Below are 65,504 nucleotides of genomic sequence, written 5' to 3' on the forward strand. Positions count from 1 at the left end.
TGGGGAAAAACCAGGTTTTACCTAGGCATAGACTTGGCACCGATTCAAGTCCGTCAAGCTGCCTATTGTGACGTCATCACATGTAATCAAATGTCATGTATTCAGCTGAGAGAAAAAAAACAATAACACACACAGAGTGAAGTTTTTATTCTTTATTAACAATAACAACAAACAACAATCAATTACATTACATTTTGATAGAAACATTGACAAGTTTGTCCATGACCCGTAGGTAATTTATGATAAGTGTCTTTAAACCATTGAGCTACATAATGATCTCTTTGTAAAGCTGTGCTATAAATAAAGGGGAATAACCATTCGTCTGCTTTCTTTCTCAACTTGTGTCTTTGATGTAAATAATACACACAATATTGTCCACACACATCTGTCTTCCAATCTTGATATCGATACGGATTATAAATCCATTGGTGAGCATGACGCTGGATAAAGTCTTGAATTTCTTTCTGTAAGTGAGGAAATCCATAAGAGTCAAAACATTCCACCACTGGACTGCTCACATACAGACACACCCAGTGTTCTCCAGGTTATCTTGAGGATCCGTATTCACCACGATGGCTTTTTCTCCAGGTCTTAATTGATCCGGTAATATATCTACAGGGTACACTCCACCAAAAGAACTCTTTAATTCTCTGGATAAGACTTCTCTCAACTGCCCCGTATCCATTAGTAATCAATACTCACTTCTCTCTGTTTGTTAATTTCTAATAGGTTATCGAATTCTGCATACACAACACAATTTAAGGTGTTCGCCGTGTTGTTCGTAAATTGGACTTCCGGTTTCTATGATGTGGAATTTGTCCGATTGCGCTTCTTGATCTTTAGTGAAATCCCAGCCCCACAGAGTGTATCTGTTTTTTTATACTCTTCTAGGGTGATGTCCGGAGCCCAATCTTCTCCTAATTTTCCCAAGGCTTGATACAGACTGAGATAAGATCTCAGATATAAATCTTCATTGAAATTGGGCTCAAAACAACGAGTACTCATGGTCTCTCCGTTGATACTGACATCTAATTTCTTAATTCCCACGTTTTGAAAATGAAAGGGATTTTTAGTTTTATCTCCATTAAAAGCCGCATTCTCCACAAAGCCTAAAATGAGACGTTTAGGCATCTGGCCTTGAAACAGATGATCCGTAATCTTAGATTGAGTTCCTGTCAGTATGGTAAAGGTTTTCACTTCGACTCTTCTCAATGGATATTTAGCTCTATGAGTGTTCAAACTTTGATTAATGCCATTCATCATGACTGCCGTTGGTTATTACTTTTCTCACCCACAAGACCATACTCATTATTTTCACTTTTCCCGTACTTCCTGCTTTGATCATCATATAGAACTGAGGTTTAGCTCGATTAAATCTCAAACGGACGTCTACTCCATTCGGTAGAAATCGGTCTTGTTGAAATAAATCCAGATGTAAATGATCAAACAAGGTTATTTTCTTACCATCATTTATGGCCTGGTGACGTTTTCTAAATCCTTCGTTTTTAGAATTGGCCGGTAACTCTGGGACAATAGGTTCGTCAATGACCACAGTATCACCACTTACACCCTTAGTTACATCAAATGTCTCATTTTGAGCCACTCCAAGGTCTGCTACCCCCACTTCGTCCATGTGTCCTGCTGTATCTTTTTCCCACAGACTACAAGCTCTCATCTGTGTCATTAAAGTTCTGGGTTTGTAAGAAAGTAATTTCTCCAGATAAGCTTTGTAAGGATAAGTATCGGTTCCAGGAGTCACTATTTTTCCATTGACACTGAGATCGGTTTCCGTAAACAAGGAATGTAAGATATAATTCACCGGGGCGCAAGTATTCCCAGCCCCAATCAGATCAGTACCATCGTCTTTGGTAAATTTACACACCATTTGAACATAAGTTTGAGATAAATCCAGATATTGATCTCCTTGTCCTTTAATTTCAAATTCAATGGGAGCCGTATCCGAATCTAAAGTACTAGAAATGGGGCAATATTCTTCCCATTTGGAGTCTTCTAAAGCAATATTAGTCGGGGGGACTTGGAACAATTGTAAATTGTTCATCCCACACGCACAGGAATCTGTTTGCAACATGATGTCTGTCTACTAGGATTGATTTTTCACAAATGAAGGTCAGTATCACTCGACTCCTCTATTTATAGTCTCTCAGTCAAAGATATCTAAAGGACGTGTTTTCTTAGTCTGAATTCCTCCTTGTTTTTTTTTTTCTTAGGACCTCCTCGGGCTAACACAGGTGTCTTTTTTCTTCTTTTCTTAGTACCTCCTAGATTCATTCTTTGTTTCACCATTCCCGAAGTATTTTTCAAGACTTGTACTCCCTGAGTTTTGACAGCGTCTTTTAAAGATCTCTTATTTTCTAACACATCTAACTCCGTTCTAGCAGCAGCGGTCAAAGCATGTTTAGCTCCCGTTTTCAGTAAATCTGTAAAAAATCCTCTGCCTCTCTGTCGTCTTTTTCTTCTTGTTATTTTAATCACCATTCCCGATCCCCTCTGTTTTTTTATTCTCTTTCTTCTTCTTTTCTTAGTACCTCCTAGATTCATTCTTTGTTTCACCATTCCCGAAGTATTTTTCAGGACTTGTACTCCGTGAGTTTTGACAGCGTCTTTTTTCTAACACGTATAACCCCGTTCTAGCAGCAGCGGTCTAGGCGTGTTTAGCCCCCGATTTCAGTAAATCCGTAAAAAATCCTTCCCCTCTTTGATAGTTTTGGGGTGGATATAAGCTGGGGGTGGTTGCTGTTGGCCTCCTCCATATAATCCTCCTATTAAGGGAGCTGCTACTTTAAACAAGGATCCTAAAATACCGTGTCCTTTTTGACGTAATAAACCTCTATGATAGACAAACTGTCCGTGCCCTCTTTGTCTCAATAACCCGGGATGATACTGCATGTTTCATGACTCGTGTCAGACTGATCTAAATGCACTCAAGTGACTCCTTTTTATACCCCTGTCTTAGGGTGAATACAATACAGACAGCATACCAGACAAACCATCACTCCCAATAGGATGTAACAAACAAGAGGCCCAGGGGCCATATCGCTCACCTGAGCACTATGGCTAGGAAAAAGCAGAAATCACTTCAATCTTGAAAGGTTGAAAAGTTTAAATATAAAAGTGGTTGGGGGGGGGGGGGAGTTAGGAATTGAACAAATTTGAATCTACATTATCTGAGGATGCTTCCATTTAAATATGACCAATCATGGCTTTGCTGTTCTTGAGTAGAAAATTTTTAAAGATTTAACCTATGTATTCCTATGTAAAACTTTGATCACCCATTGTGGCCCCACCCGACCCACAGGGGTCATGTTTGAACAAACTTGAATGTACACTATCTAAGAATGCTTCCATATAAATATGACCAATCATGGCTTTGCTATTCTTAACAAATAGTTTTTTTTAAAGATTTTTACTATGTGTTCCAATGTAAAACTTTGATGGCCCATTGTGGCCCCACCCGACCCCCGGGGGTCATGATTCGAACACATTTGTATGTACACTATCTGAGGATGCTACCATATAAATATGACCAATCATGGCTTTGCTATTCTTAACAAACCGGTTTTTTTTTTTTTTTTTTTTTTTAGAATTTTTACTATGTGTTCCTATGTAAAACTTTGATCGCCCATTGTGGCCCCACCCGACCCCCGGGGGTCATGATTTGAACAAATTTGAATGTACACTATCTGAGGATGCTACCATATAAATATGAGCAATCATGGCTTTGCTGTTCTTGAGAAGAAGATTTTTAAAGATTTTTCCTATATATTCCTATGCAAAACTTTGATCGCCCATTGTGGCCCCACCCGACCCCCGGGGGTCATGATTTGAACAAATTTGAATGTACACTACCTGAGGATGCTTCCATGTAAATATGACCAATTATGGCTTTGCTGTTCTTGAGAAGAAGATTTTTAAAGATTTTTCCTATATATTCCTATGTAAAACTTTGATCGCCCATTGTGGCCCCACCCTACCACCGGGGGTCATGATTTGAACAAACTTGAATCTACACTACCTGAGGATGCTTCCAAGTAAATATGACCAATCATGGCTTTGCTGTTCTTGAGAAGAAGATTTTTGAAGATTTTTCCTATATATTCCTATGTAAAACTTTGATCGCCCATTGTGGCCCCACCCTACCCCCGGGGGTCATGATTTGAACAAACTTGAATCTACACTACCTGAGGATGCTTCCACATAAGTTTCATGTTTTCAAGCACAGTGGTTCTTGAGAAGAAGATTTTTTAATGATGCCATTAATTTATCACGAATTCTTAATTATCTCCCCTTGGAAGAGGGCGTGGCCCTTCATTTGAACAAACTTGAATCCCCTTTACCCAAGGATACTTTGTGGCAAGTTTGGTTGAAATTGGCCCAGTGGTTCTTGAGAAGAAGTCGAAAATGTGAAAAGTTTACAGACGGACAGACAGACGGACTACAGACAAAATGTGATCAGAAAAGCTCACTTGAGCCTTCGGCTCAGGTGAGCTAAAAAGCTGTACACTCATCTCAGTACACTTTTCTGAAATGAAGTTTCACGACCGATTTTCCACTTAAAAAAGGCATCGGAGTCCCTAAAGGAGTCATGATATGAATCTCAATGCTATCGAAATGTTTTTTACTCAGTTTCAAATATTCCGCTCTAACGGGTTCCCATTTAGCTTGTTTTTTATCTTCCAGATTGAGTGTACAAGGAACCACTCTTAATAATTTCAAGGCATTGGATCCTACCGTCTGGGGTTCAATCAAGTCACAATACACGTACATGGATTTCAGATTTTCATATAAATCTACGGTATTGTTGCCCACGTAACTAACGTTGATCCATTTGGTCATGTTTTCTGTATCGTTCTGAAGAATCACCTTGTTACTTTCTATTCCTAGCTTATAAGCTAAGGCTGTGGGGAAACGAATGCAAAAGGGATATTTTCTAAGTTCTTTCCCGATAAACTGATACATCACTTTATCATGTTTGTCATGATATATTCATTTCATGTCCCATTTAAAAACATTAGGTTCTTGGACTCTTGGAGCATAAAACTGAGGGAGCAGGATGTCAAAATAAGCTTCCTCTACTGTGATGTTTTTCAATGAAATGGGATACATCATTTCTGTTAAAGCCACTTCCCATTGACCATCTGTTAAATCTACTGTTTGTGGCAATAAGGTTTTAAATTGAGCAGTCGTATTACTCGGAAAAGATTGCATGGACCCATCACTGGGTAAAGTCATGTAAAAACCACTGCTCTCGGCCATGTTCAGTGAGATACTGAGACAAAACAACTTATGACCCTTATTCTTATAACACTTTTTGTTGTTGTTTTTTTTTTTTTTTTTAATTTATTGAGTCTATTTTTTTTTCTTACACTTTTTCTTCTTCTTCTCCTTCTTTTTCTGATCTATAATCAATCACTCTGTTCAAAACACCAGGTTCTTCCTTTTCCATATTGTCTTTGATCTGGGAAAAGGGGATGCGACAATACACGTACTGTCTACCATCGTAATAATCTGGAAATGTCAGTTCTTTTTTCTCCATCTTGAAAAAATGTCTCACACACTCTTCTATGTCGGAGTACCAGAGGCTTTCGTTCAGAACCAGGGTCATCGGTGTCGGACGGTTCATATGATGAGTACAGCTGACCCATTTATATTGCTCGTAATGCTGGTTGAATTACACCCTCACTCTAGTTCCTTTAGGATGCGGGATTTTGACTCTTTTTTCCAGCCACACGTTTTCCAGGGAATGTCCTGGATGATTTTCAAAGAAATCCATGATCGCTCCTACTATAGTTTTCATCCCCCTCCTTGCATGTAAATAAACTGAGTGACGGGGCTCTCGCAATACCAACGATACTGCATCTTTAAAACACGTCTGACTTGGACACTGAACTTTTTCAGAATGATTTTTTTTTGTCATACCTCTTTATATAACCTTTTTATCAAATCTATTTTTAGCATCTCAGGAAAAACCAACAACATTTTTGATTTTATGATTTATTTCCTTCATATCTACATAATGGACAAAGTCTGTAGCAAGTCTTGACGAAGTTCTCGACACATTCCACACAGCAAGGATACTGTCGGCATTGTTGGCACTTCCATCTCCCCTCTGTATTTTCCTCCCAGCAGGTCAGGCATTTCTTTAAGGCTCTCTTCCTGGTCACTTTGACCCATAGGGGCACCATATTCTCTGCCAGGTACTTCCATGTAAAATATTTTACGCACCAGCTACATCCACAGGTCTCCATGGAAAGGGGATCATCCATAAACCAGTGAGGAAAAGGCATTTCACAATGCTCGCAAATTTGATAAGTTCTGTGATGCCATTCGGGATAGTCATACACCGTAAATGTACACTCATGGATCATCTCCCTATCAAAGTAATGACAATGATACTTTTCTACGTTAATCAAATACAACATTCTCCACACAAAAAACATGATGAAATGTGGTGAAATTTTTTAAAAAAGCTCAGCTTTAAATACCTTTGGATCTGACTATTTATAGTCGCTTTGGAAAAACCTGCACGCGCTCAGCACCTTCTTACCTGCACGCTCTCAGCACGCACCCCACCTGGGGAAAAACCAGGTTTTACCTAGGCATAGACTTGGCACCGATTCAAGTCCGTCAAGCTGCCTATTGTGACGTCATCACGTATTCAGCTGAGAAAATAAGACCTTTTTTTATTGTTCAAATCGACACAAGGGACAATTTCTGTAAGAAAGCCGTATAATGAACTTGTAACACTTTTCACAGCAGGGATATTTCATACACTGTTGACATTTCCATTTTCCTTGGGTGTTTTCCTCCCAGCAGGAGGGGCATCTCTCGATCTTGGTATTTCTTCTCATGCGCTTAGCCCAAAGTGGCATCATAAAATCAACCCCATATTTCCACAGGTAATATTTCAGGCACCAATCGCAGCGACAATACCACAAACTAGGGGAATCGTCTACTTCCCAGTGAGGTATACGTTCTCCACATTCATTACATCCCCAATACCAACCAATAAGGTCATCGTCACTGACATACTCAGGTAATCTACTGATCTCTCTCAACTGCCTATAGCAATGAGGACAGGCACTATTTTCTTGGTGAAGAAAATACGACATTCTCCATACAGAAGGCATGACTGAAAAAAATGAGCACAGTGAACTCAAGGATTTATATACCTTGGGATATCTATTTTTAGTCCATGCGGAAAAACCAACAACACCAGAATTTATTTTTCTTAGGTTTAATTCACAACAATAATAACATTAAAGTAACAAACATGGAATACTTTGGCATAGTTCTTTTTGAATAGGAAAAGTTCTCCTCATGTACAATTATTCTGCACAGTCCATGATGTCGTATCCTTCTTTGAGCACTTTGTTTACATAATCTTTGATACAATCTCGGACTTCTTCCATCCATTTCCCTTGAATCCAGGTCCTTGCTGGTCCCTCTGTTTTGTGAGCCAAAACGTATTTTACTTTCCATTTGAATTCCTGATACTGGGATTGCCATGGCCCTAATAATACTATTATAAGTTGTCCACATTCATGGTCCGGTAATTTGATTCTCTTATACAGGTACACATCATTGACTCCTGTTTCTCCCGGATTCTTATCCATGAAATCTTGGATACTCTTTGTTTTTCATCCATTCTCCTTTTTTAGTGGAACCTGTATGCTCTTGCATTTTCCAACGATACTCTGAGCTTAAAAATTCCATGTTGCTCTGTCCTCAGTCAGATCAGAAATGAAAAAAAAAATCTTGGTTGTTTCCCCATTTTATATACTCTGTTGTGTATCTATTTTTTAGACATTAACCCTGTGCATTCGTGGTCTTCTTAGGGGAAGGTGTATGATGCATCATCGTAGGACTAGGCATGATATAACCCACTGAAGAACTGACACATACCATCCAATATTCTCGATTACGATCGTGTAAAGCTAACATGACCACACTGGTGACGATGAGAGATACACAGATAAATAATTGTGCGAAATAAACGATTTCTTCTCGAGGAACATTCTCTCCACAAAATTTCCAATGAGGAGTTATTTGATGAGATCCGTTTGGGGAATCCATAAATCGAAACTAGGGGGATATCCTTTCCACCGAACTTTGACTTCTTGAATGATTTTTTCCCTACGCGTCGCTTTTTACACCCAAAGATTTCCTCCACTTCGTACACGTAGTCTTTTTTAATGATCTTTTGTAATTCTTTCTCGTAAAAAGTCCCTTCTAATTCCTCTCCGCTATAATCTTGCACTCTATACACGTAAGGATACCTTCCAGGAACTCTTTTAGAAATGGTAAAGAGTTCTGTGGTCCAGTTAGGTAAATATCCTTTTTCAAATGTGCGTTTGGCTTTACTGATGCGTACCTGATCTCCTTCTTTAAACTGAGGTTTAGGAAACTGTTTTCGATTTGATTTCCCATATAAAGTTTTCCAGACTTTTAACACATTAGAAGCATTCACTTGAGCTGGTGCTCTTTTGATACTCCGATGATAGGTATGATTGTAAGCATACTCTAAATGCCGTCTGGTTTTATGACGAGTAAAATAACGCCACATGCGTGCTTTGAGTGTACGCCGAAATCGTTCCACGATACTGGCTTTAGTGTCCGTATTACGAGTGGTAAAAAAATGAATGGATTTAAAAGCTTGTAAGAATTCTCGATTGGTAAATTCTTTTCCTTGATCCGATTGAATGCGGACGGGACGTCGACTGTCTTGTTGAAAAATCTCTTGTAATCCTCGAATCATTTCTTTTCCTGTTTTCTGTTTTAAAGGCACTACCCAGGCATATTTAGATCAGACGTCAATGGCACATAATAAAAACGTATATCCATCATTATGTTTCTTTAAACTGGAGACATCTGCTAAATCTAATTGCCATTGTTCATCTATACCTGTCACTCTAGTCTGTTGTCTCCGGAATTTTCTTTGAATGGGTTTATGTAAGGTATAAGTATCTTGCTCTTTTAACCATTCTCGAATCTTTTTCAGGGAAATTCCTAAAGGTTTGACCTGACGATACAAAGCTTGTATTCCTCCGTACCCTCTTTTAGGATCATAATAAATCTCTTTTAAAATGTCTTCCACTTGTTTCTTCTTCATATTTTAGGCAATGAAAGCCAATTTTCGTTGATTTGTTCTAATCTCTTTTAAGGTAAATTTTGACTGAATTTATATTTTTTGATGGCCTTCGCTATATTTAACAGAGGTCTAGGAGTGGATTTTCTAATTCCTCTATCTCCTACAGGTCTACTAATAGGGGTCAAAAAGAAGAAGCATCTTTAAATCCACTATCGCCTTCGTCCTCACTATCACTTAAGATACTTTTAGGAGTTCTGATTTTTCCAGGTCTCTGCATGGCTTTTATAAGGTTTCCATTGCTCACGTATTCCAGAGGAGTACGCGTCTCTTTTAAAGCTTGAGCAAATTCATCTAATCCTTTAGGAAGGGGATGGTTTTTACGAGAGCGAGATCTCATACTATCAGCCATTAAATCCACAATGTTAGAATCGGGAACTTTTTGACCTCGATAACTAATTTCACCTTCTTTATTCCAACTCAACACTTTGGTTTTCTTTAAATGATTTAATAATAATCCAGCTTTTCTTTTCATGTTTTTATTCACTGTTTCAAGGATTTCATCTTCAATCTCAGCTGGGGCTGCTGGTGATGCTGCTGCTGCTGGGACTGGAGCTGCTCCTGCTGCTGCCGGAATTTTCGGTTTAGAAATAGGTTCCTGACTAGCTTGTTGTAAATAATTTCTATATCGATGAAGTTCCTGGGCATATAAAGCGATTTTTTCTTCTGGGGTTAAATCTTCACGTTTTGTAATCTCGTCCAATTCCTGACCTAAACTGATGGTTGATTGAAATTCCGGAGGTTTGGGTAATTTTGCCTTGAGATCATTCAACAGGACCTCGGGAACTAACACCATTTTACGACTCATTTTCCTAGGAGGGAAGAAGCTGCTCCAAAAAAGTAAAGGAGCGGCTGCTGCTAAAAGATGGAAGAAGCCTCCTTTTTGCTGGACTCGCAAAGCTCGTCGTCTCTGGACAGATTTAGGTTTGACCAGTCTCCTGAAGATGTGTTTCTTAGGAGCTAGTTTTCGTTTATAAGCCGAACTGAGAGGTAACACTCCTTTTAATAGGTTGTACACGATCTCGCAGATTTTGAGAATACAATCTCCAGAACAATGTTTTAAAATACCCGTCTTTAATGGAGAGGAATAGTGAGGGTCAGATAACACTCTTAAAAGAGGCCAATGAGGTTTTAATCGTGTAGAACAGCAAGTCCTTCTTTTCTTCTTCTTCTTCATAGCCATCATGGTGTTAAAATGAGGACATGTCCCAGGTTTCTCCCCCTTTTATACTGTCAAGGAGGAGCATACATGTCGTGTTTGTCCTTCTCGTGTTTGTCTCTATTTTTCTGGGTGACGTAGATTTTTGAACAATATCGGCATTTATATCTCATTCCTTTAGGAAGTTGAGGTGTAGAAGCGGTCAGAGGTTGAAAGCGTGCTATTTTAGGAGTGTGAATGGGAACTTTAATTCTAGGAGAGGGAATTCCCACATTGACTCGAGGAAACACTTCTAAATCGGTAGCTCTTTGACTGCCTATGGGCCCCATAGGACGATCCATTCTCATTTCAGCTTGTTTCTTTAATAACTCCCCAATAGTTTTTTGTCTTTGTTCCTTATAATACTGATTGATTTCGTTTTTCAGACTTTCAGGTATAGCTTTTCGTTGAGCTGGAGTTTTTAGAGTAGTTTTTTTTCTTTCTACCACCAGGGGCTTTTCTTTTAGCAGCAGCAGGTTTTCTCTTTTGAGGTTTTCTCTTAGGAGGTTTTCTCTTCTTTCTGCTCTTTTGAGCTGCTCCTCCTACTCGGACCATCCAATCTGGAAACACTCTTTGTTTCTTATTATCGACTCGCACTACCACGCTTTTCAAACGACGAACACGTCGTTTTTTAGGGCTATTCCAATTGAATAAATGGCGAATGATCACTCCTCCTAGAAATCCGGCTTTTCCGCGTTTTAAAATGGCATTTTTCCTGTCTTGATCACTCGCCGACTTATCGGCTACGATGCTTAAATCTTGACGATGATTATTAATAAACTTTTGAGTCTGTTTATTGATAGGTAAGACCCCACGTATCAAATTTCGAGCTCCCATAGCAAACCAATTCAATAAGGCTTTACGCCCTAATTCGATTAAATGGGCTCGCTTGGCAGGATCTCGTTCCCGCTGTTAACGTCGTAACGTTTTCACTAATTTACTCTTGGCTGAGAGAGGTCGACCCATGACGACTGTATAATGATAAATGACAAGTGTAATGCTGGTACATTTTTATTTATACTCTTGTGGCATGTGTACAGTTAATAATTCAAACAATCGACTTTTCAATCTGTATTTGTGTGGGGTCTGTGGACTCAGGTCAACCAGGAGATACCCGTGAGGAACACTGATGGTTTCTTGATAGGCCGACATCAAATGTGGTAAGGCTAACTGTCGACTCAAGACACTGATTTGAGATTTGTCTCTGGGATTTTTAAACAACACTAAATAATGAGCATTAAAACTAATGGTGCGATGCTGTGGTGCCCGATCAAATAAGTTCTGAGTGATGTAAATCACACTGGTATTCCGATGAAATATATGGAGATAACGAACAGTATTCAAGCTCAAAGTCCATTAAACAATACAAAATAGGAGCAGAGCAAACATGGACCTCTAAACATCAGAGGTGGGATCAGGTGCCATGGAGGAGTGAGCATCCCCTGCCGACCGGTCACACCCGCCGTGTGCTCCTTGTCATGATCGGGAAATAACGGAAAAATCCGTTGATGATGCGCTTTACGGGTAAACCAATCCACGATCGATTGGATGGCTTTTCCTCCCATCATGTCGTCAAAAATGAGTAAGTGAGGAATACTTAAATTGGCTACTAATTTCTCATCGTCTTCTGGAATATTTCGAATGAAGGAGACCTGATCTGTGAAAGAAGTGTAAGCAGGTTGCCATTCTCGATAACACCAGACAATTTTTTTGTGGAATGGGGGTAATCCAATGTAAATTTTTCACTAATTTCTCGACAAATTCCGTTTTCCCCGATTTAGAAGGTCCTGCTACCACCATGGTAAATTCGTGTTTCAATTGAAAAGACGGGAGTGTCTCGTCAGGTTGCATGATGATAAATGAAGAGAAAAATATGGATTCAATCCTTTTTATTCATAGTCAACACAGAAATATACGTTGGGTTCTCTTCACATTGGCTCGACAGATGGGGCAATACCGGAAGGTGGGAGCACATAATGCACAACAACATACGTGTCCATAAGGGAGTAAAGCAATTTGTAATTCTTCTTCTAAACAAATGTGACATTTTCCTGTTGCCTGAATCTCTGTAGAGGTTTGGTCTATTAGAGGTTTAATTTGAGGTGAAAGTTTGTATCCCAGCTGATCTAAAGAGATAATGAATACATTCATCACCCACTCACGTCCTTTAATAGTATTGATGTAAGGACAGTTAGGGTTCCAATAAGCATGTTCTACATAAGGATCGTCCTCGGGATCCCAGTTGGTGAAATGCAAACCACAATGAAAACAGATGGTCTTATCACTCACTCCCCTGTAATAAAATCCGGCTTTGGCTAGGTTGGGTAATAATCCTTTTAAAGACTCGGGCCATCCATCTTCAAAGGTAGCTTCTCTCTTTAAGAGCAGAGCATAGTTATGGTAAACAGGAGGCCCGTCCTTATGAACACCATCCATGACTGAAGTGTTAAAATATTCCCCCCCTTTTATAACCCTTCATTTTTGGGGGTTTTCCCAATAAAATAACAACACATTTGAAATACAGTATGTTTTTAATAATCATAAGGTAAAGTGTTATAATCTTCGATCAATTGTCTCTTATCATAGACAATTCTGTATTGTTTTTCTAAAGGTACTGTCTTGACTTCATGTTGACGGGTCCTCTGTATTTTGTAGGGATACGAGACTTGGATTTCGTCAATTTCTTTCTTGAGCATTTTTTCTAATGTCTCTGGTGACACGATATTGGAAGCCCGATAATTAAGAGTCAATCCTTTGACTTTAAACACGGTATTTCCCTTGGCTGTGAGGTAGCATAATTTTTGGGGCCTCCTGACATGAATTTGATAATGTGGTCTCCGTCTAATTCGTCGGTCCATTCTCCTAAACTGTTGCCAAGGGTAGGATTAAATTGTCCCTCCTTATGTTGGTATATGATACTGTCCGTATCGAAATAAAGGACCTGATCTCCTAAAGGTTGTCAAGTCTCGTAAAGGTGTAATCGGGCATGAGCGGTAGTGAAACAGGCCAGTACCACGTTTCCGAAGGGACACTCTTCTACAAATTCCTGTTTCTCTTGATAATTCGCCACCATCATGTCCGATTCTGGCTGCTCTTTATTTTCTAAGAGTTCTATCCCTTTGATGTCAATGGTCGAATCTTGTAAGAGTTGTTGTAATTCCTCTTCTTCGGTTAAGTATTGAGTTTTAGGTAATAACAGGCGTTGAGCGAATTTTCCCCACAAGCAATTTAAAAAGAGTTTGGCTATCGTTCTTAGCACCGGATTTTTTTCTATACTTAACAGGTCCATCCTGATACCTTCTCTTTCTAAAACTTTACGAATTTAATTTATTTTCTGTTCCTCCGTCTGACAATCAGGTGGGAATCCAGAAGCTTCCTGTTTGATCTTTAAGAAGGTATCGGATGTAAGGTCTGAATAATCTTTACTGCTTTCTGGAAAATGCCAAACTTCGTAAATCCGCTCTAAGTTATATCCCATGTCCAGGGCTTTATGTATTTCTGTAGTCACCCAGGTGCCCGTAATACTGCGTTCCTGGTCTGTCTGTTGACATCGATGTTTAGAGGTAGAGTCCTGTCGTTCCGCACAGGTTCGACATAAGGGAAATAATAACTTGCCTCCCGTGCAGTAAGGTAAAACGGGGTGATAGAGACCTTGGGGTGGTAAGACCCGACAGTGAATGAGACCGAAATAAGTTCTCACGTCCTGGAAGTCGTCTGTTATGATCTGAGGATGGCCTAGGGGAAAAGGTCTGTGTTTTAGTACGTAAGGGTATAAGGAACAGACGTCCACATATCTCATGTCCCCCTCCTCACAATATAATTTAGTCGCATTAGTCCGGCCTCCGTACAGGGCGTCTCGGGGGTTCAAAGGATCTGGAATGTCCAGGTCTCGTACATAATTCTGTAGAGTTACCTCTCTTTGCACTTTTTGATCGAATTCGTGCTCCCAGATGCTACGGAGGGAGTACCCCATTTCCTCTAAAACAGAACTCCTTCTTAAAGTTTCCTCGTGTAATTGTTCATAGGTAAATTTGGTCCGGTGAGGATGACTTTCGGTCTGTAAATTAGGATAGCAAGTGGGGCATCCGTGCCAATAGCATCCGTAAAATTCGTACACGGTGTTAGTGGCTTCTTGGTATCCGTCGACGGTATAACTTCCAATCTTGACTTCTCCCCTCGTTTCTTGCATGCCGTATGTTGTGTCCGCTCTGCTGACTCATCCAGCTTAACCACCGGCAGGCTTTGGCGGAATATCGACGCGCAGGCTGATACCCCAGGTTGGGAATGATGGCAATGGTCTCTTTGGGCATGAATCCTCGACGGTACGCTAAATTGGCGGCACTGGCAAAAGTGATGGATTCCTGGAAGGGGTCTACATGGACCAAGCTCTTGAGGGTGGCTCTAAACTGAGCACAACATCCTTGTAAAATATCGACGTCCGAGACACAATAGTCTAAAAATTCCTTCTGGAAATCAAACACTTTTCCGGCTTGTTGTTCGTACCATTGGTAAAAAGCCTGTCGTCCACTTATAGACATGTCGTCCGAATTGTAGTAAGCTGCCGGTGGATAAGGCCCCACGTAATTCTAGTTGTGTTCCGTATTAAAAAAGTGTGGAAAATATCCTTTCTTCAGTTCGGTGAATCCGAAAGCAGAGGGCATCTTGGACAGGGCAAAAGGTAAAAAATTATATAAGAGTCGATGAATTTCAGTCCACAGATTTGCATAGATAAGATTTTACTGCCGTTCATGATGACGGTAGATTTCAGGCAGGCGGAATGAACCAGGTAATTTAAAATGAACTGTCCGTCGTATCCTCTGAAATTGTGGGCGATGATGATGGCCTCGTCGTGTAATAAAGCGGAATTCTTATTTCCTGTAGTGGGTTGTAATAACCAGTCCATGATCTGCTTTATGGTCTCTGGCCCGCGAAACACGTGTTGACGGGGTCCCATGTGTCGACAGTGAGGACAGGGATCTTCTATGGGTAAGTGACCGCAATGTTGACATACGCGGTGTGCCACACACAGGTTAGGGACGTGGATGCCGGTTTCCTGCGTACATTCGAAATCGAAATAGATGTAGAACTGTAAGGTCTCTTTGCCTTTCTTTTTCTCAGGCTTGAGTTGAACGTAGCACTGATGATCCGTGTCTACGGTTTTCTTACAGATCTTACATTGTTTCTGTCTATTTTATGCCCTGCAATGAATATGGCCGAGGCATATATTTGTCATGTCCGACTTCAATTAAACTTCATATGGTGATACCGGACATACTGATGTAAGCTTTTCAACTGCATCAACCTTTTTGACGTTAACCTTTCCTTTGACCTTGACCTCACTTGTCTTAAATTAGTGTCTAGATCAGTTTTGAATAAACTATTCAAGATATACTTATCAAACTTCATATGCTGATACATACTGCCGAGAGCTATCAATTGCATCAGATTTTTTTACCTTGACTTTTCCTTTGACCTCACTTTTTTAAATTAGTGTTTATCTACGTTTTACATAAACCATTTATGATATTTTTTTATCAAACTTCATATGCAAATAGTAAATACATATTGATGTAAGCTTTTCAACTGTAACAACATTTTGACCTCAACCTTTCCTTTGCCCTCTCTTTTCTTGAATAAGTGTTAAGCTCAGTTTTAAATAAATCATTCAAGATATTTTTATCGATATGTATTAGTGACAGCTATTCAACTGCATCAAAAACTTTTCACCTTCCTGTGACCTTGACATCCCTTCTCTTTAATTTGTATTTTGCTTAGTTTTAAAGAAACAATCTAAGATATTTTTATGTAAGCATGCACTTATACTTAATTTTGTGAGAATTTATCATCTATATCCATTTTTTTTTAGATTTTAGTTTCAATTTTAAAGAAACTGTTCAAGATATTCTCATCAAACTTCATACACTCATACGAATTTTCATGTTGCATTAGTAATATACATTCGGTGGGGCATTCATGTCCTACGGACATATTTGTAGTTTTCAAATCATGACCTCCGAGGATAAGGTCAGGCCACAATAAGGGATCAAAGTTTTATATAGGAATAAAAAGGAAAAAAAATCTTCAAAATACTTCTTTTTAAGAACAACAAAAGCCTGATTAATATGGAAACATTCCCAAGAAGTGTAGATTCAAGTTTGTACAAATCATGACCCCATGGGTTAGGGAGGGGCCATTTTTTCCTGCCCCTGTTTGCCATCCACATGGAAATGCAAATTTTAAAACCACGTTACACATCCACAGGACAAAACCAATCATCTTCCAAATGCTCATGATTAAAGGCTAATGCATAAAATATAAGGGTAGTTCTGGGAATCAGGGTGTTTAAACATGTTAAGTATTTTTTTTTTAATTTGACCGCCATTTGACCCCCAGGGTGAAAATAAAAATTTCGAAACCTTACTGCACCTCTACAGGACCTCACCAACCATCTCCTAAAAGATGATTAGGCTACTGTGTAAAATGTAAGAGGATTTCTGGGAACCAAGGGCCTTTTGCATAAAAACGTCATTTTTCGACCCCCGTTTGACCCCAAGGGTGAAAATGAGAATTCCGAAATCTTACTGCACATCTACATGACACCACCAACCATCTCCTAAAAGATGATTAGGTTACTGTGTAAAATGTAAGAGGAGTTCTGGGAACCAGGGGCTTTTTGCATTAAAAAAGATGTCATTTTTTGACCCCCATTTGACCCCTAGGGTGAAAATGAAAATTCCGAAACCTTGCTGCACATCTACATGACACAAGCAGCCATCTCCCAAAAGATGATTAGGTTACTGTGTAAAATGTAAAAGGAGTTCAGGGAACCAGGGGATTTTTGCATACAAAACGTCATTTTTCGACCCCCATTTGACCCTCAGAGAGAAAATGAAAATTTCGAAACCTTATTGCTCATCTACAGGACACCACTAACCATCTCCCAAAAGATGATTAGGCTACTGTGTAAAATGTAAGAGGAGTTTAGGAAACCAGGGGCTTTTTGCATAAAAAACGTCATTTTTCGACCCCCCATTTGACCCCTAGGGTGAAAATGAAAATTCCGAAACCCTACTGCACATCTACATGACACCACCAACCATCTCCCAAAAGATGATTAGGCTACTGTGTAAAATGTAAGAGGAGTTTGAGAAAGAAGAGTGTGACAGACGGACGGACGGACAGACATGAGTAACAACAATATACCCGATTTTTTCTTTAGAAAGTGCTGGTATAATGAAAAAGCTTGAGAACATTTCGAATGGAGAAATATATGTCTTCCTTGAGAACACTTCAGCAGGAGTTACTAATTAAGAAGCTATGGAAAGAATTCATGAAAAAATTACAGGTAAACAAAATTTAATGTCATTTGATTACAGGTAAACAAAATTTTATTTAATGTCATTTGATTACAGGTAAACAAAATTTAATGTCATTTGATTACTTAAATTGATTCTGTATGACGGCAGAGAGAAATTGCTTAAACTGATAGAATTTTGACTCCTGATATACATATTGCGGAATCATTTAGACAGTTATTTGATCCTTCAATTACATTTGATTTTATTGACTACATAATACTACCCGTGTCACACTTAGTTAAACCTGATTTCACCAACTTAGAGAGCCAGACAAAAAAACACGTAAAGGAGCTGGAAGGGAATTTCTTTTAAGACCATGTAACTACTTTCAGTTGATGGTCGTCAACGTCTGTGGTGATTTTGATACCAACTACAACAAATGCCATCTATATGTTAAAGTTATTGGAGGCAACTTCTCTCGACAGGAACTTGAAAACATATTAAGAAGGGATGGTGTGACAAACAAATCACCATTTGAATTGAAAATGTGCCTTATATACAATCGTCTTAGTCCTGATGAGGCAAAGTACATTGCCACTAAGTACAATGAAGGTAGAAAAATAGGAAGTGATTTTGATTTGGTCAACAGGGCGACCTTTTTGGGATATGTTTTGTTTGATTGTATGTTGTTTTACGTCCCATTCCAGAATTTTTCATCCATATACATGTAGAGACATTACCAGGGCTTCAAATTTTGTCCATTGCTCGGCACTCAGGGCCATTGAGCAGTGAGGAATCTTTATCGTGCCAACGCCTGCCGTGACACGGGGCCTCGGTTTTTAAGGTCTCATCCGAAAGACCCGCAACTTTCACTTCATAGTGCCGAACTCATGGCGAAGGAACAGTTGCTACCCATTTTTAGCTCACCTGAGCTGAAAGCTCAAGTGAGCTTTTCTGATCACCCGTTGTCCGTCCGTCTGTCCGTCCGTCTGTAAACTTTTCACATTTTCAACTTCTTCTCAAGAACCACTGGGCCAATTTTAACCAAACTTTGTACAAAGTATCATTGGGTAAAGGGGAGTGTAAATTGTTAAAATAAAGGGCCAAGTCCCCTTACAAGGGGAGATAATCAAGGAAAGACAAAAATAGGGTGGGGTCATTAAAAAATCTTCTTCTCAAGAACCACTGGGCCAGAAAAGCTGAAACTTATGGGGAAGCATCCTGGGATAGTGTAGATTCTAAATTGTTAAAATCATGACCCCCGGGGGTAGGGCGGGGCCACAATAGGGAATCCAAGTTTTACATTGAAATACATAAGAAAAAATCTTTAAAAATCTTCTTCTCAAGAACCACAGGGCCAGAAAAGCTGAAACTTATATGGAAGCATCCTGGGGTAGTGTAGATTATAAATTGTTCAAATCATGAGCCCCGGGGGTAGGGCGGGGCCACAATAGGGAATCCAAGTTTTACATTGAAATGCATAAGAAAAATCTTTATAAATCTTCTTCTCAAGAACCACTGGGACAGAATAACTGAAACTTATATGAAAGCATCCTGAGGTAGTGAAGAATCGAAATTGTTCAAATCATGACCCCTGGGGGTAGGGCGGGGCCACAATAAGGAATTCAAGTTTTACATTGAAATACATAAGAAAAATCTTAAAAAATCTTCTTCTCAAGAACCACTGGGACAGAAAAGCTGAAACTTATATTGAAGCATCCTTGGGTAGTGTAGAATCAAAATTGTTCAAATCATGACCCCCAGGGGTAGGGTGGGGCCACAATAGGGAATCCAAATTTTACATTGAAATATATGGGAAAAATCTTTAAAAATCTTCTTCTCAAGAACCACTGGGCCAGAATAACTGAAACTTATATGAAAGCATCCTAAGGTAGTGAAGAATCTAAATTGTTCAAATCATGACCCCTGGGGGTAGGGCGGGGCCACAATAGGGAATCCAAGTTTTACATTGAAATATATAGGAAAAATCTTTAAAAATCTTCTTCTCAAGAACCACTGGGTCAGAGAAGCTGAAACTTATATTGAAGCATCCTGGGGTAGTGTAGAATCTAAATTGTTCAAATCATGACCCCCGGGGGTAGGGCGGGGCCACAATAGGGAATCCAAGTTTTACATTGAAATATATAAGAAAAATCTTAAAAAATCTTCTTCTCAAGAACCACTGGGCCAGAAAAGCTGAAACGTATATGGAAGCATCCTGGGGTAGTGTAGATTATAAATTGTTCAAATCTTGACCCCCGGGGGTAAGGCAGGACACAATATGGAATCCAAGTTTTACATTGAAATATATAAGAAAAATCTTTTAAAATCTTTTTTTCAAGAACCACTGGACCAATAAAGCTGAGACATATTTGGAAGCATCCTGAGGTAGTGTAGATTCTAAATTGTTCAAATTTTGACCCCCGGGGGTAGGGCAGGGCCACAATAGGTATATTAAAAGGGGGGAAATCTGGTAAAGAACAGCATGGCCAAAGTTACTCAGGTGAGCGATGTGGCCCATGGGCCTCTTGTTTATCGACTTAGGTCAGTCGCGGCCGAGATTCGAACTCACGACCTCGCGATCTAAAGTCTGAAGTTAAATGTATACAAGAAATTTCAGTGTGTATTTTTATGCCCCTGGATCGAAAGATCCCGAGGGTATATTGTTTTTGTCCTGCCTGTCTGTCTGTTGTCAACTTTTAACCTTGCTTATAACTTTTGATTGGTTGGAGCTATGACTTTCATATTTCAAATGTGTATTCTTTGTGACAAGACCTTTCTTTGGGTGCCATCATGTTTAACCTTTTTACCTTGACCTTGGAGTTTGACCCACTTTTGCAAAATTTTATGAGACTTTTACCTTGGCCGTAACTTCTGAACAGTTGGTGCTTGGGGTTTCAAACTTCACATGTGTATTCCTTGTGACAAGACCTTCCTCTGGATATCAACGTCTTTGACCCTTTGACCTTGACCTAAGAGTTTGACCTACTTTTGAAAAAACTTTAACCTTGGCCAAAACTTTTGAACAGTTAGAGCTAGGGCTTTCATACTTCACATCTGTAATCTTTGTGACAAGTCCTTCTTTTGGATACCAACAACTTTGATCTTTTGACCTTGACCTAGGAGTTTGACCTACTTTTGAAAAACTTTAGTCTTGGCAATAACCTTTTGAATGATTGGTGATAGGGCTTTCATTCTTCACATATGTAGTCCTTGTGATAAGTCCTTCCTTTGGATACCAACCACTTTGACCTTGACCTAAGAGTTTGACCTACTTTTGATAAACTTTAACCTTGGCCATAACTTTTGAATGATTTGTGCTAGGGCTTTCATACTTCACATATGTAATCCTTGTGAATAGACCTTCCTTAGAATACCAACAGCTTTGACCTTGACATTTAACTTACTTTTAAAAAACTTTAACCTTCGCCATAGCTTTTGAACAGTTGCATCTAGGGCTTTCAAATTTCACAAGTATATTCCTCGAGATAAGACCTTTCTTTGGGGTACCAACATTTTTTATCTTTGAGAAACTCTAACCTTCGCCATAAGCTGCCATCCGGGGGCATCAGTGTTTACAAACACATCTTGTTTTTTTTTTTAATTAATCATTTACAGAGGAAAATTCTAAACAACAGATTTGGATTTGAAATGAGGTTGGCACAACTTCCAAGTGACGTTTGGAATATATTTCTTAAATGTGTTGAAAATTTGAAAACTTCAGAAGTATAATGGTGGAGAAATCAATTATGAGGAGTTAACTGTACTTTGCAAAAGGTCATAAGTATATGAGTATATATATGTGTGTCAAAAATATATGAATTTTGAAAGGAATTTGAATGATTATTTTTAAATGTAATATCTTTTAATCACTACTGTTTGACCTGCAATAAAGATAGTTCTCTCAACACAGAACCTGTCAAGTCATCTGATGTGTAAGAGGAGCTCTGTATTATGATTTATTTTATTTATATAAAAACCTTTGAGGGTGGTAATAAGGTTAGGTAATAAGATTAGATTGATTGTATGTTGTTTAACGTTCCATTCGAGAATTTTTCACTCCTAAAGAGACGTCACCATATACCGGTAAAGGGATTTAAATTTTGACCTTAACACAGCACTCAGGGCCATTGAGCAGTGAGGGATCTTTATCGTGCCAACGCCTGCCGTGACACGGGGCCTCGGTTTTTAAGGTCTCATCTAAAAGACCCACAACTTTCACTTCAAAGTGCCGAGCGCATGGCAAAGGAACAGTTGCTAACCATTTTTTTATCGACTTAGGTCAGTCGCGGCCGGGGTTCGAACTCACGTCCTCTCAATCACGAAGGGACAGCTCTACCGACTGAGCTACCGTGAACGGTAACAAGGTTTTTAGTTCATATGTTTTCTTGTAGGGCAGTCTTAAATCCCTCTGCAGTTTTTGCATGCACAACTGTATCTGGTAGGTGGTTCCAGTTTATGCACGTGTCGATAAAAAATGAGTGTTGTTATTGCGGCGTTCTGGTATATCGAGACCTTTTCCGTTTTTACACGTGTGTTTGTGAACTATACCTGTTGCATGGTGGTCCTTGAAATGTCTCTTTAATTTGGCGTTTAGGTTTGGCACTTGTTATGAATGAATGAGAAGGTAGTGACGGCACCAACCCCTCAACCCCTAAATGAGGATAAGTCTTCTTTCCTCCAGGGTCTCAATATCAAGGTTCTTTCTCACAGATGTTATTGCTCCCGGATTTCTGCTCTTGTAGTCGTTTTAAATTAATTTTATGGCTCTGTTTTGTAGTTTTTCAAATTTGTCAATATCCCCTTTGGGGTTTGGATTCCGGATAGTAGCTCCTTATTCCATGATGGATCTAACAAGGGATATTTATGCGGTTTTTCTGATTGTTCTGGGACATTTCGAAGATTCCGTCTAAAGAAGGCTATTAAAGGTTGTTTTTGTTTTCTTACTGGTGTTATTTATGTGTGGACTTCATTTGAGATCATTGGAAATTTCAAGTCCAAGGCACGGGTTGTTGGAGGATGTGGTTGTTGATTTGTTATAGTTTTGTTATTTTCTGATTTATTGACATAATGTAGCACATTCCTTCTCTTGATGAATTGTATGGAGGTAACGAACAGTATTCAAGCTCAAAGTCCGTTAAACAGTACAAATGTTGAAGCAAAGCAAACACGGACCTCTAAAACATCAGAGGTATGATCAGGTGCAATGGAGGAATGAGCATCCACTGCTGACCGGTTACACCCGCCATGTGCTCCTTGTCATAATCGGGTAATAACGGAAAAATTCGGCGACAATTCAGTGTGTTAATAATAGCCTAACAATTAGTATGAACAAGAAGTCTGTGAGCCAGTGCTCACTAAAAAATACCCCTGTTCTGATGTGAGTACGCAAGTTCAGTAATGGACAGACACAGTGATAATCAGGAAATTGACATCGGGTTTGTACAAAAATGAATCCCAACATATAGCATGCCTAAACAAAGAGTGTGTTAAAATTTCAAGCATCTGCGATGAGTAGTTGCTGAGAAAACTGCCACCCAAATTTGTTACGGACAGACAGACACACAAGGGTAATACAGTATAAAAACGTCAGTCAACATTTGACTTCATGATAAATTGTATTGTCCATATAACTTTAAACGAGACTGCTGATATTCTCGTGTCATGAACTTGTTTGTTAATAACTTACCTCGTTTTAAAAATTGTTCATAAGTTGAGCATGCTCTTGCGTATCGAATCAACTGAAAGATATAAACCCCATATGCAGGTGATGAAGATATATTGATGTATAAGTAGATTGAAAAGTTAAAGTCATCACATTTATCATAAAGCTTGGTTGTTAGATTACCATTAACGTCTTTTTCTAGTAAAATATTCTAATATGAAACAGATGTGTCAGACTCAGTGGTATCTTTTATTTCAAGCTCACTGGTAAATATCGTATCGACTTAAGAATGGAAATAACCATTGTTAATTGACAGTACGTCGTCGATATATCTGAATGTCGAGTTGAAGGCCACAGCAAGTGTTTTTTTCTTTTCACGTACAAGATTTTGAACAAAATATTAACGGTAAAGTACACTTTAAACGTGTTCATATAATAGTTCATCAGAGTATACTTAAATACAAACTTCAAACATCTGAATTATCCCGCCCCATCGTCTATATAAACGAATATTTTATGTAAGCCCTCGCTTGGACGCATCTTTCATGATGAAAAATAACTTGATCTACACTTTAGTAGTGTACGCGATCCTTGCACATTGGATAAGGTTTGAACTTTCTGTCACGATAAGAGACCAGGCAAAATTCATCACAGAGTTGGCCATTATCGTATGCATTCATTCATGTCCAGAAAAACAGAAGGAATGAAGCTGGTAAGGTCAACATTTGTCGATTATTAGATTAACCAATGCATACTAAGTCTCTCTACCTTTAGAATTTTTATAAATCTACGCATATTCATACATGTAGCTTGCAGACTTTTGATTTATTCATAGTTGAAAAGAAAATATCAAAGTGCAGGACAGATGTTGAATATTCTTTTGCTTTAATGCAAAGATGTTAGCTAATTTATGACACGTTTATTTTTATTTATTTATTTTTTTTTTTTTGTAAAAGATTTCTTAAAGCTGAACAGTACTCGTAAAAGGCATTGTCCGCAATATTTCTGGTTCATCAACGCTATTCCAACAACCCTTATATAAGCTCTAAACAGTCAAGTATTTCGCTGTAGAAGTCTTACGAGTGTAGACGTACATCTTACATTGCAATGTTACTCGGTCGCGATGAAATTTACGCATTTTTCCGAGCCAGCAGAAAATTAACATCAAATATACAAGTCAATACATTATTAACAAACAGAAAATGCACGAAATAAATATTACACCTCAGCCACGAGTTTCAAGTGTGCAATCGGGTGTAACGAAATGGAAGGGTTTATACAGTGCTGCTATCCCACAAGTTGACATGGGATGGGTTTGGATAGGATTCAGGATTGAGGATTCACGATAGAAACATATAGTAGTTAATCCAATCCTATCCTATCCTATCCTGTATCCTACAGCCAATCAGATTCGAGTAAAGGTTGATTCATATTTCAGAATTAATTACAAAAACGGAATATGTTTTAAAACGTTTACAAAAGAAATATTTATAAATAAACATATTTTGTTTATTTTAACACAAATTAATAATTAACTTCGAGTGACATTGCGTACGAGTTAACCGCGAACGATCACCGGAAGAATCTTCGCATGTAAACAACGAAGAGTTCGGACATCAAGAGATCTTATTTTCTTCAGCATGTTTGGATGATTAAGCCAATTCCTAGTTGTTTTAAAGTTCAATAACATGTAACTGTGTTATATGTGCTCTGTTTGTCTGGATAATTCTACACAAACTGCCAACGGCGGACTTGAACAGATCGATATCGCAGTTGTTTGGAGCAAGAACATGTAAGTATACTACACACTGTACATGTGTGCATTTTAATACATTTTCCCGTTTGAACAATGTTATAATGACTTGAGCTATTAAAATTTTATTCTATTATAATATAGACAAAAATCGGGTGTGGAAAAAAAAGGTAGTGTAGGAAGGGGAGGGGGTTAAAAATTTACAAATACTCTGTCATGATTCAATGTGTTCTAAACAATAAGATTTGTTATGCCTTTTTCAGTTTGTTTTTACTATATTATTTCCCTACTGTGGTTTAAAAAAATGTTGTTTTTTTTTATTTGAGTGCAATTATAATAAAATAAAGACAGAATCATTTCTTATGCTACTGTTTAAATTGTATTATAAGCCAACTCAGCACTTACATGTACAGCTGTACATTGTATGTATGACCTATTCTGGGTTATGAATTATAAATTAATCATTCATCATTCTTCATTGCAGAGAATGATACATGGTTTTGCCTGCCCTCATCAAAATATTTTGTGAGGAAAAAGGATTTTACATTTAAAAAGTAGGTATAATTATTAACATGTGCTTATGCATGGGTATCAGTATAATACATACATATTATCTGAGTTGAGATGAAGTTTTTGTAGATTCTCTCAATAAGTGATCTTTCTTCTTTTTTTAAAAAAAAAAGAGTAAAACTGAAAACAATGTGTTATTGTTCTGGTCATCATGTCATCATCAAGTTATATGTATTTTCATATTTTTTTTCTTAATATTCAAATTTTACGCAAAGAAGAAAACAAACAAAAAACATAAATAGATTAATACAAGCAGAAAAATTCAAAATAGAAAACAAACAAACAAACAAATATATTCACACTAGTTAACAAGTTGACGAGATGAAATGAATTACAATTTACAAGTCAATTATGGTTGTTTAATTAAGATATGACTATGAAGTTGCAGTTTAAGATTTGAGTTTGCTTGATTTCTTTAAATGCATTACTCTGGGATAGAAAAAAGGTAAAATTCAGCCAGTCGTACATGAAATGAGAAAGATAATCACAATAAAATACAGTTTTAATGTATAATGTATATGACAAAATTGCACAATCTACATGCATATATTGTTATAATCATGATAATAATTGTTTTTTTAAGGACTATCCTGCATATTTGCTGCTGTACATATTGCACTTCATCTCATCTGCTGCTGGAATAAATATGAAAGATGTTCAAACCACTGTACAAGAGCCCCCTAGAGTCTGAAATCATGATGTTTTTCATTAAGGAGATCGGTGTGTGAAGTACTTGTTTTCTGTGCATTGTTGACAATTTTGAAACTGGTCAGTTACTTATGACTAGCTCTTTGACACAAACTTTGACATTTGAAATTCAATTTGAGCAACGGACAAGCAGTCGAAATCATATGCACGTAAAACATCATACAATTGGAAAAAGATATTGATAAACTTAAATTTAAACAGATTTCATATACATATATCTGTGAGCTTGGCTTAAATTGAAATACATGTATACTTCTGATGAATTTGTCTCATAATGGAACATTCAATTGTTATACATTGTAGATAAAAAAATAAAATTGTAGATTGTAGATAAGATTTATTTGGCCCAGAATATATATATTTAACACTGAAGAGGCCATTACCCTGAATAAATTTTGTCAACTTGGTCAAGCATTTTTGTTCCTCATTTAGACCATGAATAACATTCAAGATCAAATGTCAAGGTCAAAAACAAAATTTACTTAAATATGGCTTATAAATACTGAAACTACTGTGAATTCATATACATGTTTTATAAGAAAAAATTCAAAGGAATATGTGTGTGTTCATGTACAATAATTATTGCTCTCAATCAATCTGACTATGAAGATTTATGAAAATGTTTTCTGTGAAACATTAATTAAATTCTCACTCATAAAAATATGGTTATTGAAATACATTGTATGACACTGAACTGACCATAAACTAAAAACAAAGTGAAGTGAAATAAGAAAATTTAACATTTTGAATATCTTGATTTTTATTTAGCAAACATGATAAAGTTTTTGCATGTTTGTAAAATATCCAAATTCAGACAATGAGGAACTGAACATCTCAAACAAGAATACATGTAAATAATTTTTTTTTACATGTTTAATAAATAAAAGTCAAGATATTCTAAATATCTGTTCTCGGTTTATGGTCTTGTCATACGTATCTTCTTTCTGGATTTACACGGGTATGAATAAAATCTAAGTTAGGTATATACACATGTATTATTTTTCATCGTGCTCAGTTTACATTTTAGGGAAAAATAGAGTTTTGCATAAATTTTACATGAAACATATAACTGTTAAAACATCCAACATATCCTCCTTTCTTATTATTCAGTATGTGTAGAGAAATTGTATTTTCAACGGGTACGGTTATTATACAGTGTAGTACCTTCCCCGCATGAAGGTATAGACATTAATAGTCTGATTCTCATTATGAAAGAGCTTAAATTTTGTTCGTTTAGTCTACTTATTAATAATCATAACATTAGAAAAGTATCTGAAGTCTTAGTTGTTGTCCCCCCCCCCTTTTCCCATGATTTCCCCTCTCTAACTTTAACCCCATTTATTTATCAAAGTGTATAAATTCGAAAAGAAATCGCAAATACCGTGACGTCTCTCGATCATCGTTAGTATGTGAAATTAAATCAAAATAAAGTCGGATTATAATTTTTTTTCTATAATTATTTTGAAAGCTTACTTTCTTGACACGTTCACTAGATCAGTACTTGCTTATGTTTCATTACAGTCCCTTTGTTTACATTTTAACTGGGTACTCGAAAATTAATTCGTGCGGGGTGTCGGGAATTAATGGATGTCGATCTCGATTATTTTTTATCATTAAAACATATTAAATAAAATCCATAATTATAACTTATTTTTATATGATGGTCATTTTATTATTTTTTTTTTCGTTTTGTCAAATTAACTCCTAAATATTAAAAAAACTGAAAGTAGCAGGATAGGATAGGATAGGATTAGACTGAAATCACAGGATAGGATTGTGGATGCAGGATTCACGATAGGATAGGAAAGGATTGTCAACTTATAGGATAGCAGCACTGTATACCTGTATGACGGTTTCTATTTAAGAGTAGTGTTCAGCGTTAATAATCAAAATCGTTCACCAATTGGTGTTTAGGTTTTTAGGTTTTGTAACTTTTTTTCTTTTAAAAGCACTAGTCATATATTTGTATCCATAACAGGCCTGTTGGTAGAAATTTCAGAAATTTTCAGTTTTGGGTTGACACTATGATGGAACAATTCCTTATAGAGCATAAAAAGAGTTATCACAAGTTAATATTTACATGATTTAGGGGACACAAACATAAAATAGCTATGTATAATTCAAAAGAAGAAATTACAAGTAATTTGGTGTATATAGAATAGATAAAAAGAATAAATTCATTTCCAAATTTTACTTTATGTTGATGCCACTGAATTGAACTTTTCTTGTTTCTTAGCAAAGAACTCATTTCATGACTCAGTCATGTTGATTTACGCTGGACTTAACTTTTCTTAATTCTTCACGTAAAAATAAATTTGCTCAAGTCAGATAAGCTTTTTAGGAAAGCTATGCTTGTAACACTACACGTAGTTAGATAATTCATACCAAGAGTAGTCTTTAATTGTTCTAATAATTGTTGGTTATAGTTATACAAAGACAACAATTTTTTTAACAATGCATTTTGGCATCATCCGATTATTTGCTTTATTATTTGCTTCGCGATGCAAGTAAGTTTGACGTAGTTCACGTTTACGTTAAATCCATCTGTTTACATGTATTTCGCTACTCTTTACAAGCATCCTTTTATACAAACTATATATTTTCAGCCTTTCTTGTATTATATTACTTTTTTAACCTTCTATATTAATTTTACATATTGAAGTTAACAAGATCATGCACATGTGCTACCTCATCCGGTGTCATGGAATTGGAGAGGTGAGAGGTAAGACGCATAATTTTTATGTATTCCAGAGCTCTCACACCAGTTTTTGGGACTGGGGCCGGGGCCGGGAAATTTGGGAAAATTAGCGACCTTTTGAGGAAATTTGGGAAAATCATAACTAGACAATATCCATTTAATTCATTATATATTGAGTTTCTGGCGGTTGTTATCAACTAAATGTCTGTTTTGCAATATAGAAATGTGAATAACAAGTTTAGGAACTACATATTTTACTACATGTTCTTTAATATTTGGGGAATTGACCAACTGGGAAAATTAAAACATTAAATTGGGAAAAAAGGTATATTTTTGGATTTGGAATGGGGCCTTTAAACGGCCCCAATTATAGAGAATCGAGAGCCCTGTTAATTCTGCCTGTATATCGCAGATAGTATATTCAAACAATATGCAGTGGATCGCAGTTGCTGATTTAGAAGGGACAGACCCCCTTTTGTGTCTAAAATATACATAAGATTTAATAAGTCATCTTTTTCCGGGTGTCATTGGGCCCCGACCCCGACCTCCAACTGGTTTCCCCCCTTTTTTTCAAGAGTCCTGGATCCGCCACTGCATTGGTTTATTATGTTCACGGTAAAGAACTGAAACATCCCCCCCCCCCAAAAAAAAATTGAATTGTTTACATGATAAATAATATCAATATATAATTGTCGGTGAAATATATTGAGATAACAAACAATATTCAAACTCGAAAGCCCATTACACAATACAAATTATGGAGCAGAGCAAACACGGACCTCTAAAACATCAGATGTGGGATCAGGTGCTATGGAGGAGTGAGCATATAGTATATATATCATATGGTATAGAATAAACTGTGTAATAAGTTTTAAATAAAAATATTCAAAAGGTCAATAGAAATAAAGATCCCAAATATAGTTTTGACACAAACGAGTTTCCACAGAAAAATGGTTTTAACGCACTCCAGTTTAATGTTTAAAGAGGCTGGGGGGGGGGGGGGGGTTGTGGCTATTTTTAGACTATATTGATCTCCTTTAGAAGAAGAGCTCCATATGAAGATATAGAAAATGATCAAATTTTAAAACAAAAATTTTTGAAATTTTTCTTTGCCAAATGATAGTTGACAGCTTAAGATATCATATCTAAAAAATTAAGTTAAATCTGGTGGTTAATTTGATGACCCCCCAGCCTCCTTAAAGATCATGACAGTGTTCCGTACTTTTAAGAGGTAACAACAGATATTCCTTATATTCAAATTACATACATTTCATTCAAAAATAGTATAAATATACCAATAAAATTTGACGTTTGTTAGAATAATCTAACTGTGTCTCGGGACAAACCCTTATAACAGTAAGAATACGTCCCATATACTTGCAATGTAGCCAATCGGAACGGATCCACTACGAAATGATTTTGAAGTACATTTTATATGTTGCACTGAAAATGACTACCAAGTTAATCATAACAACCCTTTTTAAGATTGTATATGCCTTTTAACCGAAAAAATAATCCATATATAGACGAAACTTCATCTCATTTTCTCAACGGTTTTTTTCTCGCTACAAATTTACACGCCATGTTGACATACATCTTCGCTAGCCAAGGGTTTCTGATACGCTACTCTCCTCATAAACCCTTGGCATACGGTGCTGACAAAAGACGGGATTGTTTTCGTCACGTGATCACGAATCTTACAAGGTTCGCACAGATTGCGTCATAGACAGAAATAAAAAGCGTATTTAAAAACATAATGTTTTTAAAGAATAATTAACAAGAAGGTATTGAGTTACGTTAATTTGTTATTTAAACATGTTAAAATGCAAATCTACATCTTCAGTATAGATTCTTAATCACATATTTTGCACGTAGCTAATTGGATGACACCATATAGGTATTCATAGAATGGCATGTTATCTAACGGATCGTTGTTTACTTGCGTTTTTCATTCCCGATATTAAAGAGTCAAGATATATCCCGAACGCAAATATCGTCATTTACAAAAAACAATTTCTGACTCCAATCACAACTTGAGAAAAAAATCCCAACTTTTTTAACACCGTATGCCAAGGGCTTATGAGGAGAGTAGCGTATCAGAAACCCTTGGCTAGCGAAGATGGTTGACATAGTAACTGGCTGGATTGATCATAGTAAATTCGCTGAGCCCGTGTTTACTTTGCTACATTGCCAATACACGGAACGAATTCTATCGTTAAACTGGGTACGTAGGACAATATTATTTTAACGATAGAACGTTATATCTAGGATGACGTTAAAGGCCATCATTGGTGTCAGGAGGGTGTATTCAGGTTTACTGACAGTGTGTGGCAACATAAGTTAAAAAATGAAGAAACCTGGCATGAGTCTCCTTGTGTGAGTCACACAAAGTTAATCAATTTTAAAAGTTACTCCGGATTTACAAATAAAAAAAATAACTCTTGAAATTATAAGACAGATAACTAATTGATTAAGATAGATAACTCTTACTCTGAAATAAATACTTGTATAAATAAAATAAATCAGGAATTTCATGTATTTCCTAAACGGTTCAGTAAATACATGTATTTACTGGCTGCTTTAGCTAATGCATGCAATTACTGAATCGTCAAGGAAATTTATGTATGTTCATAAACATTACGTCTGGCACATCTTTTTCAATCTTCGTCAATCCCTAAGAAATAAAGTTTAGAAAATGTATTGAAAATAAAATTTATGAAACAGACTTTCACCGTCAAGAAAAATAGACGCATTTTGAAATCTGAATATAGATATTTAATAACAATAAACAACAAAAACCTTTTCTGGAGGGCTGCCATGAAAATTTAGCATCCTTCCATCATGACCGTAAGGCATCCTTTCGACCAACTGAAAATTATCATTATCTGACCTAGTGTTTGCAGATTTGGAGTACAGATTATATTGAAGTGATCTTTTTCTCCTTTTATCAGCGGGCAAGGGGCCCTTCTCCACAAATGACTTTGGATGACACACGCCTTCCTTCTTCTTATGTGTTGATCCTATAGAAAAAGAAAATAGGTAATTTTACATTAACATGCAAAATAAATTTAACTACCCCCCCCCCCCCAAAAAAAAAATTAATTCCGTTTCAATTCTTCACCGTGTCGCTTGCGTGGCGCAGTGGTAGAGCGTTTTCTCTAGAGTCGCAGAGTAATGAATCAATCCTTACGCCGCGAGTTCGAATCCCACTGTCGGACGTGGAGACCGGTCCTTTGGATGAGACCGCATAAACCGAGGCCCCTTGTTGCAGTGGATGCTGACACGAAAAAAGATCTCTCAGTGCTAAATGGCCCAGAGTGCCGAATATAGGTCAAAATTTCAGCTCTCCACCGGCAAGTAGGGGCGTCTCCATATGAGTGAAAAATCCTCGATCGAGACGTTAAACAACAAACAACTCTTCACTGTAAATATATTCGTTCATTTCTATTACCCCTCTTACATGAAGTGTAAAATAAATATTAGGAGATATTGATTATAGCTTAACATGCAAAAAAAATTTACAATTGTTTTCTTAAATTAAAAAAAAAAAATATTTATTAAAAGCATGTATTGTGCTTAAGTCAAAATGATATAATGGCTGTATTTCATGAACCTACTTTATTCTAATTGTTATAATTTATTTTCTGTATTACCTTTCTTAGACGATGTTTCGTTTCTCCTTTTCTTTGCACGGTAGCTAAGTCTGTAGAGCGCTCGCTTCGTGATCGTAAGGTCGCGAGTTCAAAACTCGACTGACCCAAGTCGATAAAAAAATAGGTAGCAACTGTTCCTTCGCCCTAGGCTCGGCACTTTGAAGTGAAAGTTGCGGGTCCTTCGGACGAGGCCCCGTGTTACGGCAGGCGTTGGCACGATAAAGATCCCTCACTGCTCAATGGCCCTGAGTGCCGAGTAAAGGTCAAAATTTGAAGCCCTTCACCGGTACATGGTGACGTCTCTATATGAGTGAAAAATTCTCGAATGGGACGTAAAACAACAATCAATCCTTTTCTTTGCGGGAGCATCATAACCCCCCTCCCCCCCTTGACAAAATAATTAAAAGTATGCAAGTTAGAACTTTAAAGAAAGTAGTATATTTTATAATTAGAAATATAAAATGATTACATTTTCACTAAATTTAAGCAACATATAAAAGAATACTTTTTTATACTAATTTTTTACTATTTATATTGAACTAATTTACAAAACCGTGTGTCGAAAGATTCAATTCTATTTATGTTTTCCTTAGCATTCTTGTCGTAATAAAATTATACTAACATACCTGATATGATATCCCAGTCTGATAACTGGAAGACGGGTCCATGTTTCAAACAATGGTGTCTTATACTGATAAGAAGCAGGCTTGTCCAGGTGGTAGATTAACTTCACAAGATAAAAAATCTGACTTGACCGCTGACCTCCGCATAATCTCTAGATGTCCCTAAAACTGCGTGATCTTCGTTCCTGCCATTCTCTTAAAATGATCCTTGGCATGTTTCCATGCCCCCTCGATTCTGTTGGTATGGACATCGACTTCTTCCATTGTCCTTGTATTGAATTACGTTTTTTCTTGAAAGCATACTTGTGTATCTCTGTAAAATGCTCTTAGCCTCTATCGTTGAGAGAACAGTATGCTGATCCGCCCTCGCTGTAGATGGTGCTTCCAGCTTCTACGAGCTTCTCATTTATTGGAACAAGCGTCTCTTCAGTCCTGTCTCCAGTTGGATATATTATGAGTGTGCTGGTCTCCCTATCCACCATTCCAAATATCCACATCTGAAAAAAAATCAATTTGTAAAAAATATTAATTCCTGTATTTTCTCGACAGGTAAATACTACATGTGAATGTAAATCTCTACTTTAACGTTAGGTAGTGTTATTTATTTTCTTTAACTGTAAATATTTAATATAAATTTCTCTCACTGTATATGTAAATATTTATAAATGTACATACATGTAGTGTGTTCCTAATCTAAATTTTTCTATTTTTGATTCCCAATTGCTTAATTGTTTGTAAGTAGTTTATCAAATGTTTGTATATTGATTTTTTTAAAAAAGTTTACTTTTCTTGTATCTTGCCTTTAATCCCCGATTTGGATCTCCTCTGTGATGTTTCACACGTCTACCAAACAAAGACTCATCAATTTCGATAATAGTAGTTCCTGTAAGCTTTCTGCTTTTGGTGGTTACTTCAAAGTACTCCTTGAAGAGAACTCTAATGAATGACCCCATTTCACCGCTGTTGACTTGTATGCCACCCATGCAAATCTGGCGCATTGACTAGGGGAGGAACCATCCATGTACGTCTTTTTAAAAAGGATAATATCCTGTAGTTTCCTGAGATTGCTTTTCTCGAAAAATGAGTTTGCTCTGAAGGCCCTGGTGTGTAGTCTATTTTCTAGACATCTAAAGACAGCACCACCCACGTTCCTTGACGGCGATTTCAGTTCCGTATTCCCCTAACATTTCTGGATGTTGCATGGAATGGTGGTGGGCAGGAGACCATGCATCCTGAACCATTCGTAAATTTTGAAGTCTCGAAGCATCATCAAGGAGAAGAAATTCAAAGGGTTGTTGAAATCCCGCAGTGTCATTTCCATCAGATTTTCAGTTTATCCCTCTCTTAAAATTTTCTTAAATCTCGAAATGTCTTTTCTTGAATCAGCCATCGTTCGGAATGTTGAAAGACCAGTAATTTTGCTTTAAATACTACTTACCTGTCACGTAATTTTAGTGAGTGAAAATTACTTAAAATTTATCAATAATCAAGAAAACTTATCAATAAAAAATGCCCCCAGGACGACTTTGTATGAGCGGATCTAAGAGTTTTAACAATAAATTGCACATAGAAATTAAATCTCGCATAAAACAACCAAAGAAAACAGTCGTCCGCGTGGCGCAGTGGTTAGAGCGTCTGCTCTAGAGTCGCGGCGTAAGGAGTTGATTCTTACGTCGCGGGTTCGAATCCCACTGTGAGACGTGGAGACCGGTCCTTCGGATGAGACCGTATAAACCGAGGTCCTGTGTCGCAGTAGTTGCTAGCACGAAAAAGATCCCTCACTGCTCCATGGCCGTAAGTGCCGAGTACAGGACAAAATTTGCAGCTCTCCACCGGCAAGTGGTGGCGACTCCATATGAGTGAAAAATTCTCGAGAGGGACGTTAAACAACTTACAAACAAACCAAAGAAAACAAGAATAGCAGTGCATTTCATTTAATTTTTTTCATGTTTGGCAACATACATATGTAATGTCTAGGCCTTCCATCCAGAAACTCATACTGCCTCATCGCATCATTCCAAGGATACATTTTGTATCTTCTACCTCCTTCAAAAAGCCTGAAAATTTAAATCTCATTTTACTTAATTTTATAACGTTATCCTTCATTTAAATTATTTTTTTTTCCCTTACAAAAGTATTGAATTACTAACTCTGTTTATGCATGAGGTATGGCATAAATAACCCTAACAAGGCTAAAAAGTGGTTACGAGCAGCATTGTCCCGGGCTAAATGCATAATATTTACCCACTGTAGATAAATTGCAGGATCTAGTCCGTTCACATAAACGAATGTTGATATCATTATTCATTGGAAGTGTTTTAAATTTGGAGTCCAGAAAGGACTTCTAATCATTAATGGACGTAACTTATTTGCACCAATGACATCTTGAATTATCGACCACTGACTATAAATTTCTTAATTTCTTGTCATTTTTCCAAGTAGCGTTAGTTAATATAGACTGGTAGAAATGTGTCTTTTATTCCTGCATACAAATCTACGGAATAAAGTTGTAGTCACAAAACTCCACTGCTTTATTCCGTAAAACTTTTCAGAAAGGATAATACATATATGTATACATGTACGGAATGAAAAAATGATTTTAGAAAAGTCCACTGCTTATTCAATGAAATATTTAACAAAGGAATATATACATGTATGTATACACATATGAAATAAAGTTGATTTCACTTACAATAATTCTTTTACAAGGGATAATGTACGTATTTATATACAATTATACGGAATAAAGTTGCATTCAGAATACTTCATTGCTTTATTTTGAAAAGTTTTGAAATAAAGTTTTGATATTTGTATATCATGAAACGGTTATTTGTATATGTATGAATAAAATTAAATATCAGCTCTTCTTCCCTATATTGTACTACATGTATATTCATAAATCTTGCGTCGCTATTTACTCCTGTCATTTGCTTCGCCTTTTTTAAAAAGGTGCCATTTTCAACATTTTTGCTATTTTATTCGACCCCCCCAACCCCGAAAAAAAATACCAAGCTCCTTTTTTTGTATGTTTCTTCCTCAAAGAAACCCTTTTCCCGGGCGAAATCTATATATTCCTGTTATTTACTTCGCGAAGCAAATAAATTCCAGGGTTTTTAGTTCATTTAAAAGACTGGTGTCGCTTTTACTCCTGTTATTTTCTTCGCTTTCTTTAAATACGTGCCATTTTAATCATTTGTGCTATTTTATCTTGAATTCTAGATCCCCAAAAATTTCCAAGCCCCGTTTTTTGTTTCAATCCCAAAGAAACCCCTTTCCTGGGAAAATCTACCCCTTGAATTGCTATTTAGTATAACCTGACTGTCTGGGTATATATATATATAGAGAGAGAGAGAGAGGTTGACAAATCCCATTGCCCGACGCCCGGGGCAAGAGAATTTTAGGGGTGGGCAAGTGAAATGTTATCAACCACTTTCCCGTGGGCAAGTGACTTAAAATTAAAATTCGCATGTAAGTCAAATAAATAAATTCGCATATGAGTCAAATAAATAACTGTGAATAAAGCTAGGCACAGGGGCTTGCATGATCTACTAGGTATTTATCTTCCTATTTTTGAAATATATATGGGTACAGCCGTAATTGTTTCCCATAGGCGGCAATGTTAACGTTTCTCACAAAGCAATTCCCTGATTTTCGTTCAGCAGTGAGTGACCCCTCAAATCAAAGCACATCAAGTTGTCTTTCCTTGGTTAAAATCTCGAGGTGGCATGTCAGATTCGTTTTCCGGCAAAATGCGCTAACCTCTGAAAATGAAAGTGAAAGTAGGGGAATTCAAGACTTCTCATTGGTGTTATAATACATAAAATAAGTCTGCTGATCTTCTTGATAAATTACATCTGCCAAGCTTTTTTGCAAGGGAACATACTCCTTATCAACAAGTATGAGGCTCAGTTTAATACATTATCACAGTTTTTTTAATTCAGGTCTGCAAATTAAGGAACTTTGAACTTGTAATTTTTCCTGCACTACTTTCCTCCCCTATCGATTCTAAAAATAATTAAAGGTACAGTGTATGTACCCATATAAATATATATACAGTGTTAGTTTATGGTCAAGATGGTGGGGCAAGCAAAAATTCAGGCAAGGCTAGTGAATTTTGATCATGCACTTGCCCTTGGACAGGTGCCTATAAATTTATTTGTCAGCTCCTGAGTCTGTTAATATATATATATAGATAGATAGATAATCCTGTTATTTGCTTTGCATCTGTATAAATATAGTATAGTTAACCCCCCTCCTGGTTCCTACGACCATGGGTTACCCTGCGGCCGCTGAGGAGGAATCAGAAATGGCGGACTCTTAACAGGTACATGTACACTTATTAGCATTTGTTGCTTGGCTGTTAACCAATTTGATTGTATTGTATTTTTGGTCTATTTTTTTTCTTCGAAGTTTTCTGTAGGCCTATATGCAGATACTACTGGCGACTGCTCAACTAAAACACATAAGAATTAAATTCATTGTAAAAAGTTAATAAGCTCATAGGTCCTTTTTGCTAATTTTTGTCTGAAATTCTCATCTCTTTACCAATATTTATTTTTATTTGTTCCATATTAACTTAATATTTTATAGATTTTTTCTTAAAGTAGCTCTGTCACCAAGACGCATGAATGTAATGTATTGCAGTGAAAAGGGTTGATCAGATGATATTGATAGCCATGAGGATATGCCTGCTATGATAATTTTTCTTCCACCATTTTAGTGAAAAATAACAACGTAATTTTATCGAAATCTTTGACGAGAAAATACGGCTAATGAATGAAATTGTTCGTATATCCAAATTTGTTTTGTTTGTTTTTGTTTGTTTGTTTTGTTGTTGTTGTTTTTTTTTCTTTTGTTTTTTTTTTTTTCGGTTTATTTTTTGTTTATTTTATAATTAGGCAAATGATCCTTTTTCCTTTGTGTAGGATATCCTTAAAACATTCCATATCATTTTGACCGGCAGTACAGATATTTAGATTTAGATTTTTGTTAAGGAATTTGCACCTCTCTCTCTGATGATGACATAGTAAACACATGCACAAAATACATACTGTTGTTATATATTTTGCTGATTTTTTTTCCTTTAAATTAATGCTATTCATGCTTCAGATAATGCTATTTTGGGGACTATGAAATTTTTTTTAAAAATCAATGATTTGAATTGAAAATCTAATTAAAATTGTAAGAGAAACTCTGCAGAGTGTCAAACTAATTTTTACTTCTTACTGAGTTGTCGTTTATTGGCACTTACATGGCACTTACATGTAGTCTCTAGTTTGGTCCTTCACAGTTTATTTCTTTTCTCTCTTCTTCCACGGTAGAGTTCAATCCTGCGCTGCGATTTTAAACTTTACTTGCGTAATAAACTACATGACAATATAGTTTTTGTTATTTATTATGTAAATAACACAGAGCAAGTTATGAACACGTCACTAATCGCAATGCACTTGTCGGTATGACGTCATTGTGGTAAAACTGACGCATTTTATGTGCTGTGAGAGGCAGTTCAAGTAGTTGTTTTAACAGTGAGAAATGCATTTTATTATTTTATTCAACAGAATATTATCTACAATTAGATAGGCTACTAATACCGATGTTTAACCTTCGTTTAGTGCCATTATTCAATTATTTTCGACAGAATGTATTTAGTGAAATATGAAGATAACGAACAGTATTCAATCTCGAGAGTACAATGAAACGATACAAATTTGGAGCAGAGCAAACACGGACCTGAAAATTTGGTAGTGGGATCAGGTGCCTTTGAGGATGAGCATCCCCTGCTGGGAAAAAAAATGGAAAAGTCTGTAGACAGTTCAGTGTTTAAAAGATAGCCTTAAAATTAGTATGTAAAACATCAGTCAGCATTAGACTCATTGATAGGTTGTATGTGCTGATAAGGTCATTGTATCGACTTGGGAAATGATGACTTGATGTCCTTGTTTTATTAACTTGTTTGTCGATAGCTTGCCTCGTTTGAATTAATTTTACCGTGTTTTTGTGTACGTGTTTAACATCGAAGTGCCTAATTGGATTTTTTGCAGGGGTATACACTTTATAAATCTTGATTTTTTAATAATACACTAAGGAAATATTTCTTAACCTGAAAAGTGCTACTGCTTTCCGAAAATCGAGAGCATAGTTAAATAGATGCATAAAATACTTAGTGAAGGTCACATATTTCAACATTAGCCCCATTTACCTAGGCTTGAAATTTATACTAAAGGGGTATTGTTTAATCTTTTATAATATTTATAATAATATATAATAATTATAAGTGATGTATCATCAGTAAATTCTGGTACCGTTCACGGTAGCTCAGTCGGTAGAGCGCTCGCTCCGTGATCGGGAGGTCGTGAGTTCGAATCTCGGCCGCGACTAACATAAGTCGATAAAAAATGGGTAGCAACTGTTCCTTCGCCATGCGCTCGGCACTTTGAAGTGAAAGTTGCGGGTCCTTCGGATGAGACCTTAAAAACCGAGGCCCCATGTCACGACAGGCGTTGACACGATAAAGATCCCTCACTGCTCAATGGCCTTAAGTGCCGAGTACAGGTCAAAATTTGAAGCCCTTCACCGGTATATGGTGACGTCTCTCTATGAGTGAAAAATTCTCGAATGGGACGTAAAACAACATACAATCAATCAATCAGTAAATTCTGGTATCAGGTGTAGTACATGAACACTAACTTAGTTTTGCTTTGAATATCTTTTTTTCACTCTGGTATATGCTGTCTAAATGGAAAAATGTTTATAAATGAGGTTGTTTAATTAAAAATAATTGAATAATTGCATCTTTAGGTCACGAGTTTACTCAGGTGACCTATTGCTATCTGTTTTTGTCCGTCGGCGTGCGTCGTGCGTTATCATTTAAACATCGTCAGCTTCTTGTCTGAAACCACTGATCCCATTTCAACCAATTTTGGCATATAACATCTATGGGTGAAGGGGAGCAAAAATTGTGAAATTCATAGCCCCTGCACCCTGGGGTGGGATTAATAAATAAATGCAATGTTTGAAAATCTTTACTCCTAAACACATGATTGTTATAAGAATTGAGCCCTCTACCAAAATTGTAAAATTCATGGCCCCAGGATCAGGGGTTCTGGTGCTGGTGTGGCTCTTTTGAATATATAGGGAAAATGCATTATTTATTTTAAAATTTTTCTCTGTTTGTGCGTATTAAGCAAACAAACTTAATGGTTATGACGAGTAAGACTGCCTCTTCCAAAATTTTGAATTTCATGGCCCGTGGTTCGATGTTAAGGCGGGACTCTATTGATTATATAATGAAAATGCATTAATTCTTTGAAAATTTTCTCCTCTCTTTTCTCCTCGGTATTAAGCCGATGAACCATGTACATAGCTTTGTGGAGCAAGCGTGTTTCTTCCAAAATTGTGAATTTTATCAGTCGGGTTATTGTTTAAAATGGGGCTCTATTGATTATATAGTGAGAATGCATTAATGCTTCGAAAATCTTCTTCCCTCCTCCTGGAAACTATGTCGGTGATTTAAGAACTTTGAAAGGATGAGCCAGGATGTTTCTTCAAGAATTGTGAACTTCATGGCCCATGGGTCAGAGGAACCGGTTTTTTGGGGGGTGGGGTTCTAATGATTATATATACTGAAAATGAATTGATCCTTTAACAGCTGCTCTCTGGTATTAATCAAACATTATTAGGAGCAAGGGTGCCTTTCAAAATTGTGAAATGTATGGCCCAAGGGACAGGGGTTCCTGTGGGGTGGGGCACTACTGATTATATAGTGTAAATACATTTTTGTTCCTCTGCTCTGATTCTGGAGTAATCCAAGTAAACATGCGAACTGATAGTAATGGTGAGCAAAATTTCATGGCCAAACGAACCATATTCAATTGTAGGAAAGTTGTTACATGATACTCCTAAAAGGCCCGTGAGCCTTTTGTTTTTAATATTTCACCTCAACGACGTTGAGGGAAGTTTATGTGATACCGTCGGTGCCCAGGTTAAAGTTTTTGAAGCAGGTTTCTTTTTAGTATTTCCATGCCCTACATTAATCATATATGAATGAAAGATACTTTTAGTGTATTTCATTGTACCAGTAAGGATTTCAAATGCTGCAATATCACCTAAGAAATGACCACGCTAATGATTTGTTAGAGTAGGTTAAGGTTTTTGGAGCAGCTCTCATTTCCAGTTAATGTAACTAGGTTCATTCTTAAGTAACTATTATCCCTATGTTGACCAAACTTGCATAGATGATACACCTAAGGATTTACACTACCAGGCTTGTTTCGGATGCTAGATCTTACATTTTTCAAATGAGTGACCATGTTGAAGTTTTTGGAGCAGGTTCATTCTAAAGTAACTAAAAGCCCTATGTTTACCAAACTTGCATGGATGAATCATCTAAGGATTCACACTACCATGTGACCTTCATTTTCCGAATGAGTGACCAGGTAAAAGTTTTGGGAGCAGATTCATCAGTAACTATAAGCCCTACGTTGACCAAAATTGCACGGATGATACATCGAAGGATGAATACTGTTTTTCTTGCTTCAGATGCTGGATTCCACCTACATTTTCCATTTCAGTTACCAGGTTTAAAGTTTTTGGAGCAGGTTTATTCTTAAGTTACTAATGCCGTACATTGACCAAACTTGCTTGGATGATACATCTAAGGATCCACACTACTTGACTTGCTTCGAATGCTGGATTTTACCGACCTTTTCCAGATGAGTGACCAGGTTAAAACTTTTGTCATAGGTCCAAGAAACTATAAGGCCTATCTGAACCAAATTTGCATGGATGATACATTTAAGGGTGCACACTACTTGAATTGCTTCAGATGCTCAATTTGACCCACATATTCCATTTTAGTTAACAGGTTTAAGTTTTTGGAACAGGTCCATTACCAAAAAACTACAAGGCCTATCATGGATGATGCATTAAGGGATGAACACTCTCAAACATGCTTCATATGTTTGGTTTGTATTACATTTTCTCGATGAGCTACTAATTTAAAGTTTTTGGATAATTTCATTCGCAAATAACTGGAAGCCCTTTCGGATCAAACTTAAATGTTGCATCTTGGTATGTGCTTTGATTACCTATGTTTCATTCATGTTTCTAATTTGTTTCAATTTCAATTTTTTACTGCGTTCTCCAGTCATGATTATTATTTCTAGGGTAAATGCATATAATGAAGTGTATTTGATGTTGTTCTATTGTATCTGAAGGGGTTAGTCAATTTACGATTCCAGGCATCCGACTTACCCCCATCTGCACATGGGTCATTATTTTCTTGCTTAATTCTGCAGTTTTTCACAATCAAACGGCAATAATAAGTAATACCTCGAATTTTCGTCATTAAATTAAGCTATAACTTCACTGTGATCTCGGCACGTTCCTTCCGAGTTCTGTTAAACATTATCAACAACGCAGGGCTTCATAGTCCCAATGAATAAAAACCTGCTGAAGAAACGACTCGAAGGAAACGAAAATACAAACAAATTCTTATTCAGCACGACTTCATCAAACGTTTCACAACGTAACAACTTTTAAATCCAACGAAATGGCCAGAAAAAGGCGACAATGTAAGAACTACTTCCAAGTAACAGGTCGCCACGCTGTGGTTAGATCGTTCGCTCTAGAGACGCGGAGTAAAGAGTTGATTCTTACGTCGCAGGTTCGATTCCAACTGGGGGACGTGGAGACGGGTCCTCCGGATGAGACCGTGTAAACCGAGGTCCGTGTCGCAGTAGGTGCTGGCACGAAAAATATCTCAATGACCCTGAGTTCCGAATATAGGTCAAAATTTGCATTTTCCACCCTCAAGTGGTGGCGTATCCATATGAATGAAAAATTCTCGAGAGGGACGTTATACAACAACAAAAAAACAAAACCAAGTAACGGCAGATCCTACTGCAGAAAACCACTCCTAGAAGTCACGTTGTACATGTAAAATACGACGTCACAGATACACAATTTTCCCGAACTTTCTAAAGCAAAACAGCGATTTAAGAAATGTACGTAATAAAAGGCCTTTTTTGTTCAGCACACGTACTTTTAACTTTTTGTATATGAAGTTCTTCTTTATCCAGGTAATCAAATATCACAAAACAAATGAAAATGAAAAATCTGCGGTACAGAAATCGGGTTTTGAAATTTAAGATCATTAATCCGCCCACTTGTTTCACCTCCAGCTAAGAGGTGCATATTTAGCGTGCAAATGAAGCGTTTTCAAGCAGATGTAACGTCATTCTTTAGAACCATATTTAGTAGACCGGAGATTGAATATAATATATATGTTATTCTTTCATGTGATTGACGAACGAACTTGTATATAAGTTGTCATAATTGGTTTTCTTCATAATGAATACAATATTCGTTTTATTTTTTTTATATTTGGCATAACAAAATAAACAGATTAATTTTAAAGCAATTAATAACACTGTAAGTTGTGAAAATATTGATATATCGAAACACTATAAATAGGTTGTGCTAATAAATTTATCAGTTTAAATGTGCATATTTGCCTAGGAGAGCATCATGGATATAAACCTTAAGTTGAAAATGTCAATGAATATGGTATTGTTCAAATATAACTAAGCTGTTAAAAGATTTCTGCTGTTACATTTCCGTGAGTCCTTTTGTATCAAATACCAGGCCTATAAACATATATGGTGTTTGAAGCTTTTTTTTTTTTTGGTTATTTGAAATGTGCTGATAAATTTATCTGAAATGTGCATATTTACCTCTTTTCTCCGTGATGGAAAAGGAAAAAGAGCATCCGAAATACAATATCTATAGTATAACATCGTGAAACAGGTATCAAAATGAACGTCAATCATTGAAATTTATATTTTTTTATTTAAAAAAAAGGGGGGGGGGCTTATGTCTACTTCTGCTCCGAAACTAAGTGCGTGATTTCGAACAAAGTACTATTTCCTGCTGTAAGACCTGATTAACTATCAGTGGAAACTTCGAATATATTTTATTATGTTCCCCAAACGAATTTTGGGAACATATTGTTTTTATACCCCTGGATCGAAAGATCCCGGGGGTATATTGTTTTTGTCCTGTCTGTTTCTCTGTCTGTTGTCAACTGTAACCCATAACTATTGCGCTGTCAAGGGTAAGGCTTTAACATTTGACATGAGTGTTCATTATGACAAGACCTTTCCATTGGTACAGAAATTTTTGATCATGTGACCTCAACTGTGACCTTTGACCTACATTTGAAAAACTTTAACATTGGCGATAACTGTTGCACTGTAGTCTACGTCCCACTCCAGCATTGTGTTCCCATCGGGGGCATAGTGTTTCAGAAACACATCTTGTTACTTTCTTTTTTCCGAATTTCTTCACCGCTACTTTTTTGTCCATGAGTGTTCTCGGAAACTACTCATCCAATTAAGATGAAACCTTTATAGGGTTAATAGGCATGTTATGCAGATGTGCGCAACAAAGGTCATTTTTCGTGCACATGCATGCATGTTCGGGCGCGTGCAATGAGTGAAATTTCTTATATACTTAATACAGCTGTAACTTTAAATTTTTGGATGAAAGGCTTTGAAACTCAAAACATAAACCTATATTAGTAGTGAAGACAAAACGACATGGTCAAATTAGCATGAACTCACGCGCAAACAAGTGCGCTTCTCTCCAATTGGCTGAAACAAAAATCTCAATATCTTCCTTGTTTTTAGACAAAATACTTTGAAAATTTAAAATTTTGTGTTGCAGGGGTGGTTTATACTAGATGTATAAAATTACTCAACTCTTGGCTAAGGGTTCATTACTGTGTTTATTACTGATGTTTATGGAAGTCAATATCAACAAAACGGCCCCATAAAATAAAATAATAACAATGAATATCACATGAGATAACAAATGTATACAATATATATTACTTATTCTGATTGATGTACAATAAATAGATTTAACAGTTAAGAGTTATCTCTCTTACTTTGAATATTTAGAATATGCATAAATCACTGTACAAATATTCTTTACACAAATATTTTACTGCCACATTTCAATAAATGTAACAATATGTAATTATAACTTAAAATATACAACAGATAACATATTCAAATTACCTCTCTGTGGGACAAGGCCCATTCAATAAAGCATAGTAAATGGCCTGTATGTTTCACACAGGTCTACATATCTAATAACAAATACTGTACATTGTACTATACATACTTTAATACTCATAATTCAAATAAATTTATACTCTGAGGTAAAATGCTTCAAATTTAGTTTGATTCATATTTAAACTTTCACTCTTCTTTCAAACAGTGATATTAGCTAGAGACATATTATTAAGATATAGAATGTTAAACTTTATACTTACTGTTAGGTCTGATCTTACAGGTCTCAAAGTCTTTGTCTAGAAAATCTCTAAATTTCAAACACAGCCAACCTGGCCAAAATCTCTGAATAGTCTATCTGAGAACAACTCAGAACCACCAAAACTTAAAACCAATAAAATTACAGAACCCTTATGTCATAACCTTTGAACTCTATCGCTCACCAAGTAAATAAAGGGGTGGATCTGGGATTTGTATTAAATCATAAAATCTCATTTAATTTCATTTATATCAATAATATTTATTCAAATATGCACTATACATTATATACAGTTGAAAGACACTGCTACGAAAGAATTAAACATCTAGATCAGTAAAGTACAGCACTCCCTTCCACTTCATCTTTACAACACACATGATAACTGATTAAATATTTGATATATTTCACATTTGTCTTAATCATCTTTTATTTTTTTCTCTTAATCCAGATGTTTTTAGGCAAAATCCTGTTGACCAGATCTGATAGACTGTCTCTGTCCAGGGCTCAGTCTTACCTCATGCTCCTTTTATATGTCTGGTGCAAGGGGTCCAGGCACTCATCCTAGAACCTTAGTACCACTACACTGTTACCTGTTGTCCATCTAGGACTTGAATATGGCAAACTTGAGGCGTACTTAGGGATGTCCACCAAGTCTGAAGACAAAATCATCGACCTGAAATTGCTTGGTGGAATCCGTCTGTGAAAAGGTCTTTCCGAAAACAATCTAAAAGGAAATATTTAAAGCAATATGAGCTGCACTTTTGAAATTTTATTTTGCCTTCAAAATGTGCTGTTATGATAAATCTATGTAATTTAATCCTTTATGATCAATTAGACTAAGATAAAGCCTTAATTTTTTTTTAGAAGAAAGATTTCTGTACCACAAGACCGTTCACTGGTTGCTCAGTCGGTAGAGCGCTGGCTTCGTGATCGGGAGGTCGTGAGTTCGAATCTCGGCCGCGACTGACCCATCTCGATAAAAAATGGGTAGCAACTGTTCCTTCGCCATGGGCTGGCACTTTGAAGTGAAAGTTGCGGGTCCTTCAGATGAAACCTTAAAAACCGAGGCCCCGTATCACAGCAGGCGCTGGCACGAAAAAGAACCCTCACTGTTCAATGGCCCTGAAGGTCAAAATTTGAAGCCTTTCACCGGTATATGGTGACATCTCTATATGAGTGAAAAATTCTCGAATAGGACGTTTAACAACCAATCTGATTAAAATCAAATCCTTTGATCCGCTTACATAGATCGCTACACAAGGATCTGAAGAAACCCCATTTAGGGTCATCTCCTGGTGACCTTTCAATTATCCAATCAAACGTTTGCTTCAGAGAATTTAGAAGAATCTCGGAATTTAGCTACAGAAGTGAAAGACCCAATGATACACGAACGGAAAATCGTGACTTGGTTTCTGTAGCCTGTCAAAAGAACGACCACAGTCTTTTCTATACAGAAATATATTTAGTATTTGCTTTTGCCTTGTTTATTTAGCTCTTTGTTTTGTACGAAACGATAAGATCTTCTCCACAGCTACTTTCACTTCTACATTCATTTTCCCAAATGTTGCTTCAGTACGATCTCTCTGATTGGTCAAAATTTTTATGAATATTTTTATTCGAAAGGTCACCAGGTGATGACCCTAAATGGGGTTTCTTCAGATCCTTTGTAGCGATCTATGTGAGCGGATCAAAGGATCTGATTTTAATCAGATTGTTTAACAACATACAATCAATCAGTCTGTACAGCGAATTGTATAGTATTATATTAGAAATCAATACTGTACAGGACGACAATAATGTAATTTTGCTTCAACCAAAGCTTATAAATAGTTCTTCCATCGCAGATTGAACAACAGAAGTTTAAAAACGTTCTTTTTTTCTGTCATTGAAATAGTAAATTTGCAGCTCTTGTTGCTTCAAAATGAAGGACTGGCTTGAAATGTAGAGGTTTTGTTATTGAATGTATAATGAAATGCGTGTATACTGCATCTTTATCAAAATCGAAAATTTCCGAGTCATCTTCAGAGTTTGGTTCTAAATTTTTTTTTTCAAAATTTTATAAGATTTATATAATGAGAAAGTATACATATCTGCTTTAGAATCCAGGTTTTCCTGATGAAACCATGCTGTGTCATTTAATAGAAAACATTTCAAAAACTTAATAATACTAAATAGTACTGATAATAGTTTTATTTTTTTCACAGGCTAAAAATACTGTACTTGTAAGCATATTTTCTAGAAAAATAAATACCTCTTTCGTCATAGTTTTGGAAGAAAGACTGCCACTACTTTTCATCCTCGTCTTTGGCAAAACAAATCTGAAGCTGGCTCTGATGTCCCCCTCCATGTCCTTGGCAATCTCGAAAAAGTCCCCTTTAACAATTTCTGTACAAATATTCTTTACACACTTGACCTGTGTTTTAAGAAGATACTCGCCAGTAACATTCCAAGTCTGAAAAAAGAAGTTTTAGTGTTTGGATATAATCTACAGATAACCTTATGTTTTTTTTAATTTCAGATTTGTGAGTGTGTTTGCGTGCAACATAGAGAACAATAGAAAACCTTGAAATTGCAATAAATGCGAATATTGAATTCAATAACAGGGAAAATTTCTAAATCACAATCAATAAACACTTTCTAAACTAAACTTTACGACACGAACTTTGTAGACCACTTTTCGAATAAATTTTTGCCCTGCCATTTTCATCTTTAACTATTTGAAAGACGTGTGGCGTGGGGTGTCTTTTTTTAATAAAATCGGTGCGGGATTAGCCACTTGGTTATATTGAAGACATTGGATGTTCGGGTGCTTGTTGGTCTTGGGGTATAGCATTTTTTTCAAATCCCTCCATCAGCCTACTGAGGGTCATAGCTGCATGTTTACATAACCAGTAGCTGGATCTGAAATACCGAAAACTTAAGATGTCAGATTCCAGAGAGGAAATCCCGGGAACCGGGGGATGAAGGTTGGATCCTTTATCGTATATTCTTCATTGTATCTACATGCACGTGTGTGAGGGTGTGTGCGAGTGTTATACAATAATGATGCTTTTAAATTTACTATTGTCTTACACGCGGCTAGGATAAGGCTGTCCGAAGAATGTCACAGGATGCGTTCCATTCATTCGTTCCGATTCGATTCCGGACGTTCTGTTCTCCGTGATGAATGGAATGAACCGGAACAGAAGAGAAATTTTCAACATGGCTGCCAATGGGCGGAAAACCTGTCTGCTTTTTGTTTTATTTCAAGATTCCGACACCGATTCTGAGGACGAAAATATCTTATTACCTGCACTAGCAGGCGCTATGTAAGTAAAGGCTATTTATGAATCAATTAAAAACTAAAAGGTTTTTGATCACGTGTGTTTTATTGTGGCTTAGGTATTAGTATTGAAACAAAATTAAAAAAAAAAAACTAAACTAAATGAGGTTGGCATATGAAATAAATATTCATTTGGATGTTTTTTATTTACAGAAAGAAAGAAAAACCAAAAATATATGGATATGTGGAGGATGTGGTTCCCCTTTATTCTGATGCTTCATTTAGAAGAATGTTTCGACTGTCAAGACAGACATTTCAAATCCTCTCTTCATATCTAGAGGAAGTTCCAGAGATGAAGAAAGACGGTAATGGTGGTAAAGAACGAATGTCTCCACAAAAAGATATTTTAACCACATTATGGTACCTAGGGACTCTCGACAGCATTGACAGGATAGCAGACCGTTTTGGCATTTCGCCATCCTCGGTAATCAGGGCTAGAGACCGAGTTATGAATTCAATTCTAACTCATCTCAAGTCAAAATTTATAAAATGGCCCAATCCCAATGAATTAAACCAAATCGCAAACAATCTCCAGCAAAAGAACGGATTTCCAGGGATTGCTGGTGCATTAGATGGGACTCATATTAGAATAGCAAAACCAACAAACCATGGAGATTCATACATCAATGGGAAGGGATTTCCTTCCTTGCAGTTACAAGCGGTATGCAAGGAAGACATGATGTTTACTCATGTATTTACCGGATTTCCAGGAAGCTGTCACGACGCAAGAGTTCTTAGGAATTCCGATTTATGGGAAAATGGATTACAAATGATTCCAAATATATACCATATCATAGCTGACGCAGCCTATCCACTAAGAATATGGCTACTCACTCCCTACCGAGACAATGGTCACCTGACACACGAGCAACGCCGCTATAACAACTACCTGTCCAGCAACAGAATGGTAATTGAGAGAGCATTTGCTCTTCTGAAGGGTAGATTCCGCCGATTGCGTTTCCTGGAAACCCAGAAAATTGAGTATGCTGTCAAAATTATCATGACCTCTTGTGTTTTACATAAATTAATGCCTGCATTTTCAACCATGATGAAGTCGACGATTTCATTCAGCAAGATGTTATTGCAGCAAATTATAATGTTCCAGGAATCCAGGACTGTGAAGCCCAGGGTGTACAGAAACGTAATCAAATAGCCAGGAATCTTTTGTGATAGGCTAACTTCAGAATGAATTCATCATGTTTTTTAACATCATATTCAATAAAGAATACAGTAACTGTTCAATACAATTTAATACAGAAAAATATAACAATGTAACAAAACTCAACAAAAGATGTCAAATCGAACTTATATGTTTTTTTATGTAAATAAAACTATGGAACATGTCAAAAACAGTAAGATATATCTTGACAGGTATGTAAAGTCAGCTGTAAAAAGTCCTTTACAGATGTTTTGATGAAATTTACAGTGTAATCCATGTATTAAGACTACATGCCACAAACATTCTTTTCCTTACAGCTTAAAAGATAATAACAACAAATAATACTTAAGTTCAATATATCATGGTCATAGAAGAAAAAAAAGATTGTTTCTCCAATAGACATTGCCATAAATGAACGTAATACAAGGTCAAAAAATTAATTATTCATTGCAGCTGCCTACAAATCCACTTATAGATTCAATGAATCTAACCCCCCACCCCCATTTCACCTATTCATCAAACTTATTTTTTAACACTTAAGTTTAAGAGAATTTAGTTGTCTAAGCAATAAATATTACAAAAATTTTACTTAGTTCTCAATTATGTCCATCAATGAACTTGGTTAGGGACTCAAATAAAGCAGGTTGGTGCATTCAAGCATCCTTTAAAAGTCACAAGATTTGTAATGTATAAAAGCCAAACTATTTCTTTAAAAAAAAAACTATCTAGCCACTCTTGGAATTGTGGGTAAACAACTGCAAACAAAGTTTTTTTTTTTTAGCTGTAGCCAAGTCTAAATTACATGTAATACATTATCCATCCATGTTTTTTTTTTCAGTTCCAAGCAAGTAATCATGAACTAATGTAGAAAAAAATGTTTAATACTTGGACATAATAAAATAGAAAAATGATAATGAAAATAACCTATTTGGGAGTTTGTAGTAAATAATAAAAACTATTTGTTAAATTGTACCAAAACAAAATAAAAAATGCAAACAATTCTGACTAGCAATTATCCAATAACAGTTTGTGTAATGTATAGTACATAGTTGAATTTTCAGGAGAATAACTTTTCCTCTGCAAGAAAAAAAATCAACAAACAGATGAAACAAAAACAACTGCATTGCTTTCAGTGATAAAACGAAATATTGAAAATCCTACCACAAATACTTTGAAAAGTTTTATGGCACAACTCAGAACAAGTTTTAAAAAATGAAAGAAACCATTCACTATTTTGTGCCCTTGTGCTTAAGAGTCTATGTTAAAAACACTTTAACTTTTTTCGCAATTCTTGATCTGCATATTGGACAGACTTCTAGAGCTTTGCTGCATGGAATACAGCACACAAGCCGGCCACAGTCAACAAACACTACTTCTTTTGGATGACTTTCTTCCATGCAGATTTCACATTCACCTGAAAAGAGATTATATCAACAAAAATTAAACAGGAGTTCCTATGAGCAAAGTCAAGATCATGTAATATGTAATCTTTAACATGGAGTAAGAACTTGTAAATGGATTAAATGTAACAATAGTACATGATTGTACATGTATTGTAAAAATAATGACCAATCGCATGTAATGGAATGTTTCCTACTCTTTGATTTCAAGGAACTAAATGTGTACATGTATTCAATATAATAATGTTAAAATTAAAATTAGATAATTCAATTTTCTAAGGATTTACACAAAAAGTACAAGTAAATACATGTCATAATAATTTTCAGCCATATGCATATTTCAATTTTATCATGTAAGGATATTTGTGCTGAGCCAAGGTATAAGGAACACAACACTCACTAGTGATGTGCTCCCATTGTCTCAATGAGTTTTTTCATCAAATCCATCTTTTCATGATGCATTTTTTCTTTACGCTCACTTTCCTCCTTTCTTCTTTTTTCCTGATTTTCAATAAAGTTTTTCATTACATCAATGACCTCTGTTGAAGTAGATGTACGCTTTCTTTTCTTTGGATTAGTACCTGAACCTGATGGTGTGGGCGTAGACAACCTTGAACTCTCATCGTCACCATCCTCTGAATCGTTGGGAACTTCTGCAGAAATTTTGGAGTCAGTGCTACAGGCAGTTACTTCTGGAGTAATGGCAGGATCTTTGGAATATATTTCATCCAATTCAGACTCATATTCAAAACGCTTTCTTCGAGTTCCACTTTTCTTCTTATTGTCTTTGACTGATTTGTATCCTCTCTGCAAAGTCTTCCATCTCCCTGAGACTTGCTCATGATTATAGGAGTATCCTTCATCTTTCATCCCTGTGGCAATTTCCTCCCACAAGGTTTTCTTCTTGATCAAACCTTTCTTAATTTTCTCTTGATATGTTTTGTATTTGGTTATTAGAAGTAAGGTACTAGAGCGTGTCCAAGACATACCTATATCCGCAGTACTGCATGAGGCAACTTTACTCTCCTTTTCATCTCCTAGAAAACATTAAAATTAATAAATATATACTTTCAATGTTTAACATTTAAAAAAAATACATGTTAGACACAACCTGTTACATGTATTTATTTATGGTGTTTATTTCAGAATATGAAGATCATATACTATATATAATTACTTCTTTTGAGTAACAGTTTCAGTATTTTTCTCTTGACGTGAAATATATCTACTCCTATGTAATTAGTACAAAATTAGTTACTACTTATTATGGGAGGAGGAAATATTAATCTCTTGAAAGTGCAACCTCCCAGGTATACTAATCTGTAAAATTTTTAACTTTAACATTAATTACCTGATGATGGTGTCCCTGCTGGTGGTTTCTGACATATGTGCTCAGACATCAACTCCATGTCGTTGAAGTATATGCTGCACTTGTGGCACTGGGTTACCGTGCGTTTTTTCATTTGACTTTCGGCATTAATTTCATGTGCTGTTTGTTTTGTCACAAGGATGGAATTATTTCCTCCGCCTAAATGAGAAAAAATATCTTTTATACTAATAGTATACATTAATATCAAAGTACATACTGCTGCATTGCAAATTATAAAACTCAATTGCAAAAGATATAAATGGCAGAATTAAAAAGGGGGAGGGGTGCTAAAAGGTAAACCTTCATTTAGTTAATACCATTTGGATATGCTTTCAAAAAGACGAGGAGATTCGAAAAAAGATCGCCACTGTGATCGACCCCTTTCCCTACTATTACAATTTTTACTTGTCCTTTTTAATACACTTTTTTCCTCGTAAATATGTCATTTTTTAGGTTTGTACACCCCCCCCCACTTTCCCTTTAAAAATCTAAGATTTTCTTGACCCATCTTGGGCCTTTATGATGGCTAATAAGGTGCGCACTAAATATCCCTATAAATTTAAGTTTTTAAATAAGCATTTGCAGTAAAACGTATACACAGTAACAAAACTCACTTGATTTAGTTGTGCATCTATGCATTTTAACATCATCTAAGCTGGAAAAGTACAAATTGCAGTCTTCACATTGATAAAGCACGTTTTTCTCCGCCATTTTTGTTACGTAATAATTCCCGCTGCACCACCTCTTTAGAAAGGACAGAGAGAATCCGTCCGGAATCGGATTCCAAATCGTTCCATTGCAATTCTACGCGTTCTGGACTTTCGGAAGCGTGAAAGGAACGCACCCACAGTGTACCAGCCGCAGTAACTTCTCTGAACTACCTAGATATGACGTCATAATGGCATATGACGTCAAGTCAATGCAAATTTGAGAAGACATAACGGGGAAAGTGTCATAACTTTTACATTCATTTCACATCAAATGTAGAATTGTTTTTACGTTGATGTCTAATTCATGTGTCTGGATTGTTGTTTTAAGGCTGTTATGATGGTGAATATTTGCAGTATAATATCGTTATTCCTTTTTCTTGTCTAACGTACGTAATCAAACAATTACAAAAATGTGAAACGCTCCCCCTTTCGCGTCTGTAGACAGAGTGAGAATGTATAAATCGTGTATATATTGGACTGGCACAAGTGAATAATAAGGATTAATTGAAGATATTCTGTGTGAATCTACTAGAGAAATATGTCCTCTAACTGAATTTTTCTGGGGGATTGTATGTAATTTATCCCATTTTGTATAAATTGCGATGAAGATTGGAAAATGACCCCTTGTATGTGGGTAAGTTGAATTTATCGTGAAATATTTTCTCAAATAAAATTCAGACTTGCCCCAGCACTTTATATATACCCAAGAATACGTTTAATTGATTTATGTAACAAGTCGTTCACAGTTATTTTGTTTTTCACTTGTGCCGATGCGATTTTTGTGCAACATTTAAGAAAATTTATAATTGTCCGTCACGTGATCAACACAGTCATGTGACATCACAGAAATGCTTATTCAACTCTCTTTACAACTAAACGATGTATGTATACAAAGAGTACAAATTGAAATCAACACATAGCTCAAAATAAAATAGTATATATCTGATGCATATTAAGCCTTCGGACAGCCTTAACAAGGCTGCGCATTTTTGAATTACTGCGATGGAATATATGTTTCTGAAATAAGTGTTTTCCATGTCTTTTTTTCTATTTATATGATCTATTACATCCCTCCCAGAAAAAGAATAAATTTACACTAAGTTCTAAATGAAGAAAAGACCCCGGGTTGATGATAAGATGATAATTCCTACTTTGAACAGATTTGGATCAGTGTCCTCATTGGTATGCCCCACCATCAACAAGGAATCCCTGTTTTCCGGAAAATTCCCCTTTCTAACAAATATGCCATAAAAGCTGACAGGTATCTGTTAAAGAAAATAAATAATGTTTAAAGCAAAAAAATCCTTTAAGCATATGGAGACCTAAGCTAAAGTATATGGTCCAAGCAGTGTTGCAAAACATAGCCTGTTCCTGTTCTCCCTCGTGCTGCTGTCCATTTGAAGATAGAGGACTGCAGGAAGGGACTCCCTGAGCATGTAAAAGACACCGAGTAAGACGGATAATGTAAGATGGGTGGAGTGGCTGTATTCCAATAAGTCGAAAAATCCATACACCTTAATCCCGTGAGTTCAATCTGCAGATTTCTCTTTTCCAATTCTTTTTCAAGGACGACATACTGTGATGCAAGTACATCTTATGCACTTTTTTCTGAGGCCTGGTCCTTAAATCATATATACATTTTTGTTAGTAGTTGGACTTTTGGGAGAAGCACTGACTTTTACACTCGACGGCTTACTTTGACATTTAACATGTGTCATGTACGGACTTGATATTTGATTAGAAAAACCTTACTAATGGTCATATGTATGGTGTTAGGGGCACTTACATGCTTTACTTGTATGCAATCAACACAAGAGATGATGGGAGGTAGAATAACATAACTTAAAATACTTTATTTGTGAGGGATAGTATTTCCTTTCTAGCGTATTTTATGAAGGAATCAAATAAGGAAGAAAAAAAACGATCCGGAATGAACACTTGGGAGTAGTTGGTCAAATTATGGGAAAGGAGGAAAATTGTTCATACGTAGATCATGCTCTTGCGTATCGAATCAACTGAGAGATATAAACCTCGTATGGAGACGAGAAAGAGGAGATGACATAAGTTTTGTTATCTTTTTCAGTTTTCTGAAATCTGTTACAAGACGAAATTCACCAGAAGCCTTTTTGACAAGCAAACATGGAGAGTGTCATTCACTGTTTGATTCCTGAATGATTTCATTTTTCAAAAGAATCCCACTGTGGGACGTGGATACTGGTCCATCGGATGAGACCGTATAAACCGAGGTCCCGTGTCGCTGTAGGTGCTGGCACGAAAAAGATCCCTCACTGCTCAATGGCCTTGAGTGCCGAGTATAGATCAACATTTGTAGCTCACCGCCGGCAAGTAGTAGCGTCTCCATCTCGAGAGGGACGTTAAACAGTAACAAACAAACAAAACATTTTTCAAAAGATATTCAACTTAACTGTTTATTTCAGAATGATTTGAAGGAGTGGTTCTGTAAAATGACATGTTGACAGGTTTTGAATTTGGGTCTGTTTCAATTCTGTGCATGTAGGTGTTAAATTGTCCTAATTCATGATATCCAGAAGCAAAAAATGTTTCTGTTCTTGTGCCAAAATTGTGTTAGTTACTTTTGTTGTGCATTGAGGTCTGATTTGCTGAGATCAAGATAAGTTTTTGTTGTGTGTTTGCTGTTTTTGAATGTACACTGACACTTGTGTTTTGATCATGTTAAATTGTGCAGTGTTGTGTATTGATGGAATTGTGTCATCGTCAAAATTGTAAACTGCACTTGAATCTATATCTGAAACACATGCAAGAACCTTACCTTTTTGTAACTGAATTTCTTGATTTGTTAACCGTTCACGGTAGCTCAGTCGGTAGAGCACTCACTCCGTGATCGGGAGGCCGTGAGTTCGAATCTCGGCCGCGACTGACCTAAGTCGATAAAAAAAATGGGTAGCAACTGTTCCTTCGCCATGCACTCGGCACTTTGAAGTGAAAATTGCGGGTCCTTCGGATGAGACCTTAAAAAATTGTGTCACGGCAGGCGTTGGCAAGATAAAGATCCCTCACTGCTTAATGGCCCTGAGTGCCGAGTAAAGGTCAAAATTTGAAGCCCTTCACCGGTATATGGTGACGTCTTTATATGAGTGAAAAATTCTCGAATGGGACGTAAAACAACATACAATCAATCTTGATTTGTTGGATTTAGCACTCTGAAAGCTGACTGACCATTTTTAATTTTGACAAGACATTTAGCACCTAAAATGTTCAGACTTTGATTTTCAGGAGTTGGTTTTAGAAGCACTTCTTCACCTTACTAGCGTTTGGACACTGATGGAGAAAATGTTCTCAGAAAATGGGCAAATTAATAGTCTTTACTACTCTAGCTAAACCACTGTTAGTCTTCAAAACATTTACCTTTGCTGAGTCACTATATAAAAGCTAGGTTGAGGGTTACCTAATGTTTTGCAAAAAATCAAGTCCAGTTATTAAAGAGGGGGGTAATCACAGGGAAAGAAAATGTGCCATCTTTAAATGAAATTGGTAATTTCAATTTGCCTAGCATTTTTAAATGACCTCCTACACCATTTACAAATTCATAATCAGGTGTTTGCAGCACTGAGTTTTCAAAACTGGCTTTTGCCAAAAATGCAGTATTACAGAAATAGAAGCACCGGTGACAACAAGGGCATTTGTTTTAACACCATTAACATAAACAGCAACAATATTCTTAACTAAATTTGTAGTCAAATAAATTTCTGCTGAGTTTTGTTTATGGAGGCGCCTACCCATGCTAAAGGTAGGCATGAGTCCCTATTTAGAAACATTTAGTTTTAAAAATGAACTTTCTGGGTTTTTGAAACAAACATGTTCGAAATGATTTAAACAAAAACAAAGTTGACATCTATAACCAAAAACTCTACAGTTATGCAAATAACAATAATCAAAACCACAACGTGAACACCTAAGAGGTGCAGTGGGACCACGGGAACAGGTTGGACGGTCAGCTGGGGGTTGATTCTGTGCTGGGGTCTTGTTGATGGCCCATTGAACTGGCGCGGGACTGGTGCCTTTGGAACTAGTTTGATTCTGCCACTGAGATTGGTACTGGGACTTTTGTTCAGAATCGTACACATTATAACTGTCATAGTTTTTATCACTTTTCCAAAACACATTCCTGGAGGAATTGTCAAATTGTTTGTTTTGGGGTCTGGCGGCTCTTCCTCTGTTTCTATGGTCTCAGTTATACAGGTTTTTCGGTTTTGCTCAATGTCATTACTGACTCGAAAGTTGATCAGTGAGTTTTAACAGTAACCGTTCCTCCATATTTCAATTGAGGCAATGATGTTGTTCTCATCTTTTGTAATTTTCAAGGTGGATTCAGCCATTTGGAAAATTTAAACAAATCTTCGATTGTCTCCGGGTCTTTGTCAAGGATTATTTTGGTTATATCTGATTTGAAGCCCTTACACAGGGAAAAGTGGCTCGCATGATTTTCATGCGTTTGCCTTTTCGCATGAAATTTATGCGAAAATCATACAAAAATCATGTGAAAACTCCCACATGCGAATTTCATGCGAATGTTATCACACAAATTTCATGCAAAATTCATGCGATTTTCATGCGACTAAAATTTCGCATGATATCCATGCGAATTCCACTTTGTCTGTTTTTCGTGTGAAAATCGTGCGATATTCACAAGAATATTATGCAATATTCATACCATATGAGGAAAAGCAATGAACAAAAAAAATGAACATTTCAATGTTTATTTAGATGCATCTGTCACAGTGAGTGGTAAAAAATTGCCAGTCTCTGATCCTAATATCATATTGTTTGGATGCTCCTTATGAATCCATTAACATTAATGATGGCTGTGTTTAAAGGCAGTTTTTCAGACTTTTTCAGTTTTTTTGTCCTGACAAGCATTTCCTACAAAGAAATTAAATCATAAATTTTTTTATTATATTACTACCCATACTGATATTCCAATTGTTTCAGTCAAAGGGGCTAACTCCTATAATTACTGAATAGGACGTCATTACATACAATAAATTCCATGTTATCACCTGAAAGGTCTGTGTTTTGTCAACTTGTTTATGTTAAACTGCACTGTATTACATGTTTTGAGCAAAACAGAAGACCCTGTGTTTTGCACATTAATAACTGCACAATAGAGGCATATATGTCAGACATCAGAACATGTTATTGACCAACTCTCTATATAAGTAGTGATTTCCCTAAGAACCAGCTACCGGCCAAATTGATCGCTTCAATTGATAAAAATGCCGCTTTGAAACAAAAATTTAATTGTTGTAAGGTCCACAGAGATTTGTCATAAACATCAACCCAAAGCCCGATACAATTGATCTCTAACCCTTTACTTTGAAATAAAGGGAAAACTTATTGGAACCTATTGTCCGATTGAGATATAATAGTCCATTTTAGTTATTATATTCCAATTGGATTTATGCGTTTTACAGACATTATAATGCTGAAAAGATGGATTTTTTTTAAATCTGCATAAAATAAGAATATATCAAATGCAACTGTTTAATTATTACAAGGAATTTTTTTCATTCATAACCCTCACATTTGTGAGATTAATCCCCAAGAAAATTGGATCTTTTGTGGGACCTGCGTCCTAAAATATTTTGTGTGATACACTGTAAAGTCGTGTTTACAAGTCTCTGCACATGTGTCAGAACAATACACGGTTAAAAATCACTTTTAATGTTAATTACTTACTCGAAATATTGTAAAGCCTTCAAATAGTTGTCGCTTAGCATAAAAAATGCATAACTTCATTATGAGTTCGATGAAAGGGAACCATTCGATTCACCTGGCCGTGTTACGTTGAACCTGAAACGAAAACGAGATCCGAATTTACTCTGAAAATTTTCGTTGCAAAATGAATAACATTAAGAATCTACATTTCAAACACATAATATGACAAACAATTAACAGTACATACATATTCACCGTCGTTTCAAGGGATTAGAGCACATAAATCCAAAAGGTAACTCTGGAACAAGCCACAGAAGGGTACACTCGTTTTTTTTTTCTGTAACCAGGAAGTGCAAGTAGAACCTGGCTAAATCGGCCAGTCAAGTTCGTATTCATCACAGAATCGGGAAATATCTAAAATAACTATAATTTTTGTCCTTTAAATCTTTATTTTGAAAATTTATTTCCGCGTCGAAGTTGGAACTTTGATAACTACGGGGTATACACTTATTTTACGAAACCAAAAGTAGTTTTTTTATGGAATGCCGTACGTCACATATTACGTCATGATGCGGCTGAGAAAGCAGACAAGAAAGAGTAGAGCAAATTCAACTGCATATTTTCTGTAAGTTTGTCATATTTTTATCATCTCCTTTATCACCAGATGGATGTAATATAATTTATTGGCAATATACATGTATGCTGACAGCTTAATAAATAGAAACAAGCATTCTGAGAGTATTGCATTAGCAATACTAGTCCCCTACCGGCAAGTGTAATCTGGTTCCCATTAAGAATTGAAAATGCCAAAATTCCGTCAAAAATTAATAAAGCGGGACGAAATGCAAACTTGATCTATAACTAATCAAGGTAAACCTACATACCAAAAATCAGCTCAATATCTACAAGCGTTTAGAAGAAAATTGCGGAAAACCCTTAAAAATTGAAAAGGCCGTAATTCCGTCAAAAATCAATGAAGCGGAACAAAATGCAAACTTGATCTGTAACTCTTCAAGATACACTCACATACCAAAAATCAGCTCAATATCTGCAAGCGTTTAGGAAAAAAGTGCGGAAAACCAAGTGGGACAGACTGACAGACAGACAGACGGACGGACGGACGGACAGACTCAGAGGAAACCTATAGTCCCCTCCGGTTTCACCGGTAGGGGACTAATAAGATGGACCTGGCACAGACACTCTTTGCCTGTTGCACCTGGGTCTGGGGTAAACCGCACCAAGCAATATACAGCACTGTAGAGTTATACATGTATATTAGGATATACCTAAATTTTTTTTAAAGTCAATCATTTTGTTCTAAAAATAGATACATAATGGAAGGGTGGCCTGGAAAAAAGTGGGTAGGTCTTTAATTTATCCTTCTCCTAGCTCCCATCCCTTCAACTCTACTATTTTGAATTTCCTTTTTCTTCCTCTGTCTGACTCCAACCTTCCCTATTTCTTCCTCTCCAAACTCCCCTTTACACCTCACATTCACCCATTACATGTACCACCAACAAAACATTTATTTGTAAATGTACATGTATGTATTCACAAAGAGGTTACTCTCTCTCTAGAACCATGATATTTATATACTGCAATGTACTAATGACATGCACAGTGGGGGCACATATGTTTAGATACATTGTAGTTCATGTTCACTAGTTTGCAAATAGTAAATGAGTTGTGTCCCTTTGTGGGGTCTTTTTTTTCTTCCTATGTGGTACAATCCACTATGATCACCTAACCAAAAGGTCAAGACTTAAAGAGTGAAAAGAATAATGTTTTCTTTGATCTTTTTGCCACCAGGGCAGGCATTGGGGTGTGCTGTGATAAATTCAGTGTTTTAAAAACACTAGGAGGTTAATTATAAATGGGGATAGATATAAAAAAAATGTTTATAATTCATCGAGTTTTAAGTTTGACGCTCTGTTTGCAATATTAATAAAAGCAGTAATGTAATATAGCTAATAAATTAATTGATTTCTGATTGAGCTAGAGATAAAAAGTATTTATTTAGGAGCACTTAAATCCAGCCCACTGTAAACATATTTATAAATTTCTAATTGAAAATACAACAGAACTCAGTTCTCATAAAAAGAGGAAAATCTCAGTTGTTTTAGGAGTTAAACTTTTATGCATTCCAAAATACATGCAGATATGTAAAGAAGCTTATAAGTTATAAGAAAGCAAGTCCGAGTATCTTCCCTGTAAATGAGTTGTACTGTTATTCTATTTTGTGTTTACTATAAATGACAATTAAGTTTGAGAAATATTTACTAAAATGTATTCTTAACTTGCAGGTATTTGCTAGAAAATGAGCAGATGGTCCCCCAATATACACACTGATAGCTTCTCAAAGATTATATATATATGTTACATGCAAACAGGTAAAAAAAAATCTAGAATGAAATATTTATTGCAGAGGTATACATCAATATATATAAAAATAATGTTGTTATTTATGATCATGTGGTGACATACCCCCCCCCCCCCCATCTTATTTTCGCAACCTGTCTGCTTTTCTGCGATTACTCCATGCTGTTTTTCCATGAATGGTTTTAAGCTCACCTGAGCCAAAGGCTCACGGGAGCTTAATTCTCTGATCTGGTAAAGGGGTTTCAAATTTGTTCAAATGAAGGGCCATACCCTCTTTCCTAGGGGAGATAACTAAGAAATAGTAAGAATTGGGTGTGGGTATTTAAAAATCTTCTTCTCAAGAACCACTGGGTCAGAAAGATGAAACTTATATGAAAGCTTTCTGACATAATGTAGATTCAAGTTTGTTCAAATCATGACCCCTTGAGATAGGGTGGGGCCGAAGTGGGTGATCAAAGTTTTACATAGGAAAACATATGAAAAATCTTTGAAATTTCTTCTTTTCAGGAACAGTAAAGCCATGATTGGTGATTTTTATGAAGAAGCATCCTTAAGTAGTGTAGATTCAAGTTTGTTCAAACCATGACCCCCGGGGCTAAGGTGGGATCACAATGAGTGAACAAATTTTTACATAGAAATATATATATAGGAAAAATCTTTAAAAATCTCCTTCTCAAGAACAGCAAAGCCATGATTGGTCATATCTATATGGAAGCATTGTCAGGTAGTATAAATTAAAGCTTGTTCAAATCATTACCCCTGGGGGTTGGGAGGGCCTAAGTGGGTGATCAAATTTTTATGTTAGGCAAACATTTAAAAAAATCTTCTCAAGAACAGTTAAGGAGTGATTAGACATATTTATATGGAAGCATCCTTGATAGTTTACATTCAAGGTTGTTCAAATCATGTCTCCCAGGGGTAGGGAAGGGCCATATTTTGTGATCAAAGTTTAAAATAAGAATACATAGGAGAAATTGCTAAAAATCTTCTTCCAAAAAATTGCAAATCCATGATTAGCCATATAAATTCAGAAGCATCCTCGGGTAAGGTTAGGTATATTCAAATTTGTTCAAATCATGTCGCCTGGGGGTAGGGTGGGGCCATAATAGAAGATCAAACATAGAAAAGCAAAAATATAATTGAAGAAAAGCAGGATAAGGCTGCAGAAAAGCAGGATTTTTTTCCTGTGAATTATGTGAATCAGACTAGCAGAACCATAAGCATTCAGGTTATTTTTGCTTACCTTAAAATTCTTAAATATATTCTGCTAATTTGTAGAATAAATGCATAAAAATGCAGTGATACTAAGGAGATAATTAACCAAATGCTATTGAATTGACAGTATCTGACATTTTTAATTTTCACTGTAGGCACAGTTAGCATGTCATCACAGCTTCAAATACCAGAGTACCTATATCCTCAGAAGATACATGCACGCAGATTTGTCAATGGTACATGTAAGTAAATACATGTATGATTTTTTTTTCCGACAGTTTAAATATGACATTAAGCTGAACATATTTAATTTAATTATTCCCATCTAAGCCAGAAGCTTTAGTAGGCTTTTTACTGTCAAAACTTGTCTGTCTGTTGTAAACTTTTGCACTTTCCAGACGTATGTATTAAATTCTCTAGAATCACACATAAATGCCAATTTTAACCATTGCAAACTTGGCCAGTTAGCACAACTCATGTTTTGTTTAAGTCTCAGATTAAGGAAATTCAAGTTTTAACAGAAATGTACAGACTAATCATTTTCCAAAGGGAGAGCACTTAGGGATAAAGAAAACAGTGACGTGGGTGTAGTAAAACATTTAATTATCTCAAAAGTCAAGATCACTGGGCCATATATTATTGGTAGAGGCTAAAACTTTTTTGCCCCTACAATGTAGTTAAATACTAGCTCCTACAAAGAAGTTGTAAGGGTGTCCTGGAATCACCATGTCTGTTTGTCTGTCTGTAGGTGTACATGTTTTGTCTGGAAATTATCTTTTAAACCACTTTATAATAATGCCCTGGTAATCGAAGAGTCGTGGGCATATGTTTTTGCCCCGTCCGTCCATATTTCACATGTATATTTATTGACTAGACCTTCCTTTTGGTACCAATATACTTGACCTTGGAGTTTGACCCAATTTTGTAAAAATTTACCCAACTTTAACCTTGGCCATAACTTTTGAACACTTGGTGCTAGAGCTTTCAGATTTCACATGTGTATTTATTCTGACAAGACCATTCCTTGGGTGTACATATTTTTGACCTTGACCTTAGAGTTTGACCCACTTTTAAAAACCTTTAAACTTTTCCATAACTTTTGACCCACTTTTAAAAAACTTTAACCTTGGCCATAACTTTTGAATAGTTAGTACTAGGGCTTTCAAATTTTACAGGTGTATTCCTTGTGACAAGACCTTCTTTTGGATATCAACAATTTTGACCTTGCCCTTTGAGTTTGACCTACTTTTGAAAAACTTTAACCTTGACCATAACTTTTGAACAGTTGGTGCTAGGGCTTTTATCTTCTGCATGTATATTTCTTATCATCTTATGACAAGGTCTTCCCCATGAATACCATTAATTTTGACCCTGACCGTGGAGTTTGACCCACTTTTAGAAAACATCAACCTTGACCATAACTTGTGAATGGTTGGTGCTTGGGCCTTTTTGATCTCTCGACTTTGCAGTTTGGTTTGCATTTGAGAAACTTTAACCTTTGCCGTAAGCTGCCATACAAGGGCATCGGTGTTTCTCAAACACATCTTGTTTTTCCCTACACTTTGTGATTATATATGAACTAACTGGTAACAGGAATTTACAGACTGATTTGTCAAACTTTTAAAAAGAGGAATAATATTTTAACATGACTTTGTAACCAAGAAAACAATCTTAGGCTCATAACTGATAGATCTCTAAAGGTAGCATGTGTCCAGAGATGAGCCTTGACCCAGTACCAAGGGCATTTTAGATATGTTCAAGGTCAAAAGGGTACAAATGTATTAAATTATTTTTATTCACAACTCTATAATGGAAACACAGAAGACATACCTGAGGCAAAACTCGCCTGCGACTCAAAGGTATATCCCAAGTCTAACATAGGGTAATTTGAACTAGATATGTTTTTAAAATATAAAATAATCATAACTTTTATGAGGATATATACTAAATACAAAGGTTGCTTAATTATGACTAGAGGCAGCGAAACAACCCTGCATGTTGGTCATTTAAGCAATGTAGAGGTAACAGGAGTTGAAGTTTAAATTCTTGGCCATAACATAACTGTATATTGAAAAAAAAAGTAACTCCCAAAGATCATACTGCCCTAATGGTTGATAATGATCATAAGATATGCGATTTCCAGAACAGAGGTCATAAGGCAAGGTCAAGGTCATAGAGTTGATAGAAGTATCTCAAAAAATGCAACTTTTTATTGGAGTAGTATCTGGAGAACATACTTGGCATACAGATGATTATGACCAAGAGGTATTAATCCTAATTAAGGGCCTAGGGTAGTCATAGTTAATTCAAAAAAAATATTGTCCATTATGAATTTCAATAACCAGAGATTGTTTACTTTTGTATTTTCAGGTATAACGACAACACCCTCTCAACAGAATCCTCAAGATAAAGAAACCTTATGTGATGAGAACATCAATAAAGAAGATAGAAAAAGATCAATTGTTTTAGTTTTCAATGTAGAAATTGATGTCACAAATGTCTTTATTTAGTCAGGGAGTCCAGAAAACAAGTTTTGATTCTTTCAAATTCAAAGTTACTTTTGTTTAATCATGCATTACTTCTGTCTG

The 65,504-nt window shown here is 36.3% G+C and overlaps 1 pseudogene; it reads right to left on the bottom strand.

The window, feature by feature from the left end:
• Nucleotides 1–33,395: 33,395 nt before the first annotated feature.
• Nucleotides 33,396–48,366, bottom strand: LOC133199087 (uncharacterized; annotated as a pseudogene).
• Nucleotides 48,367–65,504: the final 17,138 nt, after the last annotated feature.

This window comes from Saccostrea echinata, unplaced genomic scaffold (genome assembly GCF_033153115.1).
Source record: "Saccostrea echinata isolate AGI-Se365-2 ecotype Australia unplaced genomic scaffold, CSIRO_AGI_Sech_v1 ptg000033l, whole genome shotgun sequence".
NCBI classification, from domain to species: domain Eukaryota; kingdom Metazoa; phylum Mollusca; class Bivalvia; order Ostreida; family Ostreidae; genus Saccostrea; species Saccostrea echinata.